General features: G+C 39.3%; 1 protein-coding gene across 1 annotated transcript; it reads right to left on the bottom strand.

The window, feature by feature from the left end:
- Nucleotides 1-1,681: 1,681 nt before the first annotated feature.
- LOC107788932 (cytochrome P450 703A2-like) lies at nucleotides 1,682-4,838 on the bottom strand. Its single transcript, XM_016610673.2, has 3 exons — nucleotides 4,537-4,838; nucleotides 3,204-3,904; nucleotides 1,682-2,427 (listed from the first exon to the last, which is right to left on the bottom strand). Exons 1-3 carry the CDS (start codon nucleotides 4,805-4,807, stop codon nucleotides 1,771-1,773), a joined length of 1,629 nt encoding a protein of 542 aa, XP_016466159.1. The 5' UTR covers nucleotides 4,808-4,838; the 3' UTR covers nucleotides 1,682-1,770.
- Between the last annotated feature and the right edge of the window lie 67,251 nt (nucleotides 4,839-72,089).

Here is a 72,089-nt window from a genome sequence, read left to right on the forward strand (position 1 = left end):
GTCAAGTTTGGAAATCTTAATTCTCCTGGAAGTCAAAAAAACAGCAAACAGTATCTAGAAGCTCAGCTGTAGCAGAGTATAGAAGCATGGCCTCAGCTGTAGCAGAATTAACATGGTTGCTTGCACTGTTCAAGGAGCTGGGAGTTAATGTAAGCTGTCTTGACCGTGTTCAGTGATAACAAGGTTGTTATGCATATTGCAGCTAATTCCTTTTTTCACGAGTGGACAAAACATATAGAAATAGATTGTTACTTCATTAGAGACAAAAATTAAGGTAGGGATAGTAAAAATTTCATATGTCCACACCAAGGATCAGCTGGCAGATCTTTTAACAAAAGTCTTGGGGGCAAGTTCAACATGTTAATTTGCTTGGCAAACTGAGGGTTCTAAACATTTTGCTCCCTCCAACTTGAGGGGGAGTGTATGAGATGGCAATGCCAGTGCTACTGGAAAGGAGCACAAGTTGAAGTTAGTGGTTAACAATTATTCAGTTGTGTCATAACCATGTAGTGAACAGGTGTATTAAGTTAAGTAGTTAGTTATCTGTATCTTAATGAGTATTAGTGAGATGAGATGATTGTATAAATACACTAAAAAGCAATAGAACAATAGCGGTTATATTTTGCTTCTTACTCATTTCCCTTTCTTCTTCTTACAGAAGCTTCTTGAGCTTAAATGGTTGAATCCGTCTCAGCTCTCTCTACATTTTAACAATGTTCTTGTTCTAGAAATCCTTGTGAGTTTTTTGGTTGTTCATAATTTATATAGCAATCTTGAATTTTTTTTACAAAACTAGCTAAGGCCTCGTTTGACTAGTTTTAATTGATTGTCAACCTATTAAAAACTCCCTTTCTTTTTTCTATGAGAAATGTAATGATAGGTTTGCGTTAAAAATAGTAACATCTATAGTTTATAAATTTTGGATCCGCCTTTAATTCTGTAGTGTACATACTTAAGTGACAAGTGATGGAGGAACAGGCACAAGTGGAAGTCCTGTGACTTGGTGAGATTTGGTTTGTTCCAACCACGTCCTGTGCCTTTGCCTTATGCATACCATGATCATTTTCCCTTTTGCAATTCCTCTGTTAGCAAAACAAATATAGGTATCCAGCTTATTGATAGTATTTTACTATTTTGTAAAGTAGAATAGTCTTATTTCCTTCTAAAAAAATTATTATTTGTGACGGAAAAAAATAATTGTAAAGAGAAATTTTCTGTGGTTTCTCACTTGCTTCCCAACATAGTTCAAACCTTCGAATTGTGGGTTGGAGGAAAAGAAACTCGCGACATTTTATATTTTAGATTTCTTTTTGAATTTTTATGATATATGCTTTGAGGAAAATAGTTTCTATTTCATTCCCTAACAAGTTCTTAGCTTTCTTCTCCCTTGCGGATCTCTAGCCACTCATGCTGTCGTGTATGAGAGTACTAGAATACTGACTCATCTAGATTTACGTTGTGTCAAATGATAGTATTATTGACTCAATAAGGCAGATCGATGTTTGACCTTTACGAAATTCTATAATAGTGTATTTGATTTTTGAGTTTAAAATTTATTAGTTGTACATATTTAATGCGGGTTTTAAATATATATATATATATACAGAGAGACCTAAAAGCTATTGAATTCCTTTATCTTGTATAATATATCCACCCCCCCCCCCCACCCCCACCCCCCAAACAAAACAAAAAAGATATCCATTTCTATGTCATTTCAGTATATGGCGTAACACAATAATTTTATTAATAACACACTTTTGGTTTGTATATTCATTTGATTGAGTGGCAGTGGTATAAATGAGCAGGCAGTCGATGCCTAGCAACAGCCATCAAAGGCTTAGCTTTAGGCATAGTCATTCCATAAACCTCACTTGTGTCAATATCTTCAGGTTTCAATCCATTTGGTGGGCTCCAATCAAAGCAATGAAACAACCTAGCCAAAGCCATAAGCACCAATTTTACTCCCAATGGTGCACCAGGACACTTCCTTTTTCCAGCACTAAATGGCAAAATTTTGAAATCCGCCCCGTGACTTATTTCAACTCTGATGCTTTCATCTTTTGGCGAATGCCTCTCTGGCCTAAACTCATCAATATTGTCCCAAATCTTGGTGTTTCGACCAAGACCGTGCGTGTTGATGAAGACACGTGTCTTGGCTGGGATATAATAGCCGTTGATCGTCGTATCTCGGATTGATTCATGTGGGATTAGAAATGGACCAGCAGGGTGCATTCGAAAAGTTTCACGTACTACACAACGAAGGTATTTGAGATTAACCAAGTCGGTTTCGGTTACCATCCGACCCGATCCAACAACTATGTCAAGTTCTTCTTGGATCTTCTTGAGGACGTGGGGATGCTTTATCACCTCAGCCATTGCCCATTCGTTGGTTACAGCAGATGTATCCGTGGCTGCAGCTATCATATCCTATAATAAACAGAAAAAAAAAAAATAACTCTCACAAAAGATACACCACTAGTATATGAAATGTCTTATTTTATATTTCGGAGACATTCATACCTTTTACCAAGCTTTAATCTGAAGTACAACGGAAGATAATTTTAAATCATAACTAAAAGTATGGAAATACATTTGCACATTCTTCTCGAAGTATTTTGATATGTGAAATCTACTTAGTGTATATGAAAGCTTTGTACATGTATAAGATCACGAAAATATAGGAAACGATTTACTATAAACAGGGGTATGGATAATCCCCAAGTATACGAAGGATAAAATTGAAATATTTAGAGAGATAAACTTGGACATTTCCCTTTTTGATATAATATGTCTACTTTCAGACCATTAATGTTATTATAGCTATAATATAATGAGTTTAATTTATATACACTAACTGTATAAAGAATAATTATTCTAGTCATCTAAAAAATAATTACATATAATTAACCATAATAAGTGTGATTGATAACCTGAAAAATAAAACAGGTAATTTACTGCAACATGTTAAAATATTTTGATAGTGTTAAAAGTCTGTAATCGTCAGTATGTAGAAACTGAATTCATGATATAAAGTTGCTACGGGCCATTTTTTTTTTTTGTGTGTAATTTGGATTCAGCTTAGGAGTCTCATGTGTGTGCTAGTAGTAATTCATTAGATGCATACTGAATGTAAGTATACTAGTATAGTTTGAGATAAATGGACCTATTATCTAGGTAGAGAGTTGGTATTAAAAAAATTAGACCTGAATGAGAGCTTTAATTTCAACATCATCCATATGTTGTTTCCCATTCCCATCTCCTTCATCTTCACCTGGCAAAGACAATAAAACATCCACAAAATCCATTTCACCTTCATCAATATTACTTTTACCTTTTTTTCTATGTTCTTCAATTATTCTCATATGAAAATCATCAATCCTTTTCTCCACTTCCCTCATTTTCTTCTCACAATTATGAGGATCAATCCACCTCCATAAAGGTAAATAATCACCTAAATAAATCACACCAAGAAGCCAAAATAATTCATGAGTTATATGCATAAATTCTTTTGCTTCTTGTGGGCCAGCAGATTCAGCCCCAAAGTATTGTTTTCCAAGTAACATTCTAGTCACATTATTCATTGAAAAAGCACCCAAAATTTCCCTTAAATTTAATGTCTCCCCTTTTTGTGTCTTGGTCCAAACATCTTGAACTAGGGTTTGAGCTTCATCTGCCCTATGTTTTACAAATGACTCAAGCCTTTTGGTTGTCAACAAATGTTCCATGCAAATTCTTCTCATTCTCTTCCATTTTGGTCCTAAGGGAGCCAACGCTACATCCCCACAACCATATGCTAGATGAACAGCAGCAAGAGTTCTTGGCCTAGACGCGAAAACATCGTCTTGTTGTACAAGTATTTCTCTTATGATTTCTGGATCATTGGTGGTGATAGCATCGACGTTACCTGTTAGTAAAAAATATATATAATATAGGGACAAAATTGAAGGCAGCCTTTGAGGCGTGAAAAATAACTTTTCCTAAAGAACTATTGCTTGTATCTGTACTACAGGTTTTTAATAGCCACCCCATGTAGAATTTCTCTATTTATAGAGCAAAGATCAGATCATACCAAATAGACACTTGATTTCATAAATACACATATCTATTCATCCTAAACAAAATTGAATATTCTATAGTAGAAACAAAAGAAAGAAAGGTATAATAGTTAGGAAAAGGAAAACAAAATTAAGCCTTTTAAGCATGCAGATGAGTATTTGGTAATAAAAGTAATATAATGTAATAGATGCATTATATTTTTATATATATGGCTTTGTAGATATACACATATATGTAGGTATACTAAGTTATAAAGACCATTGTTAGATTTAACTTATAAAGCCTATAAGAAAGGCTTTTGTCCATCAACGTGGGACGTCACAAACTATATTCAAAGAAGAATTAATCTAAATAGCTGCACTCCCAACTGCTTAAATAAAAATAGCCGTATAATCAGTGTATAATTTATGTATACTGGCCAAGAAAAATAAACAGCGAATGTGATCGGTTATTTGTGTAAAGATCTCTAACTGACATTACCTAGTCGGAGGTAAACCAATGGCCCATATTTGTCACAGAATGAAGCCATGTCTCTGTGAGGCAATTGCCCCAACTGAAAAAGGTTGCCCACAATCGGCCATTGTTTTGGACCAGGAGGGAGTCGATTGATTTTCTGTTTAGACTTGTCGATAAGTGAAAAATGAACTAGCTTGGAAATAAGATATGCGCAAAGAAAGGCTACAACACAATTGATCAGATCAAAAAGACATGTGCAAAGAAGAAGTAGAATAAAACTGGTTAAGTCGATCATCTTATCTTGTCAAAGAGGAAAAAAGAAAGTAGTTTGTTACAAGCTTTACTAGGAAAATATGTTGCTTAATTCTAATTTATAATGTTTTGAGCAGTGTACATTCGGCTGCAAAAAGACATGACCACAAAATATTAGGAAGCCCATCATCTTGACATGTTTCAACTACACTATATTCATAATCTTTAACTCACTTTTCTTGCATTTTCGTTTTCTTTGTTAGGGAGATTCGGTTTTATAGTCCATCATAAATGTTATTTTAGTTATGATCCTTTACATATGAGCTCAGTAAAATAACAGAGGAGAGATAATATAAGGTATTCTGCTAAGATCATTTTCTTCGATTCAGATTCATGTGATGTGCTAACATACCAATTCACAAGGCCAATCAGCAAGTTATTTTTCTTCTTTTTCAGAAGTGCTTTGTAAAATTGGAAAATGTTTTCTTAGAAATAGTGAATTAGGGTGTTTTTTTTAAAAAAAAACAATTATTCTTGCAAGTTTCCGATCCGTTAAGAATTAAATTCCAACCTCTATCCCGAAAAAAATTATTTTTGCACTTCTTGTTTAAAAGGTCTCGAATTTGAACAGTAGCACGGAAGTAGTAAGTTATTTTACTATTTAGTCCTTAATCATGTCTGTTGACAGCAATAGACGTACGCATTTGAGCAAAATGAAAATCATTGTACTCTGTAGTTTGTTGTCAAAAGATAAATAATAATATATATATATATTTATAAAAACTAATTTCTAACTATTTTTTATAGATCCTGTATAATTTTCCGATTAAGGGGTCGTTTGGTATGAGGTATAAGAAGGCATAGGGATAATACAAAAATTTAATACCACCTTAATACTATGTTTGGTTAGCAAACCAGGTATAAGTTATTTCAGTGTTAATTTTAACACCGGAATAACTTATACCTTAGAGAGGGTGGGGTAATTAGTGTCGGTATAACTTATACCTTCTTTTTAGAAATTATGCAATTGTCATTCTTAATACAACATATCAAATTGTGAATAAACAACAATCCCAGCATAACTAATCCCAGCATAACTTATCTCAACATAACTTATACCGACATAACTTATACCGATATAATCCGTATTCCAACCAAACGACCCCTAAGAGTACTCAACTGAATACCCTTCACTCTATATTGTTGTGCCATTACATGTAATGTTTTCCACGTGTCATATGTGTAATAGTGAATGTTTAATGATGAAAATCGTCAGTGCAGTCTCGAGCCTTTTTTTTTTGTTAAGAAGGATATTTATATATAAAGCTTCTATAATTAAACTTGGAAATACAATGCATAGTATTGTCTATGCCGGAGTACTGTAAATCCCTTAATACTGCGATGTTTTACTCTACCGTATCAATATTACATGTCAAAAATTTTCTAACGACTTTAATTCCTAAAATGTCTGCCTAAAATACATTATTTGCAAATATCGGAGAAACTGCTAGTATGTCGGTTCGTCCCAAAAAACATGACTTTGCTGCCTCTTTCGCTAGTATATCGGCCACCCTATTCTTCTTCCTGTAGGTATGCCTCACCATCGCCTTGTCCATCCTTTGTATTAACAACATGCATTCACAAATCATAAGATCATAAATTAAGTTACCAGTAAGAAGCATTTGACAAGTGTTGGAAATTAAACCAAGATTAAGTAGTATTCCTACGTCTTCTAGGATTTGGTATTTAGTAATTTATTTAATTTATGTCTAATTAGGATTCACAACCTAAATCATGTAGGAATAAGTTTTCTAGATTCTAGTCAATTTTGGTTTTGTAGTATTATAAATAAGGGTGCTACTACATATTTTCTATTGTGGAGAGGTAGCTACGATGTAGAGAGATTCAATAGTTTATGAGTTCTGAAAAACCCTCCTACCAAGTTCTCTCCCTAGTTTAATAAATTTCTTCTATGTAGCTTTTGCTAAATTTATTGTTTGTGCCTAAATTGTTCTTCGGGGTATTTCAATCCTTAAAATTGGTATATGAGATTCTATCAGAGTCGGTGGAAATCCTAAAAAAATTATGGATACTCCATATTTACATGATTGCCAAATTTTCAAGTTTGATGACAAAAATAATTTTGAAGATTGATATCAATATATGAAATATTTTTTCAATGTTGCTGGATTATGGCCCATTGTTGAAACAGGATTTGAGGACCCCCAAAAGGTACAACATTTACGGGTGATGCGGTTATGCAATTGGAGAAGAAGAGACATTTATATTATATGGCACGCTACTAACTCGCCATAAAGGTCGACTTGTATATATCTAAAAAATATTTGCATGCAAAGTCATCAAAGGACGCTTGGACAATCTTAGTTAAGTCACATCGAAAAGTTGTTAACATAAGGAAAGAGAAACTGCAAGAATTTAGGAGTCAATTTGAGTTGGCTTACATGAGACCAACAGAGTCTGTGAAAGAATATTTTACTAGAATTGAAGAAATAGTCAATGGTCTAAGGATAAATGGAGAAATATTGAAAGAAGTTAAAATTGTTAAAAAAATATTGCAGTCACTTAGTTTAAAGTTTAACAAGAAGAAAGTTACTCTTGAGTCTACCAAAGATCTTAACACTCTAAGACTTGATGTTGTAGAAGGCGAATTGGTGACATATGAGAGATCATTGAATCAACGGAAAGATGAGACATTAGATGATGCATCACTAGAAAAAGATAATCAACCAAAAGAAAAAGAAGACACATCAAAGATGACGAAAATAAATCAAGAAGGCAAAATTCAAAAACAAAGGAGAAAAGAAGAGAAGGTACATGTAATTTTTGTTATGATAGTTCCATTGAATGCGAAGATAAGTTAAATAATATTCAAATTGATCTACCAAAATTTTTGAGATTGTTAAAAAGGACGATTAAGTTGCAAGAGATGCCCGTCCAAAAGAGGTTGATATTTTACAAGAAATATTATTTGATAGTATTGAAGATGAACCGAGTAATGAAAGAAACAAGATGGTTCATCAAGAGAAAGTTTTTATTAATCAACCCAAGATTGAGGCAGAAATAGCTTGGGATCCAGAAACACAACAATACATGATTATAGATATTGAAGATGCAATCGATTTCGTGTCATTGTTCAAAATTACATATTTTAAGGAGAAAGATGATATATCTATTGGTGACATTATTCTACAACCTATAAAATTTTCACGTGGAGTTGATCGGGTGTACAAGACTACCCACAAAACATTTAGAGAAGTAGATGGTTTCAAAGTAGAGAAAAAAATATGTTGATGATATTTTGAAGGGATTAACCATGAGTAAAGACAAATCATATATGACCAATATTGAAGAGAAATTGAAGTTAACTAAAGATGATACTCGCGACTTTGTTGATGCAACATATTTTAGGGAATTGGTGGGGAGCCTAGTTTATTTAATTTATGTCTAATTAGGATTCACAACCTAAATCAAGTAGGAATAAGTTTTCTAGATTCTAGTCAATTTTGGTTTTGTAGTATTATAAATAGGGGTGCTACTACATATTTTCTATTGTGGAGAGGTAGCTACGATGTAGAGAGATTCAAGAGTTTATGAGTTTTGAAAAACCCTCCTACCAAGTTCTCTCCCTAGTTTAATAAATTTCTTCTATATAGCTTTCGCTAAATTTCTTGCTTGTGCCTAAATTGTTCTTCGGGGTATTTCAATCCTTCAAATTAGCCATATGGGGTTTGAGAGTCGTGTTTAGGGAGAAAACTTTACGAGATAAGTGTTAGTGTGTCACTTCTATTTGCCTCTTCGTGAAGTTGTTCTCTCGATTTTTTGTACTCTCTTTTTATTATAGTGGATTGATCATCTCCGCCCGTGGACGTAGGTCAGTTGACCGAACCACGTTAAATATTTTTGTCTCTTTTGGTATATTTCTCTTTTGTTGTCTGATTTATCGTCGTTCAAGGTTTGCTTTGCTAGCTTCCGCATGACACCTGGCTTTTTTCGATCCTAACAAGTGGTATCAGAGCTATATGAAAAAGGTGGATCAAGTTTATTTTGTCAGAAAATTCAGGCCAAGGAGAGAATTTTTAGGTGTTTGTCCTGATTTTCTTACCATATTTGGTTTTCCTATCTCTTGAAGGAAAGGACAACAGATTTACCTTGATTGGGTTTTCCTTATTGTAGAAGGAAATTACAAATCTTTCATATTTGGATAGTTCCTTTTCTTGTAGGAAAAAGTTTGGAGTTTTATAAATTGAAGATTCGTCCTTGTCATTCAGCAGCATCCACAATGTAGCCATATGGGGTTTGAAAGTCGTGTTTAGTGAGAGAACTTTACGGGACAAAGTGTTAGTATGTCACTTGTATTTGCCTCTTCGTGAGGTTGTTCTCTCAATATTTTGTACTCTCTTTTTATTATAGTGGAATACTCATCTCCGCCCGTGGACGTAGGTCAGTTGATCGAACCACGTTAAATATTTGTGTTTCTTTTGATATATTTCTCTTTTATTGTCTAATTTATCATCGTTCAAGGTTTGCTTTGCTAGCTTCCGCATAACACTTGATTTTTTTCTAATTAACGTCCTCAGAGAAAATTACTTAATTTTTGAACTACTCTATCCATCACAATCAACATGAAACTTTAACATTTTCTAGACATTCTCTTTGTCCTAAAAACAATAATAAAGTCCTGTTTACGAGAGTCGATTTTTTTGTTTCTAGAGTGAATCAAAGAATGAGTTCTTAATAAATACATATAAAAAGGTTTTTTTTTTAATAAAAATCATAATAAAATAATTTACATTCAATAACATATACTTTAAGAATTTTTACTCGGTGATGTAGTTCGTCCTACTCAACAGGAATATCCACTCTATTTTTCAAACGGTTAAAAGAAATGGTTTCTATTTAAAACTTATGTCTTTAAGAATTTTTTTTTGGTGCAAGTCTTTAAGAAAATTTAATAAAATCATAGTTGCAGTAAATAATTAACAAAAATGGTAACTAATTAACGTCATTTCTTAACAGAAACATTAAAGACTAGACTGATAATCACGTTAAAAAATAATTCCTAACAATTTATGTGCGAAGTTATTGCCCTATATTCTGTTCCTTTCTTGATATTTTTTCCTTTTTATTTACTGGTATAATTATAGATGCTATTATTGAAGAATTAAAAAAAATGTAAACTTACACTTAATAAATATTTCGAATGGTATTAGTATAATTTATTTAGAAACATTTAATTATATAAAACATAAGAAAATTATTCCATTGTTATATGTTTTATATAATTAATTATGAAATATACTATAATTATTCCAATATGATACCTTTATATAATTATATATTGCTAATTAAGATATGCCGGAATTATATATTTTCGTATTTTTTGATATTTATATATATGAGGATTTTCTTGGAGATTATAACAACATTTTTTGTTCGATATTTTTTTACTTTTATAGTAAATGGCTATTATGAAGGGGAACCTTGGCGTAACTAGTAAAGTAGCTGCGATGTGGCCAGGAGGTCAGGGGTTATCGAGCCGTGGAAACAGCCTCTTGCAGAAATGCAGATTAAGGTTGCGTACGATAGACCCTTGTGGTCCGGCCCTTTTCCGGACCCCACGCATAGCGACAGCTTAGTACACCAGGCTGTCTTTTTTTAATAGTGAATAGCTGTTATATACTAATGTGATGACCCAAAAGGTCATCACTTGTTTTTAAAAGTGGATTCTGTGTTCCGAGGCCTTAAAAACCTCTTTTGGCATCACCTTGATTTGTGTGCGTAGTTCGAGTGCCTAACCAGAAAGCCATTTTGTGAAAATTGTGAAAAATGATGAATTTTGCATTTAAAATGAGTTTAAGTTGATTTCGGTCAATATTTTGGGTAAACAGACCGGACCCGTAATTGGACGGCCCCGGAGGGTCCGTAGGAAAATATGGGACTTGGGCGTATGCCCGGAATCAAATTCCGAGGTCCCAAGCCTGAGAAATGAATTTTTAAAGAAAATTATTTTCTGAAAATGTTTATGAGTTTTGGAAATGAATTGTGATTAAAACTTGATGGTATCGGGTCCGTATTTTGGTTTCGGTGCCCGATACAGGTCTTATATGTGATTTAAGGTAAGTCTGTGAAGTTTGGTAGGAAATAGACTTGAAACGACGTGAATCAGATCGTTTTTGAGAAAATTGGAAATTTGAAGTTCTTAAGAAAATTCAATAATTTTGATGCTAAATTCATAGTTGTTGATGTTATTTTAGTGATTTGAATACACGAGCGAGTCCGTATGATATTTTTAGGTTGGTGTGCATGTTTGGTCTGGAGCCCCGAGGGCTCGGGTGAGTTTTGGATAGGCCGCGGGGTGGATTTTGGACTTGGTGAATTGCAGGTTTTTAGCTGGTGTGATCAGGCATGCAGGCTTCGCATTTGCGAAGCCTGGCTCGCAAATGCGGGATCGCAAATGCGAAGGTTGAGTCGCAAATGCGAAATAGCCCAGGCCAGCTCTTTCTCGCAAATGCGAGATTTCCTTCGCAAATGCGATACGCCCCTTTTGGGCTTGTTATCGCAAATGCGATCCTTTGTTCTCATTTCCCAACTCGCAAATGTGGGAACCCCTTCGCAAATGCGAACATAGCAGAGGTCGAGCTTCGCAATTGCGAACCCTGATCGCAATTCCCATATCTACAACTTGCAATTTTATAACTTAGCCGAAAATCTTATACCATATCTGGTCATGCCTAGTGATTCTTTGAGTGCTCTTGTTTATGTGTCTACACCGGTGGGTGATTCTATTATGGTAGATCGAGTCCATCGTTCTTGTATAGTTGTGATTGGGGGTCTTGAGACTCGTGTAGATTTGCTTCTTCTGGACATGGTTGATTTTGATGTCATATTGGGGATGGACTAGTTATCACCTTATCACGCTATCTTGGACTGCCATGCCAAGACTGTGACTTTAGCCTTGCCGGGTTTACCTCATTTAGAGTGGAGAAGGACTCTAGTCATTCTACCTGTAGTGTTATCTCTTATATGAAGGCTTGGTGTATGGTCGAGAAGGGGTGTTTGGCTTATTTGGCCTATGTTCGTGATTCTAGTGCTGAGGTTCCTTCTATTGATTTCGTGCCTGTTGTTCGTGAGTTTCCTAAGGTATTTCCTTCAGACCTGCCGGGTATGCCACCCAATAGGGATATTGAATTTTGCATTGATTTGGCTCCGGGCACTCAGCCCATTTCTATCCCGCTGTATCGTATGGCCCCGCCTAAGTTGAAAGAGTTGAAGGAGCAGTTGCAAGACTTGCTTGAAAAGGTTTCATTAGACCTAGTGTTTCACCTTGGGGTGTGCCGGTATTGTCTGTTAAGAAGAAAGATGGATCGATGAGAATGTGTATTGATTACCGGCAGTTGAACAAGGTTACAATCAAGAATAAGTATCCATTGCCGAGGATTGATGATTTATTTGATCAGCTTCAGGGTGCCAAGGTATTCTCGAAGATTGACTTGAGATCTGGCTACCATAAGTTAAGGATTAGGGCATCCGATGTCCCTAAGACAGCTTTCCGCACTCGGTATAAGCATTATGAGTTCTTGGTGATGTCATTCGGGTTGACAAATGCCCCAGTAGCTTTTATGGAGTTGATGAATCGAGTGTTCAGGCCTTACTTGGATTTGTTCGTGATAGTCTTCATTGATGATATTTTGATCTATTCCCGTGACCGGGAGGAGCACGAGCAGCATCTTAGAGTGGTTCGTTAGACTTTGAGGGATAGTCAGTTGTATGCTAAGTTTTCAAAGTGTGAGTTCTGGCTGAGTTCAGTTGCATTCCTAGGTCATGTTGTATCAGCAGAGGGTATTCAATTTGATCCGAAGAAGATTGAGGCAGTCAAGAACTTTCCTAGACCAGTATCAGCTACAGAGATCCGGAGTTTCTTAGGATTGACAGGCTACTATCATCGGTTCGTAGAGGAGTTCTCGTCTATTGCAGCCCCGATGACCAGGTTGAACCAAAAGGGTGCCCAGTTTAGATGGCCTGACGAGTGTGAGGCGAGCTTTCAGAAGCTCAAGACAGCTCTGACTACGACACCGGTGTTGGTTTTGCCCACATTTTCTGGGCCTTATACAGTTTATTGTGATGCATCTCGTATTGGACTTGGCGCGGTGTTGATGCAGGATGGCAAGGTCATTGCCTATGCTTCATAGTAGTTGAAGATTCATGAGAAGAACTATCTGGTTCATGATTTGGAGTTAGCAGCCATCATTCACGCATTGAAGATTTGGGGGCATTATCTGTATGGCGTGGCATGTGAGGTGTTCACGGATCACAAGAGTCTGCAGTATTTTTTCAAGCAGAAGGAGCTAAATTTGAGGCAAAGAAGGTGGTTGGAGCTATTAAAAGACTATGATATCACCATCTTATATCATCCGGGAAAGGCCAATGTGGTGGTCGACGCTTTGAGTAGAAATTCAGCCAGTATGGGCAGTCTTACTTATATTCCGTTCGGTGAGAGACCGCTTGCTTTGGATGTTCAGGCTTTGGATAATCAGTTCGTGAGGTTGGATGTTTCTGAGCCCAGCCGTGTGTTAGCTTGCACAGTTGCTCGTTCTTCTTTATTGGAGCGTATCCGAGATCGGCAGTATGATGATCCCTATTTGTGTGTCCTTAGAGACACGATGTAGCATGGAGGTGCCAAGCAGGTTACTTTAGGTGATGATAGAGTTTTGAGATTGCATGGTCAAATTTGTGTGCCTAATGTGGATGGGCTTCGAGAGTTGATTTTAGAGGAGGCCCATAGTTCCCGGTACTCTATTCATCCATGCGCCGCGAACATGTATCAGGATTTGCGGCAGCATTACTGGTGGAGAAGAATGAATAAGGATATCGTTGCATATGTGGCTTGGTGTTGGAACTGTCAGCAAGTTAAGTACGAGCATTAGATGCCTGGTGGTTTGTCTTAAAGGATTGAGCTTCCCGAGTGGAAGTGGGAGCGTATCACTATGGACTTCGTTGTTAGACTCCCAAGGACTCAGAGGAAGTTCGACGCAGTGTGGGTTATTATTGATAGGTTGACCAAGTCGGCACATTTCATTCCTGTGGCAGTCTCGTACTCTTCCGAGAGGTTAACTGAGATCTATATCCGGAAAATAGTTCGCCTTCATGGTGTGACCGAGTCTATCATTTCGGACTGAGGTACGTAGTTTACCTCCTATTTTTGGAGAGCAGCTCAGCGAGAGTTGGGCACACAGGTTGAGTTGAGCACAACGTTTCATCCTCAGACGAACGGGCAGTCCGAGCGGATTATTCAAATTTTGGAGGATATGCTCCGAGCTTGTGTCATTGACTTTGGAGGCTCGTGGGATCAGTTTTTGCCTTTAGCAGCGTTTGCCTACAACAACAACTACCAATCAATTATCCAGATGGCTCCTTTTGAGGCTTTGTATGGTAGGCGGTGTCGGTCGCCAATTGGATGGTCTGAGCCGGGAGAGGCTCGGTTGTTGGGTATGGATCTGCTTCAGGAGGCCTTAGACAAGGTCAGAATTATTCAGGATAAGCTTCGTACAGCTCAGTCCAGGCAAAAGAGCTATGCCGACCACAAGGTTTGAGATTTGGCTTTCATGGTCGGTTAGCGAGTATTGCTTCGAGTGTCGCCTATGAAGGGCGTGATGAGATTTGGAAAGAAGGGTAAGCTTAGCCCTAGGTTCATTGGCCCGTTTGAGATTCTTGATCGAGTGGGAGAAGTGGCTTACAGACTTGCGTTGCCACCGAGATTATCAGTCGTGCATCCAGTGTTTCATGTGTCCATGCTTCGGAAATATCACGGCGATCCATCCCACATGTTAGATTTTAGCACTATCCACTGGACAAGGACTTGTCTTATGAGGAGGAGCCGGTAGCTATCTTAGACTGGCAGGTTCGTCAGTTGAGATCGAAGAGTTTTCCTTCTATTCGTGTTCAGTAGAGAGGTCAGCCCGCTGAGGCATCGACCTGGGAGTCCGAGTCCAATATGCGGATCTGATATCCCCATCTTTTCCCCAACTCAGGTACTTCCTTCTTCTGTTCGTTCTAGAATGAGCGGTTGTTTTAGAGGTGGAGGATGTGATGAACCAAAAGGTCATAACTTGTTTTTAAAAGTGGATTCTGCATTTCGAGGCCTTAAAACATCTTTCGGCATCACCTCGATTTGCGTGCGTAGTCTGGGCGCGTAGCCAGAAAGCCATTTTGTGAAAATCTGTGAAAAATGATGAATTTTGCATTTAAAATGAGTTTAAGTTGACTTCGGTCAATATTTTGGGTAAATGAACCCGGACCCGTGATTGGACGGTCCCGGAGGGTCCGTAGGAAAATATGGGACTTAGGCGTATGCCCGGAATCGAATTCCGAGGTCCCAAGCCCGAGAAATGAATTTTTAAAGAAAATTATTTTTTGAAAATGTTATGAGTTTTGGAAATGAATTGTTATTAAAACTTGATGGTATCGGGCCCGTAATTTGGTTCCAGCACCTAATACATTTCTTATATGTGATATAAAGTAAGTCTGTGAAGTTTGGTAGGAAACATACTTGAAACGGCGTGAATCAGATCGTTTTTGAGAAAATTAGAGATTTGAAGTTCTTAAGAAAATTTCATGATTTTGATGCTAAATTCATAGTTTTTAATGTTATTTTAGTGATTTAAATACACGAGCGAGTCCGTATGATGTTTTTAGGTTGGTATGCATGTTTGGTTTGGAGCCCCGAGGGTTCGGGTGAGTTTTGGATAGGCCACGGGGTGGATTTTGGACTTGGTGAATTGCAGGTTTTTAGTTGGTGTGATCAGGCTTGCAGGCTTTGCACTCGCAAATGCGAAGGTTGAGTCGCAAATGCGAAACAACCCAGGCCAGCTCTTCCTCGCAAATGCGAGATTTCCTTCGCAAATGCGATACGCCCCTTTTGGGTCTGTTATCGCAAATGCGATCCTTTGTTCGCATTTCCCAACTCGCAAATGCGAACATAGCAGAGGTTGGGGTTTGCAATTGCGAACCCTAGTCGCAATTCCCATATCTGCAACCTGCAATTTTATAACTTAGCCGAAAATCTCTCATTTTTGCACCCTTTCAAAACCAAAACAATCTTGGGCGATTTTTCAAAGACAATTCTTCTTCCAAATAGATTGTAAGTCAATTTTAAATTGTTTCCTTCAATCATTAACATCCTTTCACATGATTTCAACCCAAAATCAATGATTTTCATGGGGGAGATTGGGTGTTTTGGGTAGAACCTAGGTTTTTCAAAAATTGAGGATTTGGACCTTGATTTGAGGTCCGATTTCAAAACAAATTATATATTTGGGTTCGTGGGGGAATGCGTAATCAGGTTTTGATTCGAACTTCGGGTTTTGACCATGTGGGCTCCGGGGCGATTTTTGACTTTTTGGGTAAAATTTTGGAAAACTCATTTTCATGCAATAGAGTTGATTCATTTAGCGTTTATTGATGTAAGTAAGTAACTTGTGGTTAGATACGAGCGAGTTAGTGGTGGAATCAAGGGGTAAAGCGATAGTTGAGACGTGAATTGTGTTCGTGGCATCGAGGTAAGTGTTTGGTCTAACCTTAGCTTGAGGGATTAGGAGTCGAGTCCTATTTGCTATGTGGTATTTGTCGAGTACGACGAATAGGCATGGTGACAAGTATCTATAAGTTGGTGTCAAGCTTGCCCGTGAGTCTTATATTGTGATTATTATGGCTTCGTTGTATTATTAATGCTTTGATGATGATTTCTATTGTTGGGCAAAGTTTGTGGAAGTAATTGTAACATTTGAACATTGAGGAGCATTGACTCGAGTTGTACAATGAAATGTGAAAGTATAAGTGGAAATTGAATCTTTTAGAGCATTGGCTCAAAGTTGTGAAGTGAGTTATGAAGTAAAAGTGGAAAAGAGAAGAGAATCATTATATTAACTCCCTTGCCGGGATATTGTTATTTTTTATGTTATCTCCCTTCACAGGATGTCGAGGTTTCTTTTGATGTTATTCCCTTGCCGGGACTTTATTGTTGGACTATTGTTCCCTTGCCGGTATTCTTATCGTAATTTTATATATTCCCTTGCCCTATTGTTTGTGATTGTTGTTGGGTGAGGAAGAATGTTAAAGCACGAAGGGTGATGTCGTGTATGATTTGTGAGGAAAGAGTGTATAGCACGAAGAGTGATTCTGTGTCGCACGATGTACCATTCTGTGCCGATTATATTGATTATATGGTGAGGACGAGAGTAAAAGCATGAAGGATGATGTCGTGCACATGTTCATTACTTGATTGCTTTGGTGAGGACGAGAGTAAAAGCACGAAGGGTGATGCCGTGCACTTATTGATTTCTGATTCTTTGTTGATATTTGAGATATGTTGTTTCTTTCAAATTCCTGCTGTCTTTCTATTGTAAATTGATAGTTCCCCCCTCAGCATGTTACCCCTCCCATACTTGATCGTATATTTCTGTTCTTCTTTTCCTCTGTATATAGTTAAATTGCACAGGTTTATTTGGTAGTCTGGTCCTAGCCTCGTCACTACTTCGCCGAGGTTAGGCTAGGCACTTACCATCACATAGGGTCGATTGTGTTGATACTACACTCTGCACTATGTGCAGATCCCGGAGCAGTAACATTTGAACCATAGATTGGGTGGCTGCCTTCAGTCCACGCGGAGATACAACGTAGACCTGCAGGCGTCTCCCTCTATCCCTTTATTCCTGTTTCATTTCCTTAATTCAGAAACAGTGTATTTTTTGTTTTTAGACTTTGTATGTAGCATTCTTAGATCGTTTGTGGTACTGTGACACCAGTTTTGGATGGTCGAGGTTCAAACAGTTGTATTAGACATATATATTCAGATAATTTACTGTTGTACTTCTGCTTATTGAAATTTTCCACTGTCCACACGCTTTGTCTTTATAATTGTTAAAGAGTATAAAATGGATAAAGAAGCAATTTGTTCAAATAATTAGCTTGCCTAGCTCACATTAGTAGACGCCATCACGACTCCCGAGGGTGGGAAATTCGGGTCGTGACAACTAATAACAACATTTGAGGTATAAATATTCTTTGGCTGTTATAGATCAAAATTATCTAAAAATAAATTATTTTTTCTTTTTTAAAGTTACATATGAAAGTTAAGAAAATTATTCAAATTTAAAATCTCAAAAAGTATGCATATTTTACTAAATATATTGAAGAAGCTAATACATTATAATAAATTTATAATTAAACTAACAAAGATTTAAATCCTAAAGCGCACATTTTAAAGCTATTAGAAAAATATTTCTTTCAAGATTGATGGAAGAACATTATAATTGTAGCTTGTTTCATAGATTTCATTCTCTTACTAGTGATATAACACTTGATTGATGAAGATTTGGGTCTAAATTTTCAACACACGAGTATCATGACCCAAACTCAACATGTAGTGATGATGCCTATCATCCTACTAGGCAAGCCGACAACTCAAACGTTACCAACATTTTCAAATTGGGAATATATCAAAACAGGTTTTTAAAAAGTAAAAGGTCTCATAAACCGGATAACTATCACAATTCGAGACATAAGTTTTCCCAAAAATTAGGGTGTCACTGAGTAGAGAAATATTCCATTAATGACCAACAACACTTCGCGATTGCGGATCTAACCACGCGATCGCATAGAAGGAAAGTAGACACTCCACACCAGTAGGCTTCAGCAGTCTCCCAAGTCCAAATTTCACTCCGTTAATCATCCGAAATCTACCCGAGGCCCCTAAGATGTCACGACCCTAAACCCAGACCCGGTCGTGATGGCGCCTCTCGTGAAGACAAGCCAGCCGACACAAACCCCCAATTAAATTAACAAATATAATAATTCATAATTAAGTCATTAATAATGATAAATGCCAAAAATAGAGTGAAATATATCAACTGCGGAAACAAACATAGCCCGACATCGGGGTGTCACCAGTCATGAGCATCTAAACATGTGTTTAAGAGTCGGAAAGAGTTTATACAGTCTATTACAAAACTAGAAACAGAAAGTAAGATAGGAGGGAGAAACACTGGATTGCGAACGCCGAGCAGCTAGCTACCTAGTAGACTCCGAATAGCCTGCTGGGAGCAATCAACCCTCACTAGCGGGAGCCGAAGCTCTTGAATCTGCACACAGGGTGCAAGGAGTAATGTGAATACGCCAACTTTGTGAGTAATAAAATTAAATGAAGACTGAACGATAAGAAAATACGTAAAACACAGCAAAATGCTACAAGAGGGAGTGTAAAACCAATACAATGCAATAAAACAGTGAAATCTTATAGAAAACACCTTAGTTCAGTATAAGCTTCTTTAAAACACCTTTTTGAACAGTTAAACAAGTAAATGAAAAGCAGCGAGAAAAGATAAACACATAAAATCCACCCCTCGGGCACAATATCAACAGAATCAGCCCCTCGGGCAATAACATGGAACAACGCTAGCCCCTCGGGCTATATCACATATTACACTGGGTACCCGCGCTCACTAAGGGTGTACAGACTCTGGGAGGGGCCCCTTACGGCCCAAGCGCAATATCAAGCCATCTCGTGGCATAATCAATAGGCTCTCGGCCTTATATCAAGCCACCTTGTGGTGTACAACTCAGGCTTTCGGCCTCATAATCATAATTAGTACAACACTGCTGCGGCGTGCAGCCCGATCCCATAATAATTCTCACAACACATGCCCTTGGCCCTACTCAGTCAAAAATCTCTAAAAGCCACTCGGGCATAGTAAAATGTGATGCTCAACCCAAAATATTATTTAAGATGTCAAAATAGAATAATCATGGCTGAGTTATAAAAATAGTAAAATATAGCATGACTGAGTACAAGTATAAAGTCAAAACAGTGAGGAAATAGTAGTAAAAATTCCCTAAGGGTCCAAACAGTTGGTACGAGGCCCAAATATGACATTCATCCCAAAACATGATGATAGCAAACAGTTTTCAATCAAATATGCGGTAAAACAGTCATTCCGGATGGACTAAGTTACAATCCCCAATGGGGCACGGTCCCACGCTTATCATCTAGCGTGTGCGTCACCTCAATATAACATAATGCTGTGAAATCTGGGGTTTCATACCCTTAGGACAACATTTACAATCATTACTCGCCTCTATCCGGTCCAAACTCTAACCCACAATGCCCTTGCCTCTCAAATCAGCCTCCGGATGCTCCAAATCTAACCAAAATCAGTGCAAAACTATCAAAATATGCTAAGGGAACAAAGCCCACTCGAAAGAAATCAAATTACAACAAAAATCCCGAAATTGGCCAAACCGACCCCCGGGCCCACGTCTCGAAATCCAATAAAAATTACATCAATATACTCCTTATCACTCTCCGAGTTCATTTATATCAAAAGCACCAAAATCCAACCACAAACGACCCCTCAAATCCCAAATTCTAGGTCTCCAATTACAAGCCCTAGTTCTTCAATATTTAGGCTTAAATTCTACAAATTCCATGATTAATTAGATAGAAATCACACTAGGATTGAGTATTAAATCCATAAATCTTACCTCCAAGTGTTACCCCTTGATTCCCTCTTCAATCTCCTTCAAAAATCTTCAAAATCGCCCAAAAATGGAGGAACTTAGACCCAAAATCACGGAAATGGGTCTTTTAAACATTATGCCCAGCACTTAAAAATCCTTCATCGCGAACACGGTCAACGTCTCGCGTTCGTGAAGCACAACCTAGCGTTGACCACTTTTTTCCTTTGCGATCGCAACTCCACATAAGCGAACTCGAAAGCTTGATTTCCCCTCTCATCGCAAACGCGGCTCCCCACCCGCGAACGCAAAGAACAAATCCTCCAGGACCCCATCTGCTCACTTACCTCTTTGTGAACGCAGCATGAACCTTGCAGGCACGATGACCACGAGCCTCGACCCTTCACGAACGTGGGATCACCTTCGCAAACCCAAAGGCCAATTTCCCAGCCTCACATCTCAACCCTTCGCGAATGCGAGGGACCACTTGCGAATGCGAAGAACAACTGTCTACAACATCAACAACAGATTTTCTGCAATTTTATCCAACTTGAAATGGTCCGTTTAACCACCCGAAATTCACTCTAGGCCCTCGGGACCTCAACCAAACATGTCAACATATCCCATAAACTCATTAAAACTTGTTCCAACCTTCGGAACGCTCAAAACAACATCAAAACACCAAATGTGCATCGGATTCAAGCCTAAGAATTCTAAAAATTTCCAAATTTTGCTTTCGATCAAAAAGTCTATCAAACCACGTCCGAATGACCTAACATTTTGCGCACACATCCCAAATGACACAATGGACGTACTGCAACTCCCAGAATTCCATTCCGACCCCGATTTCAAAATCTCACCTACCAACTAGAAAACGCCAAAATTCCAATTTCGCCAATTCAAGCCTAAATCTACTCCCTACCTCCAAAACACATTTTGATCACGCTCCTACGTCCCAAATCACCTCCCGGAGCTATCCGAACAATCGATTTCACATCCGAGCCCTTTAACACACAAGTCAACATTCGGTTGGCTTTTCCAACTTAAGCTTACTCAAAAGAGACTAAGTGTCTTAAACCTTACCAAAACCTCTCTGAACCAGAGCCAACTAACCCAATAACACAAAATACAGTTGAACAAGGCAATAAGAAGCAGAAATAGGGGAAACGGAGTGATAACTCATGAAACGACCGGTTGGGTCGTTACACGGGACCTCAACCAAACATGCCAACAAGTCCTAAAACATCATACAAACTCGCATGAAGCATCAAATCACATCAAACAATGCTAAACCCACGAATCATGCATCGATTCAAGCCTAGTGAATTTATGAACTTCCAACTTCTACATTTGAAGCTGAAACCTATCAAATCAAGTACTATTGACCTTCAATTTTGCACACAAGTCATAAATGTCACAACAGACCTGCTCCAGCTCCTAGAACCAAAATCTGATCCCCACAACTGCAAAGCCAACTCTCGGTCAAACTTCTAAATTTTCATACTTTCACCATTTCAAGCTTTATTCAACTACGGACCTCTAAATCACTATCCTGACACACTCCTAAGTCCGAAATCATCCAACGGAGCTATCAGAACCATCAATACTCCATTCTGGTGTTATTTATACATAAGTCAACATCCGGCCAACCTTTTCAACTTAAGCTTCTTACCTTGAGAATAAGTGTCTCATCACATTCCAAAAAATCCCCAGAACTGAATCAACTACCCCGACAAGTCATAGGACCACAATTAAGCATAAAATGAGCAGTAGATGGGGTACGAGGCTATAACACTCACAACGACAGGCTGGGTCGTTACATCCTCCCCCTCTTAAACAAATATTCGTCTTCGAACTGCTCCACATCTCCCGATCGGTCTCCCAAGTAGCCTCCTCAACTGGCTGTCCGCACCATTGTGCCTTCACTGAAGCTATGACCTTTGACCTCAACTTTCGAACCTGCGAATCCAAAATAGCCATCGGCTCCACATCATAAGTCAAATCACCATCCAACTAAACCGTGTAGAAATACAAAACATCAGACGGATCGCCGACATACTTTCGGAGCATAGAAATATGAAATTCTAGATAAACATTCAACAGAGTAAGCGGCAAGGCAAGCTTGTAAACCACCTCTCCAATCCTCTAATGCACCTCAAATGGCCCTATATACCGAGGGCTTAACAAGCCCTTCTTTCCGAACCTCATAACACCCTTCATGGGTGAAACCTTGAGCAGTACCTTCTCCCCAACTATGTAAGCGATATCACGAACCTTCCAATCGGCATAACTCTTCTATCTAGATTGTGCCGTGCGAAGCCGATCCTGAATCAATTTAACCTTGTCCAAAGCATCCTGAACCAAGTCAGTACCCAATAGCCTAGCTTCATCGGGTTAAACGAACCCACCATAGACCGACATTGTCTCCCATAAAAAGACTCATACAGAGCCATCTAAATGCTCAATAGGTAGCTGTTGTTGTAGGAAAACTCTGCAAGTGGCGGAAATTGATTCCATGAACCCCTGAAATCTATGACGCAAGCGCGTAGTATATCATCCAATATTTGAATAGTGCGCTCGGACTGTCCGTCTATATGAGTGTGAAATGTTATACGCAGCTCAACCTGTGTGCCAACTCTCGCTGTACGGCTCTCCAAAACTGAGATGTAAACTACATACCCCAATCTGAATTGATGGACACCGGCACACCGTGAAGGCAAATAATTTCGCGAATGTAAATCTCAGCCAACCACTCCGAAGAATAAGTAGTCCCAACTGGAATGAAGTGCGCGGACTTGGTCAACTGATCCATAATCACCCAAATAGAATCAAATTTCCTCAAAGTCCGTGGAAGCCCAACTACAAAATCCATGGTGATATGCTCCCATTTCCATTCCGGAATCTCAAGCCTCTAAAGCAATTCGCCCAGTCTCTGATCCTCATACTTCACCTGCTGACAGTTTAGGTACCAAGCTATAAACCCGACTATATCCTTCATCATCCTCCTCCACCAATAGTGCTTCCTCAGTCCTGGTACATTTTTGCGGCACTTGAATGAATAGAATACCACAAACCGTGGGCCTCATCAAGGATCAACTCACGTAACCTATTTACATTAGGCAGACAAATCTGACCTTGCATCCTCAACACCCCATCATCCCCAATAGTAACATCCTTGGCATCACCACGCTGAACCATGTCCTTAAGGACAACAAATGTGGATCATTATATTGGCGCTCTCTGATACGATCATTTAAGGAAGACCGAGAAACCACACAAGATAGAACCCGGTTAGGCTCCAAAATATCTAATCTTACAAACTAGTTGGCTAAGGCCTGAACATCAACTACAAACGGTCTCTCACTAATAGGGATAAATGCAAGGCTACACATACTCACCGTCTTTATACTTAAGGCATCGACGCCTTCCTAGGATGATACAGAATGATAATATCATAGTCCTTTAGCAGCTCCAACCATCTCTCTTGCCTCAAATTTAGATCCTTCTATTTGAACTGTTGGAGACTTTGATGATGCATAAATACCTCACAAGACACACCATAGAGATAGTGCCTCCAAATATCCATGCATGAACGCTGCCAACTACAAATCATGGAAAAGGTAGTTCTTCTTATGAGGCTTCAACTAGCGCAAAGAATAAGGAATCACTATACCCTCCTGCATCAAGACACACCCAATACCAATCCGAGAAGCATCACAATACACTATATAAGAGCCAAAAGCTAAATGCAAAACTATAACTAGAGCGGTGGTCAAGTCAGTCTTGAGTTTCTAAAAGCTCTCCTCGCACTCATCCGACCACCTAAATGGGGCACCCTTCTGGGTCAATTTGGTAAAAAGCGATGCAATATATAAGAAACCCTATACGAAGTGACGATAATAACCGGCCCAGCCGAGAAAGCTACGAATTTCAGTAGTTGAGGATGATCTGGGCCAACTCTGAACCGTCTCTGTCTTCTTTGGATCCACCTTAATCCCCTCATTAGACACCTCGTGCCCCAAAAATGCCACCGAACTAAACCAAAACTCACACTTGGAGAACTTGGCATAAAGCTTCTCATCTCTCAGCCACTGTAATACAATCCTCAAATGTTGGGTATGCTCCTCCTAGCTACGTGAGTACACCAGAATATCATCAATGAATACTATGAAAAATAAGTTGAGATATGGCAGAAATACACTGTTCATCAGATGCATGAATGTTCTTGGGGCATTGGCAGCCCAAAAGACATCACAAGGAACTCATAGTGACCATAACAGGTCCTCAATGTCGTCTTTAGAATATGAGAGTCTTGAATCTTCAACTGGTGATACCCAGACCTAAAGTCATCTTAGAGAACACCCTCGATCCCTGAAGATGGTCAAATAGATCATTAATACGCGGCGAAGGATACTTTTTCTTGATTGCTTTGTTCAGCTTCCTATAATTGATGCACATCCACATAGTACCATCCTTCTTCTTCATAAGTAGAACTGATGAACTCCAAGGTGACATGCTAGGCATAATAAATCCCTTATCAAGAAGTTCCTAAAGCTTCTCTTTCAATTCCTTCAACTCAGTTGGTGCCATACGATACGGAGGAATAGAAATGTGATGAGTTCCCAGCACCAAGTCAGTATCCCTATCGAGCAGCATGCTCGGCATGTCTGAAGGAAACACATTCGGAAAGTCTCGCACCACCGAAACAAAATCAATAGTTGGAGTATCAGCACCAACATCCCTCACAAAGGCCAAATATGATAGACACCCCTTCCCAACCATACGTTGAGCCTTCAAATATGAAATCTAGAGAACCTCTCCACTCGATCCATGGCAACCCCGACATCGCCATTGTCACGGTCTTAGCGTGATAATCTAGAATAACATGAAATGGAGACAACCAATCCATACCCTAAATCACGTCGAAATCGACCATACTAAGCTATAAGAGATTAACTCTAGTCTCCATCCCCCAGTGGTCACTACACACGACCGATATACACAGTCAACAACAAGTGTATCGATCACTAGCATAGATACATGAACAAATGAAACTAAGGACTCATGGGACATATTCAGATATCAAGAAAAATATGATGATACATACGAATAAGTGGAACCATGGTCAAATAATACAAAAGCATCCATGTAGCATACTGAGACAATACCTATGATCATTGTATCTGAAGAAACAACCTCTGGCCTGGCAGGAATAGCATAGAATCTAGCCTGACTACCACCTGATTAGCCTCCCCCTCTAGGGAGACCTCCAACTGCCTGAGCCCCACCCCGAGATGACGGCGTGGGTGGTGAAGTGACTAGTGTAAAACTCATAGTCTAACCCCTCTTCTGAATTGGACCTCCCAAGAGATGGGGACACTGCCTCCTAATCTGACCAAACTTCACACACTCGTAGCAACTCCAATCCAAAAAATGGTGATGGGGACTGGATCGGACCCCGAGAACCAAAATACTCGCTAGAAAAACCTGGCATAGATGAACCCTGAACTAAAGGAGCAAGGGATGAACTTTGATCTAGAAGAGCACTAAGAGATGACTGACCCGGACGTGCACTATATGAACCATGGATAGATGATGGACCACGGTGAACTAGATGAGTCATCTGAGCGGTCCTATAATGACGACCCTTGTTGTGGTAGGACTGCTCCCCCTCCTCCGAAGGAACACCACTGAAACCACCCGAACCGCAAGGCCTCTTGGACTCCCTCTCCTCACGCTCTGACTACAGACCATATTTATCTATCGAGTAATATCAACCACCTCATCGAACATAGCACCTGATACACTCTCCCGAGTCATAAACAAACACAACTGATAGGTGAGGCCATCAATGAACCTCCTAATCCTCTCCCTTTCAATGGAAACCAACCAAACTGCGTGATGAGCCAACTATGAAAACCTTATCTCATATTGGTTCATAGACATGCCCTCATAATGTAGCTACTCGAACTACCTACGCAACTCTTCCCTACGGGTCTGTGGCACAAACTTCTCCAAGAAGAGAACAGAGAACTAATGCCATGAAAGTGGTGTTGCAACAACTAGCCTGCACCTCTCATAGGCCTTCCACCATCTGAAGGCAGCCCCAATAAACTAAAAAGTAGTAAATAGGACCTCACTGGTCTTCAGAATAACCGTCGTGCGAAGAATCCGCTGGCACCTATCCAAGAAGTCTGAGCGTCCTCCGACTCAGCCCTACTGAATAATGGAGGCCTGAGCCTCTCAAATCTTTCTAGTGTCTTCTGCTCCTCATCACTCATAACGAGACCCACCTGGGACTGAGCCACTACAACCGGCTTGGCTGGTAGTACTCCTGGTGTTTAAAGTCCCTGCACTACTTGCTCTGCATATGGGCGGCGGGAGTCTGAGTGCCTCCCCCAATTGAGAAGTGGTTCCTGCAGCCGGAACTGAGACCGCCTAAGCAAGGCCAGTGCGAACTGAGAAGTGGTTCCTGCGGCTACTATACGAGCTGCACCTCAGCCCCTACCGCGAACTTGGCCTCTCACGGCCCTAGCCGGTGGTATTCATTCGGTTCGGTAGCACGTGTCCTCACCTTCTTTGAGAGAATAGAATAACAAAATTTTAGTAATCGGAATCAACAAATTCGCATGACAAAAATACAAGAATGTGAAGTTTTTCTAAGGGTTTAGCAACCTCTCGAAGATAAGTACAGATGTCTCCATACTGATCCGCAAGACTCTACTAAACTTGTTCATGACTCGTGAGACCTATGTAACCTATGCTCTGATGCCAACTTGTCACGACCCAAACTCAACTTGTCGTGATGGCGCCTATCATACTACTAGGCAAGCCGACAATTCAAACTTTACCAACACTTTCAAATTTGGAATATATCAAAACAGGTTTTTAATAAGTAAAAGATCTCACAAACCGGATAACTATCACAATTTGACATATAAGTTTTCCCAAAAATCAGGGTGTCACTGAGTACATGAGCATCTATACAATACAAGTCTGAAACACCATCTAAGAAACTGAAACTGAGTAAATAGAATTGAGGGATAGGGGAGGAGAGTCAAGGTATGCGAATGCTAGAGCAGCTACCTCGAAAATCTCCAAATGACTAAACTCTGTAAATCAGCAACCACCATGACCGAAAATACCTGGATCTGCACATGAAGTGTAGGGTGTAGCGTAAGTACAACCAACTCAATAAGTAACAAATCTGACCTTAGGACTGAAAGTAGTGACAAGCTCAAACAATACATAAAAATATAGAGTTTAACAATACCGAAAATGTAGACATGTTTCAAGGTTCAACAGTTAAGTTCATCATAAATAAAGTATGTCAGGTGTGACTAATAAGAAGAATATGACATCTCTATATCTATATGCCAATATGAATACCGTATGTGATGCAACATAGTGAAATCCCAAGTACTCACACTCTCAGAGCATTCGACCTGACCATCTAAATTCTCGCTCATCACACTCAGTCACTCAGCACTATATGGTACCTGTTATAGCATGCAGCCCAATCCACATATAGCCATACGGCTTGTTGCGGCGTGTAAACTGATCCACATATATATAGCCATAAGGCTTGTTGTAGTGTGCAACCCGATCCCCCACACACACACACACACACCTACTATGGCGTGCAGTCCGATCCCATAAATACCACTCACAACAGGACCTCGTCTCACTCAGTCATCAATCTCTCCAGCCTCTCGGGCTCACAACACTCATGCTAAGAAGCCCTAATCAATGATACGAGATGTGACAATATACGATAACAGAGATTGAGATATGATACGTAATGATAAATGTGACTGAGTACATAACTGCAATTAAGCAAATAACTCAGAAGCAAAGAACGATCACTGTGGGTCCCAGATGGGCAGTTGTTGATACCCAATTTTTCCTTGTATATTTTTATATGCAACAAAATAGTAGGTATATGCATATATAAGTATGTCCCAAGGTTTTACTATTTTTTCTCTTAATTTTTATAGATTTTTTAATCTATTTATTGCCCTATTTTATCAAGAAAAACGCAATACTTATCCCCAGAATTATCATTTTGGGTGATTCACTTATTGGATTCTCATATTTATATTAAAATATAGCTGGAATAATTTTTACATATTTTTACAAATTGGTTTAGTATATTTAAAGCTAAATTGCGTATAATTGCGATATTAGCCTATTTTAAGATTTAATTGTTTTCATAATTATAAAATTGACTCCAGTATTTTTAATTTGATAATTATGTATTATTAATCATTTTAGTACCTTTCATTTATTTCCAGAAATTATTGTACTATTTTTTATAAAACAAATAAGGGAAAATGACTATTTAAATGTTAGCCCCGTTTATTTCAATTTTAGCCTTATTTGAACCTCCAATTGAACCCAATTTTAAACCCAATTACCCTGACCCAATCCCTGTTTGAACCGACCCAAACCAACCTTATTAAACCGCCCAACCTACTCAATTAATCCTGGTCGTTGATCAAAATGATCAACGGCCACCAAATACCCTTTCCTTTTTAATCCCGACCTACCCCCTAACCCTAACCATTTCACAACCCTAGCCGCCTCTGAAACCCTGCACTCTCTCAAACTCTCTCGAGTCTTCTCAGAACCCTAGGCGCCACTCACCGCTTCCACCCTGAAATCCACGGGAATCCTTGGCTTCAAGGGCTGTGGGAGTCTTATACCTACCTCTTGTTGCTCTTACACACCTGATCTCTGAAGATTCAAGGCCTGGCCTTGAAGGTTTGCACCCAGACCTCTGCTGATTCAAGGTTCCAGAGTCATCGCCAGCCTTGCTCCGGCATACCATGGTGTTTTAAGCCTGGTTCTGACCTCTCCAACTGAGATCGGTGACCTTTTTCAAAGCCTTTCTCATTTCTAAGGTTCTTCTGAAATCCTAACCCTTCGAGGTTTTCTCCGATCTCTTTAGATCTGTTGTGTATCTGTGCTCTCTTTGAGTTTTCAAACGATCTCCCTAACTTTTCTTTCGAAAATTACTTTTCAAAGTCTTTCTTTTACGATTTAGGATTTTCTGAAAATGCTTAAGTGTTTCTCTTACTTTCTTTTCCTTTTCTTTTGTGTGTATTTTCCTCTACTGTGTTCCTTCTACCATGTATGTTCTTCTACTGTGCTTTCTATGTTCCGTTCTTGTATGTTCTTCTACTGTGCTTTCTATACTATGCTCTTGTATGCTTTTCTACTATGTCCTGCTAGTTTCCTCTACTATGTTCTGGTATGTTTCGCCTACTGTATTGTTCTACCGTGTTCTTATGTGTTCTTACTATTTTTCTTCTATTGAACTTTGTTTAAGTTTCTTTTAAAAGGTCTTCTTAAGCATGTTTTCTTCTACTGTTCTTATTAGTCTTTTCTCATCATGTTTCGAATTAGTTTTTTTACTCTATTTGCCTTGAACCCCTCTATTGTATTTACATGCTATTCATGAGTTGTGTTGCTGGAAGAAGTATGTTAGAAGTTTCAGTTCTTTTCTGAAACCTCTAAACATGTTTCTATTCGACTACTTGCCTCCTCATCTCTGTACTTGATTCAAGGAGGAAACCCTAGAATTTGGGGGGTTCTGCCGAGGTTTGATTGAACTAGGGTTTTATTTTAGAACCCTTAACTCTTTCAACTATTTTATCAAGAAAAACCCAATAATTATATCCAAAATTATCATTTTGGTTGATTCACTTATTGGATTCTTATATTTATATTAAAATATAGCTGGCATAATTTTTTCATATTTTTACAAATTTGTTTAGTATTTTTAAATCTAAATTGCGTATAATTGCAATATTAGCCTATTTTAAGATTTAATTATTTTCATAATTATAAAATTGACTCCAGTATCTTTAATTTTATTATTATATATTATTAATTATTTTAGTACCTTTAATTTATTTCCAGAAATTATTTTAATATTTTTTATAAAAAAAATAAGGGAAAAATGACTATCTATATGTTAGCCCCGTTTATTTCAATTTTAGCCTTATTTGAACCTCCAATTGAACCCAATTTTAAACCCAATTACCGTGACCCAATCCCTATTTGAACCGACCCAAACCCAACCCTATTAAACTGCCCCACATACTCAATTAATCCAGGCCGTTGATCAAAATGATCAACGACCACCAAATACCCTTTCCTTTTTAATCCCGACCTACCCCCTAACCCTAACCATTTCACAACCCTAGCCACCTCTGAAACCCTGCACTCTCTCAAACTCTCTCGAGTCTTCTCAGAACCCTAGCCGCCACTCACCGCTTCTACCCTGAAAGCCACGGGAATCCTTGGCTTCAAGGGCTGTGGGAGTCTTATACCTACCTCTTGTTGCTCTTACACACCTGATCTCTGAAGATTCAAGGCTTGGCCTTGAAGGTTTGCACCCAGACCTCTGCTGATTCAAGGTTCCAGAGTCATCGCCAGCCTTGCTCCGGCATACCATGGTGTTTTAAGCCTGGTTCTGACCTCTCCGACTGAGATCGGTGACCTTTTTCAAAGTCTTTCTCATTTCTAAGGTTCTTCTGAAATCCTAACCCTTCGAGGTTTTCTCCGATCTCTTTAGATCCGTTGTGTATCTGTGCTCTCTTTGAGTTTTCAAATGATCTCCCTAACTTTTCTTTTGAAAATTACTTTTCAAAGTCTTTCTTTTACGATTTAAGATTTTCTGAAAATGCTTAAGTATTTCTCTGACTTTCTTTTCCTTTTCTTTTGTGTGTATTTGCCTCTACTATGTTCCTTCTACCATGTATGTTCTTCTACTGTGCTTTCTATGTTTCGTTCTTGTATGTTCTTCTACTGTTCTTTCTATACTATGCTCTTGTACGCGTTTCTACTATATCCTGCTATTTTCCTCTACTATGTTCTGGTATGTTTCGCCTACTGTATTGTTCTACCGTGTTCTTAAGTGTTCTTAATATTTTGCTTCTATTGAACTTTGTTTAAGTTTCTTTTAAAAGGATCTTCTTAAGCATGCTTTCTTCTACTGTTCTTATCAGTCTTTTCTCATCATGTTTCGAATTAGTTTTTTTACTCTATTTGCCTTGAACCCCTCTATTGTATTTACATGCTATTCATGAGTTGTGTTGCTGGAAGAAGTATGTTAGAAGTTTCAGTTCTTTTCTGAAACCTCTAAACATGTTTCTATTCGACTACTTGCCTCCTCATCTCTGTACTTGATTCAAGGAGGAAACCCTAGAATTTGGGGGTTCTGCCGAGGTTTGATTGAACTAGGGTTTTATTTTAGAACCCTTAACTCTTTCAGACTGACTTTGAGTCTCTGAACTGAGTTTGGACATCTTTATTTTCATACAATGCTGAATTTTTTGCTAAACTCTTCTACATTGGATTTTTTCTACTGATTTACATGACAGTCTTCTTTCATGCTCACATGCTCCTTATATATGATGAATTTTCCTCTAAATGGTCTTTAAATTTGTAATTAGTGCAAACTTCCTTCTGAATATGTCTTGATTGATTTCTTTCCATTGTTTGTTGATTCTCCCTGTTACTCGACCTAAGTTAAAACCCTTCTTCATTTTTTCTGACTCGGTTCATTCATGCAAAATCTCAGACTCTTTTGATTTACTATTTGTTAATTTATTTGCTTACCTTATTTGCACAAACTGTGTATTTCAAAACCTTGTCCTTATATAACTTTTTATGTATTTGCCCCTGATTGCATGTTGCGCACAAAGTGCTTACTCAATTTCTTTCCTTAAATGGTTTTCACCCGTTTGAATCTGAATCCCTTAATTAAGGGAAGCGTTATGTAATTGATTGACAATCAGTTCTTTAACTGTTTTTCTTTCCTTATTTCTACATGATTTTTACATTATAAAAGGCACAACCCTCTTCACATACTACAACATGAGAATCCTTCTGAACTCACACTCTCTCATAATAATATTCTTTTTTTGACTGCACTGTGGCCTGTTTTACAAGACTTACTACTTTCCTTTACTTGTTTCCCTGAAAATTGGTATCTTCTGATTTAATTCTTAGCACCACAACAATGTGTAATTACTGCTTTTGTATCCATGTTCATGTGCTATTCTGTATATCTCAGCACTTAAATTAGCATGCTGATTTCCTTATGTGTGTTTTGTTATGAACCCCCATTCCTCTATCACCCCTATGTGTTTTGAGTGGTGACTTAAGGTATGGCAATGTAAGTTGTTGTCCATGAATTAAGTTTGAACCACTGGGGTCTTGACCTCTAAGCAAACAGGCCAGAGGGTGTGCCAGCATCTCCCATTACTGGGTATGCCCTTCAGCCCGCTTTTCTGTTGCCTCTTGCAGCTTCCCATTCCCCTATACCCTTATGTGTAATGATGTGAGCTGCTTCCCTTTTCCCTTTTCCCCTTTCAGAATCCTACTTCTGCACTTGGACTCTCTCTTAGTCCCTAAGTTCTGCCCCCTCTTGTGAGCCTTGCCTTGGGACCTCGAGCTCCCTTTGAACTTGGACACATGAGGGCTGGCCCTTCCACACTACACTATGGCTTAATCCGTGATACATTTGGGTGTAAGCACTGCCCGGAGTTCATATGAGACTCTTAGGGAACTCTGACACACCCCAAATAGGAGAAAGGCTTTGAAATATGATCTCTTGGAGTTGATTTACTTCATACTTCAGACAGGAAGTCTGAATCAGGCTCTCCTTGGTTGTACTTTTTAATTTCTGATGTATTTTTCCTTTACTTTACTTTTTCTGGGTTGTAATAATTTTTTAATAAAACTCTCGGGGATGATCAGTAAAGAGGGAGGGTAACTATGTATGCAAAAAGGGGTAGATAACCTGCCTATAGGAGTTTATGAATTTCTGCATTCTCATATAGATACCATGTCTATAGGAATTTTGCATTCGCATCTAGATACCATGTCTATAAGAATTTATGCATTTTCATGTATAGATACCATGTTTATAAGAATTCTGCATTCTCATATAGATACCATGTCTATAGGAATCTTGCATTCGCGTCTAGATACCATGTTTATAAGAATTTCTGCATTTTCATGTATAGATACCATGTTTATAGGAATTCTGCATTCTCATATGGATACCATGTCTATAAGAATTTCTGCATTCTCATATAGATACCATGTCTATAGGAATCTTGCATTCTCATGTAGGTACCATGCCTATAGTTTATTTCTAAACTTCTGCATAGCATATATATATCCTGCCTATAGGAATTTTTGAATTTCTGCACATCATGTAGGTATCCTGCCTATAGGTTCTTTCTGAATCTTGCATATACATTCCTCATCAGGCAAACATATTCGTAGGTCTTAAATAATCAACTGCAATAAGATATCATGTTCATAGGCTTTAAATGAAATTTTAGCATTTAGATGTCATGCCTATAAGGTTTCTGCATTTTTTACTACGTTTATAAGGGTGTCCAAAATTAACAACACATAGATAACATGCCTATAGGAGCCTTGATCGAATCTGAATCGTTTCACTCGCTTATAGGTCTAAAACCAGTAACAATGACGCATGCTCTTTTGTTAAAACTCGCCTTTCTTTAATAACAGACAATTTTCTCAAATCAGTATGTATTCATGTTTGTTTCATTGTTTCTGGAATCAATAGATATCATGCCTATAGGGGTCTTTGTCTAACACTTAGGCAAGCCATAGGGTGAAAGTTTATAAACTGAATCAGATTTTATATGCTACAACCAGCAGGCAGGCCTGATTCGGGCTTCTTATCTGAACTATGTAATAAAATAGACCGCCTCAATCCTTTAAGTTTAATCAGACCCTAAATAGTATGTGTAAGTCATGCTAACTACTTGTTTTTTTCTGCTTAAAGGAGGTCTGTTTGAGCCTTTTCATTTGTTTATATGCTTCCCCATACTTGCTATACGTGTTTTGATTGTCGCCTTAGTATTTTACCTTTTGAAACCACAAACAAGCCCAATACCTCCTCCCTTTAGGATTAGTAGTCCCAAGTGCCTCCGGGGCTGATAAGATGGGGACGGGTAATAGCATGCAATAAGTAAGCAAGACCATTCCGCGCTTTAATACCTCAACGGGGTGGGAAAGGGTAGATATGGATATGATGACCATGCGATAACATCTCGTGTAGCCCCTCATTGATGAGTGATTACCGGATGTTGTGTGGGGTGATCCATATTATTAATAAACCTAGGACCCCCCTTCCTTTTGTTTTCTTTGTTTCTTTTAAATCTTTTAAAACCATTTCTTTTAAGAAAATCAACTCCTTTTAGTTCCTTTTTCTTACTTTTGTTTATTTATAACCATTATGTGAAAATCCCCTCTTATTTGAAGTCTTTATTTGCCTATGTATTATTTGTTCTTAAGTCACAACAATAGCTTGGCCGGGAACCACACTAGTGGATCCTGAGGGGTGCCTAACACCTTCCCCTTGGGATAATTTCAAGCCCTTACCCAATCTTTGGTTGTTCAAACCAAACCTTTATTAGTGTCCTAATGCACTTAAATCATTAGGTGACGACTCTTCAATTAAAACTCAATTCCCGAAAGGGAACGAGTTGTCTCCTAAATGTCACAAACCCGATTTTCGCGAGAAAAAGGGGGCGTGACAGCGTGGTGACTCTGCTGGGGATATCTTTTAGGCTTCTACCATTTCAAGCTATTACTGTGACTTTACATTTCTTATGTGCCTTATTTGTTTAATACCTTTAAGCATTTAATTCCCTCTTCTACTGCAAAAAATTAACTTGTCTCTTATTTCTTTCCCTTGTTTCTTTCACTGCTTTCCTTTACTGCACTCCTTTATTACTATTTTAAATTATTGTAATTATTACTTTATGAACTTGCAAATACGTGACAACTTGTTTTAATTATTGCATAAGCATGTTTTCAACATCATATTCCACTCATGCCAAACAAATACCATAGCAACGCTTATAATGAGTGGTTGCACTCTTCCAATATTATCACCCTTTAAATCCGGCAAAGGCGTATTTGCGGTAAAACCAGTCGATCAACGGTGTAGTCGACGGTTTCGTGCCTTTCCCTTTTGAGTTGTTCGCTCAAGGGTACCAGTATAAAACCCCATAGAAACCTTACTCTGTTTAAACTGTGCATGCATCATGGTCAAACCTAGCCGAGTCAGTTATGTTGTCCGTATAATGACTCTTTAAGATAGCCTTGTCCAAAGTCCCCTGGGTTTCCCAAAAACCCAAACAGACACTATCACATTTTGTGCATTTATTTGGAGAACAAAATGCTTTTATGCCAATTATTGGTATTGTGAGCACGTGATTTTTGCCTTACGAAAACTACTCCAAAATAAATCAAAAATAAAATAATTTTCTTTTACTGTGCAATTTTTGAATTTGTGTGGTGTTTGTTAAATATTTGTCTTATATCCGTAAATGTTTACTTTGTCATAACAAAATGAAAATTAAAATAAAAATATATGTTTCATGCATATCTAGGATTTAATTATGCATTTAATAATTGATTCAAAATAAAATCACAAAATATGCATTTGTTCTATTTCACTGTGTGATAATATTTGGTCTGTGTGTTAAATAATTGTTAAAAGGTAATTAATATCTTTGGAAGGGTAATTTTTGTTTTTATAATTTTAATTAAGATTTTAATGATTAATAATAAAATTAGAAAATAAAAAAATATAAGTTGTAAAAAGAAAATCGGACCTGGACCTAAATCCAGGCCCAAACAAAATGAGCCCCATAAGCCCAGTCCAAACAAGCCTGTCCGGTCCAATTTACACGAGCCAAAACGACAGCGTTTGGTCACGCTTCATCAAGGACCGTTGGATTGAATCAATCCAACGGCGGAGATCTCACCCCTTTACCCGTAACCCTTTACCCGACCCTTTGACCCGATCCAGCCTGACCCCGAATTTCAACCAAACGACAACGTTTGGTTAAGTGGATTGATCTCAACCGTGCATCTTAATTGATCCAACGGATGAGATCAATCCACCCCACCCCTATATAAGGCCCAAACCCCTACCCCGGCCCCTAACTGAACACCCCCCTCCTCTCTACTGTTCATCATCCCTTCCGAAACCAAACCCCTAACCCTAGCCGCCCTTATTCCCCACCGCCTGAAACCCGGCGGCATCAACGCCGCCGGTCACCACCTTAACACCCCTGAACACCCTCTATCCGAATATGTTAGCCGCTTGGCTCGAATCTTCCTGAAGGTTCTCGAATCTTCATTTGAAGATTCGAGCCAAACTCAGATCTAAACCAAACAGCCCCTAGTTAACACCAAATCACCCCTAGGCTTCCCTCACTCTTGTGTCGTCTTTGGTTCCCTTCGAATCTACCCGGAAATGTTCGGATGTAAAATCCAAGATCTGAAACCCTAAATTTCCAATCTTGGAATCTTTTTCAATTCAAATGAAGGATTGAGGTTTAATCGACCTTAGTCAAAGTATTTTCAGTTGAAAATACTTCGACTAAGGTCTGTTTGATTTCAAAAAGTCCGAATCCAAGTGGAGTTCTAGTCTGAATAAATTTGAAGGATTCAGAGGTATTTTTCTATTTCTTTTGTGTATTCTACGTGTATTTTTGTATGTTTCAATAACCTGTTAATTTTTTTTCATATTTTTGTTTGATTAATTCTGTCATTTTTGTCTCATACCCATATGTTTGATCAAATAAATGAATTGTTTCTGTTGGTTGTGATTAATTACAATGTGTGTGATCGACTCGATTAAGTTCGTCGATTAGTTGTATTGTAAATCTTGTTTCTGAAAATGTTCACTGAAACAACCTGTTTTGAATGGATTATTTTATTGTAATCAGTTGTTTCTTATTTGATAATCAGTTTAATTAATACTCGACAATTAAAACATCTTTGTTTATAGTTCAATAAAATCCGTCAAATGGATGTTGTATGAGTGTTGATTTCTGAGCATTGAGTTTCAGGGCATTGTCAGTATATTGACAATGCTCTTGTGTGTTTGATTCTGGTTCAATGTTGAAGTTCAGTTTGAATTGTTATAATAATTTCAGTGTAATGTTGTTATGATGTTAGTTCTGAATTCAAGTTTACAAAGGTTGGGTAAATACAATTGTATTAGGAGGTTAATCATTAGGAATTGGTTGTTAGCTGCTGAACCAGTTTAATTCAGATAACTTGGACAATAATTACAGTAGGAAATCTGGGACTTTTCTGGGAATGAAACAGTTAAAACAATGAGGGTAATATGTTAATAGTAGTGTGCTGAAAGTGGAAGTTAATGGCTATTATTTAAAATGATAATGGGAAACAAAGGGTAATGGGGCTGCTTAGAATCAGGATAAGATCACCTAAAGTATTCAAAAGCAGATGTTAATGGAACTTTCTGATTTTAAAAGAAGAAAGGGGTCCAGGCAGCACTTAAAAAAGAAAGGGGCAGGCCTGTATAAATACAGGGAGCTGGACAGAGAAAGAAGAAGAGAAAAAAATCTGATTTGAAAGACAGACTTTGAAGAGAGTTTTTTTCAGAGAGTTTTTTAGGAGATCAGATTTTAAGACTGAAGATAAAAGTTTGAGAGAGAGTTTTTTAAGAGAGGGGCAGATTTTTAGGAAACTGATTTTAAAATTCAGATTTTGAAAAGAAAGAATGCACCTAGAGTGAGATAGAAAGAAAGAGAATTAAGCAAAAAATCAGAAATGAAAATCTGAAGAGGAAGAAGAAACAGAAAAAGAAACAAAAAGAGAACATTCACACACACACACACAATCTGAAATAGATACAAAAGCAGAAACAGAAAAATCAGAAATAGGAATCTGAAACAGAAAAGAAACTGAAATCTGAAATATTATTCTTTCGTTGAATCTGTTCGGGTTTATTTGATCCCATTGTTCAGTCAAAATCTGAAGTTTCTTAAAAAATACTGCTACTGTGCATCTGGGTTCCTCGGGTCTTATTATTGCTCAAATCTGTGGAAATACTGCTATTCTGCTGATTTTTGTTACTGCTGCAACTGCTGAAATTTACTCCTTCTACCTTCATTTTCAGGTACATATCTTTTAAATTCTATGTTGGAAAGAGATTCAACATGACAAATAAATAAAGTTTGAATTGTAATACTGTCTTCTATTCATTTGAGTTCCTTAGTTAAAAATTCAGCTTTGTTTCATGTTGGTCAAATAAGTAGTATATGTTGGCGTGATGACTATAAGTTAAATGTCATTTCTTGAAGTTTGTATAAGTGTTGTAATAAGGTTAATTTCTAAATTTTCATTAAGGGAAGATATAATTAAGTTGTCAAGGTAGGGAACATGGCATGAAGATTGGCCATTATTTTTGGTGTTACAAAGAGTAATGTAGAAATATCAAGAAAACTACACGAGTAACCTCTATTGTTAAATAAGGTTAAAATGGTGTTGGTGGTGTTTTTCATGTATAAGATAACAAATGCATGTATAACCATTAGTGAAAAGTGATTTGATATAACTCGTTACGATGTTAGAATGTTATGAATGTTTTCAACGTACAGTTGGGTTGCATGTAAGAAAATTTTATCGAATCAGGTTTGTATATTAATTCCTTTTCTTATCAACTTGATGCCTAGCTACCATCGTAAGCAGAATTAATAAAATAATTAGGCTTATTAGATTAAAAGCAAGTATATGAGAATAAGATGAGATGTACAAGCACAAATTGCAACACTTTATATCAATGGTAATTAGAAATAGAATTTGAACTAAATAAAAATAAATAAAAATTGTTCAAAAATACTTCTTCCCTTCATATCATTATTTAGTTTCATATACAATTCATTCTTTGGCATATATATATATATATGTTGTATTTGCTAAAAATAGTATTAATCATATTTTTATTCTTTTCTTTGAATTTGAATAGTTTGGATAAATATAATTTATACTCGAAAATTATAATCGACGGGCAACATTTAATAAGTTGTGAATTCTTTTAAAAAAATTTAAAGGCATCACTTAAATGTGAATTTCTCAGGATTTTCATATAAAATGTGTAGATATAATAAACAATTCGTGGAAAACCCATAATACCATTAAGAATATTTGGCGTAATTAGGGATACGTTCGCGTAACCTGATTATATTGCTAAAAGCAATTCGAATTATGCGTTCGCGCAACTTCGAGTGAACATTTTAATAAAAGAGATTTCTTCGAGGATGTAAAATAATTTCATATAATCCGGGATGTGCAGTTCACTGTTTAAATATAAGGGTGGTGACGTCCTTAATTCTATTTTAAATCACGAACATATGAATTTGTAATAAAGGATATAATATGGTCAATTATATTGTGTACACGTATGCGTGACATGATCCCCGTAATTATGGAAGGTATATAATACGAATATACGTACGCGTAATTCGTTTATATAATTGTAAACAATAAGTAAAAGCGGTAGTAAAATCATGCAATAAAAACGTATTTAGTAAAATCAAGATAATTAAGCCAATAATAAAAACAGTTGAGCGACCGTGCTAGAACCACGGAATTCGGAAATGCCTAACACCTTCTTTCGGATTAACAGAATTCCTTACTCAGGATTTCTGGTTCGCAGAATAATAAACAGAGTCATATTCTCCTCGATTCAGGGATTAAAACCGGTGACTTGGGACACCTTAAAATTCCCAGGTGGCGACTCTGAAATAATTAAATAAATCTCATTTCGATTGTCCTTCAATTGGAGAAAACTCCCTACGCGCCCCGCGGGCACGGAAAAAGGAGGTGTGACAGCTCTGGCGACTCTGCTGGGGACATAAAACCCAGAATCTCTGGTTCAGGGTTTAAAGAATTCAAGCTTAAAATAACTGTTATAATTGGCTTTATTTATTGTCTGATTTTTACATGATATATGCTCAATATGCTAAATGAAATTTTTACTGCTTTAATATTATTTGAATTATGCATATACAATTGCTACGAAACCTCCTTCTTTCTGAGTCTTCTGAATTTATGGTGCACACGTGCGCGTGGCCCACCTTTCTGTTAAAGTCATACCAAATAAGACGAAGTTGGGACAAGTAACTAGGCCAGGTAGACTTTCGTGCTCCCGGTACGTTGCCCCCGCTTCGGCTCAAACTGTCCGTTTGGGTAAGCCAGGTTTAGAACAATCAACCTCAGGTTTTTCACCTAGAATAACTCAGCCATGTACCGGATCCCTAGTAGGAACGTCTATTTGCATCATGTACATTTGGCCTTGGAGACTCAACACAGGGGTTGGGTCTGTCTAGGACAGGTGAACCCGAAACAAAAAGACCATCCTGATGCATCCTACTTGCTACTTGTGCATTCATTTGCCTCGAACATGCTTGTTGACCAGCTTAAATGAAATCATGGCGAGAACCGAGGAATAAAATGGGTTGTTATAAAAATTTCCAAAAAATAGTTTTAAATCTTGAAATAAAGGTATTTAATAAATAAAAAATTTTGAAAATGATTTTTTAGTGTATATTTTCAAAATGAGTCTTGACTTTATTAAATTAAATTTCAGATACAAAATGAGCACCACGCAAAACTCCCCATCCACGAATACAGAAGAGTTTCTATTTCAGCTTCAAATGTGGTGGTATGATTTAGGCGAAGATGGTCAAAAATGGGTCGTCAAGCATTTGGGAAATCTCACGGATATTATGAAAGTTAAACCCCGTGATGATCTGATTGCGGCGTTAGTAACTTTTTGGGACCCTGTTCACAATGTCTTTCGTTTCTCTGACTTCGAGCTTACTCCTACATTAGAGGAGATAGCTGGATATGCTGGTTTTGACGGAAGTCTAAGAAATCAAAGCCTGATATTCACAAAGGCTCCTTCGGTACATCGATTCTTCGGTCTTCTGAACATCAGCAGTCAAATCAGGAAAAACAATGTCATCAATGGATGTTGTTCCTTCAACTTTTTGTATTCAAGGTTCGGAAAGTCAGATGGGTTCGAAATTCATGAGAAAAGCCTTACTAACAAGCAAAACAAAGACACTTGGCAGATTCACCGTCGCTTTGCCTTCATGGTGGCTTTTCTAGGAATCATGGTCTTCCCAAACAAAGAGCGAACAATTGATATTCGCACCGCGAAAGTTGTGCAAATCCTCACCACCAAAGAAAATCACACCCTTGTCCCCATCATTCTCGCAGACATTTATCGAGCTTTGACTTTATGAAAATCAGGAGCAAAAGTCTTCGAAGGATGCAAAATTTTGTTGCAAATGTGGGTGATTGAACATCTCCAATAACAGCCCAAGATCATACAGTATGGGTCAAACAATGATAATTGCATCGAAAGTTATGAGGAAAGAATAAAAAATTATCAGGCTCCAGAAGGGATAGAAGCATGGGTATCTCATCTAAAGGCTTTAATGGCAAATCAGATTGAATGAACTTTGGGATGGCTCCCGATGAGGGAAGTGATACACATGTCAACCTCAAATAGTTATCTGCTACTATTGGGATTGAGAAGCATCCAGCCGTATGCGCCACTAAGAGTCCTAAGACAACTAGGGAGATATCAAGTAGTTCCTGATGATGAAGATTTGAGTATGCAAGTAATCGAATTACACCCAGAAGCCACTATTCCCGAGGCTCTACTTCAGCAGATGTGGAATGGATGTCGATACTTGAAAAGTGATACTCAAGTCCCAGACACTACAAATAAATCCTGGATATGCAAGGTGGTTTGAAAAACGGTCTCGCATGGATGATGTACCAGAGCCTGAGCTAAGAAGGCCAACAAAAAGACCCCATGTTCAAAACTTCAATGATAAAATCCAAGAGCGGTTGATCTGGGGAGAAAAGGAAAAAGGGTACAAAGCAACTATCCATGCCCTAAAAGAAAATCTGAGAAGCCTCAGTTTGGAGAAAGATTTGCAACCACAAGAAGCCGAAGGCGAGAAGAAGAGTCTAGTTTGTGAGAATGAAAATCTTCATGCTCGATTCCAAAAAATGAAAAGAGTTTCTGAGACACCAAAGAGGAGCTGGAAGGATCAAAAAACCATCGCCAATCTTTTTGAAAGAATGCAAGATTATGATTCCATTCTTGCGGAAAACGAAAGGGTGTTGAGCAAAGCAAAAGAAAGGATCCAACAATTAAACGAAGAGGCCAGATCTAATAAGGAACGCCAAGTAAGGCAATCCGAAGAAGACAGGGCACAATTCAAGAAGGAAAAAGACCATTGGATACAATCAGAAGATCAGCTTCGTGCACAACTAGAAGAGGCAAGAAGATGCAACAGAGAACATCAACAAGCAGACATCGACAGGGAAAGAGCGCATGCAAGATTAGAGCAGGCTAGACTCCGAGCTCTATTAGAGTCAGCTCTAGATCGTGAAAACCATGTCAGAGATATAGCCACCACTCGCCAGCAGCAATTGCAGGACCAAGACCAACGTCTCCAAGATTTCAGGGCACAAATCCACGACCTGGCGGTCTACACCTCTCAAAGTTACGTAAACTGCCAAGGAATGGATTATGAAAGGTTTACAGAGCATGCACCCATTTTTGCCCGTCATCTAGCAATGGAGTTGGAAAGGATGTATCGTACGCTGGGAGGTCATCCAGGTCAAGCCCCACATTGAGCAAATAATCTATTAATTTACAACACAAGTGGAAAGTGGGGCACGTTGTGAGATGTTAAGAATTGTATCTTTTATTTTGATTTAAGTGTGTGTGTTTCAAGCCATTTTCTTACAAAGTTTTCAAATGTAATGTCTGTTCATCTTTGTATAATGAATAAAAGTGTTTGCCTCATGTCCGAACTACGCAAGGTCTGATTCATACGGGGACATGATACGATTCGACCACCACAATAAGGAATATAATAAATAAAGTAAAAGTGAGTAACAATAAAAATTTCAAGAAAGCTGGGACGACACAAGCAGCCGAGCAAATGCATAATAGAAAGGGGATATTTGTCTAGGAGCATTGCATCTCAACGTGTAATTATATATGTGTTAAACTCTCAAGACTAACAAGTTTGTTCATTTCCAGAATTCAAGCAGTTAGTTTCTCTAAAGAGTATACTGGCATATTATCATTATCACACGAGATCAAAAGGACCAATACCCGAAAGTATGTCTATCCCAGATGTTGACACAGGTATGGAGCTAGAGGAGATGGATGTCGGGAAAATGAAAGAAGAGATGTTTAAACTCAAGCAGCAAATGGCTGAGATGTACCAAGCCTGGTCTACAGGACAGTTACCCCCGTATTACCCAACTAACCCTGCTCCATCAATGACCCAAACTCAGGATAATATTACCACTGAATTATCCCCAAATTTCCCCATTTACCAACACTACCGAGGCACAACCTCTCAGACACCGCAGTCTCCACCTCCGAAACCAGTTCCATATTTTCCTCCACCTATGACTCCTGTTTTCGTAGCACCTTCCCCGGCTACATTCCACAAATCTCCTAGTGAGCCTACATTCCAGGCCCAGGACAACCAATATTACCCCCCGGAGCCCACCCTCAAAGCCTCCGAAATCCATTCAACTGCTCCTCGTTTTAATCTCCCAACCGAAATTGACAAGCCAGTCAAAAATGCTGAAAAAGAAGAGATGTTCAGGAAGGTCAAGAGTCTAGAACAATCGTTCAGAGACATGCGAGGATTAGGTGGGCAAGTCAGTGTAGCATACAAAGATTTGTGCTTATTCCCCAATGTACAATTACCAGTTGGCTTCAAGATGCCCAAATTTGACCAATACAACGGGCACGGCGACCCAGTAGCCCACTTAAGGGGTTTCTGTAGCAAGATGCGAGGAGCTGGGGGAAAGGATGAATTATTGATGGCTTACTTCAGTCAAAGTTTAAGCGGATCAGCTTTGGAGTGGTATACACGCCAGGACCATGGGAGATGGTACACCTGGGATGACCTGGCACAGGCATTCGCATACCATTTCCAATACAATCTGGAAATCATCCCAGATCGACTATCTTTGACAAAATTTGAGAAGAAACACAATGAAAGTTTCAGAGAGTATGGTTTCCGGTGGAGAGAACAGGCAGCAAGAGTGGATCCTCCTATGAAGGAGAGTGAAATGGTAGACTACTTCCTCCAAGCCTTGGAACCGACTTACTATGCCCATTTGGTTTCAGCGGTTGGGAAATCATTCAACAAAGTAGTAAAGATGGGAGGTATGGTGGAAGAAGGCCTCAAGACAAATAAAATCATGAGCTATTCATCGATTAAGGCGACTACTCAAGCTATTCAAGGCGGGGTAGGAGGAATCGGAAGAAAGAAGAGGGAGGAAGCAGCGGTAGTTGATTCAGGAATTTGGTCAGGACCCAGAGGTTCACCGCCTTACTATAATCAACAACGACCTCGCCAATCAACTTACCACCACGATTCATCCCAACACTACTATCACCCTTCGGAGCCTCATTTTTCCATTAACCATGCTCAAGCATACAATCAGCCACCTGTTCACGCCAATTGGCGTGCTCCTGCCATACCAAGTACTTACCCACGAGCCTATCCCGGACCAGGTTTCAGGCCTAGGCCAGCATTCAGGGGAGAAAGGGAACAGAAAAAGAAAACTTACACTCCATTGGGAGAGTCTTACACTAGTCTGTTCCATAGGCTGAGACAACTAGACATGCTAAGACCAATACAATCCAAGCTACCCAATCCTCCTCCAAAGAATCTGGATTACACCATTAGCTGTGAGTATTGCTCCGGTGCACCAGGCCATGATACGGAGAAATGCTGGCATCTGAAAAATGCAATACAAGAGCTGATTGATACTAATAAAATCGAGGTTCAAACCCTCGAAGCTCCCAATATCAATAGAAATCCAATGCCAGCCCATCAAGAGGCCAATATGATAGAAATCATACAAGCTGATGGGGAGACAAAGAAGTCGTCACAAACTGTCATGATGATCAAGTCTCATGAAGCCAAGCCAGATAAGCAGTTAACAGAGGAGAAGCCGGTACCTAAGCAGAACAGAAATGGTGATGAACCATCTATGATAGTCGAGGAGGGATCATCGAGCAAAGTTGCCACAAAACAAGAAAGGCCGAAAGTGATAGTACCAGGGGTTGCTAACAAACCCATTGTATTCGTGGAAGGAGCCCGTACAGATCGGGTTATTATCACACCTGTAACCCAGCTGCCAGTCATCAACAACAAAGCCATCCCATGGAACTATGAACGGGTGACTGTAATTTACGAGGGAAAAGAAGTCAAGGAAGAAGTGTGTGAGGTGCAAGGCTTGACTCGTTCGGGAAGATGTTTTACGCCCGAAGAGTTAAGAAAAACTAAAAATAATCCAACACCAATAAAGAGAGTTGTGACGGAAGAAGAGGCGGAAGAGTTTTTAAGAAAAATGAAACTCCATGATTATTTTGTTGTGGATCAATTGAAAAAGATGCCCGCTCAAATTTCATTGTTGTCATTACTGATCCATTCAGAGGAGCACCGTCTGGCTTTGATGAAAATCCTGAATGAGGCTCATATTCCTGAAAAAATCTCTGTAAATCATTTGGGAAGAATAGCCAACAGAATTACATTTGTTGATGATGAATTGCATGTGGAAGGTACCGAGCACAACAGAGCTCTTTACCTCACCGTGAAATGTGAAAACTCTGTAGTAACCCGGGTATTGGTTGACAATGGGTCAAGTGCAAACATCTTCCCTCTCTCCACTTTAAGCAAATTAAAAATTAAAGAGGAGAGGATCCAGAAGAATAGTATCTGCGTACGGGGGTTTGACGGTGGAAGCAGAGATTCATTTGGCGACATAGTGTTGGAACTAACAATAGGGCCAGTTGAATTCACAATGGAATTTCAAGTGTTGGACATAACTGTTTCTTACAACTTGTTGTTGGGTCGACCATGGATCCATGCTGCTAAAGCAGTCCCGTCAACACTACATCAGGCTGTCAAGTTTGAATGGGATCATCAAGAAATAGTTGTGCATGGGGAAGAAAGTTTAAATGCTCGCAGCAGTGCCATTGTACCGGTCGAGGGAATAGAAAATGACCAGGGACCATGGGTATACCAAGTGTCCGATACAGTGTCGGTAGAGAAAATTCCAGAAGGGAAGTACCTTCTGAATCCAAAGATAACCTCTGCTTCAGTCATGGTATCCTATGAAATGTTAAAAAACGGTTTTATACCCGGCAAAGGTCTGGGCTCATCTTTGCAAGGAATTATACAACCAGTATCTCTCCCAGAGAACTGGGGAACATTCGGTTTGGGGTTCATACCCACTGTCAATGACGTGATAAAGGCCAGAAAGTTGAAATACAAGGTATGGGTTCTTCCAAAACCGGTCCCACATCTGTCAAAGTTTTTGGTCAAGACCGGTGCTAAAAACCGCCCGATAACAACAATTCCTAAATCCCGGGTCAATCCTGAGGAGGAATTAATTGAAAGATTCGAGAAATTGTTTAATGATGTGAATATGTTGGAAAGCGGAGAAGGTTGTAGCAACGCAGAAGTTCAATTCGTTGGGCCAGAAACAAAGCTTAATAATTGGAAAGCCACTCCTCTCCCCATTCGAAAGGAGTCTTGGTAGTTTATTTTGATTTTCTTTCAGTTTGTTTGGGTTACCTCAGGGTTGTAATCTCAATGCTTATCTTACAGTTTGTTTGAAGTGTGCAAACCTTGTTATCTTTCATCATCCAATAAAATACAGTTTCCTTTTTCATTATCATTCCTGATAGTTTTCTTTTTCCATTTCTTCTTTTTTTTTTGTACAGTTCTTTTTACGTTGGCTCTAGTGATATGGCATGCATGAGGAATCCTCAGCCCAGTCTTAAAAATCAATCTGGTTCCGAAGTAATAATTCAAGAAATATATTGTGATTATGAATCAGAATATGATGAAGATGAGGTTTTTGAAGAGATTAGTAAAGAGTTAATTCACTTTGAGGAAAAAATCAAACCTAACTTGAGTGATATCTAGGACATCAATATAGGGGACACGAGTAATATCCGGGAAACTAAAATAAGTGTCCATCTCGAACCAAAGATCCGAGAAGAGTTAATTAAAGCACTCATAGATCTCAAAGATGTTTTTGCATGGTCATATGACGACATGCCGGGCCTGAGCACTGATTTAGTGGTTCACAAATTGCCCACCGATCCAACGGTGCCTCCTATCAAGCAGAGGCTGAGAAAATTCAAGCCTGATATGAGTGTAAGAATTAAGGAAGAAATCACCAAACAGTTGGAAGCAAAGGTCATTCGAGTCACTCGATATCCTGTTTGGTTAGCTAATATCGTTCCTGTACCAAAGAAAGACAGCAAAATTAGAGTATGCGTCGACTACCGCAATCTCAACAAAGCAAGTCCGAAGGATAATTTCCCATTACCCAATATCCATATTTTGATCGATAATTGTGCCAAGCATGATATAGGATCTTTCGTGGATTGTTATGCCGGGTATCATCAAATTCTAATGGATGAAGAAGATGCAGAAAAGATGGCATTCATCACACCATGGGGAACTTATTGTTACCGGGTAATGCCATTCGGTTTGAAGAACGCCGGAGCAACCTATATGAGAGCGATGACCACAGTGTTTCATGATATGATACACAAAGAGATTGAGGTATACGTGGACGATGTGATCATAAAATCAAAGCATCAATCTGACCACGTTGAGGACTTAAGGAAATTCTTCTTAAGACTTCGCAGGTACAACCTCAAGCTTAACCCTGCCAAATGCGCATTTGGAGTTCCATCTGGAAAGTTACTGGGATTCATAGTCAGTCGGCGAGGCATCGAGCTAGACCCATCAAAAATCAAAGCCATCCAAGAATTGCTACCTCCAAGGAACAAAACTGAAGTAATGAGTTTGTTGGGAAGGTTAAATTACATCAGCAGGTTTATTGCTCAGCTCACAACAACCTGTGAGCCAATTTTCAAATTGTTGAAAAAGGATGTTGCGGTCAAATGGACCGATGAGTGTCAAGAAGCGTTCGATAAGATAAAAGGGTACTTGTCGAACCCACCCGTGTTGGTCCCGCCAGAGCCAGGAAGACCTTTGATTCTTTACTTGACGGTCTTGGAAAATTCATTTGGTTGTGTATTGGGGCAACATGACCTCACCGGCAGAAAAGAACAGGCCATCTACTACCTTAGCAAAAAGTTCACAGCTTATGAGGTTAAGTATACTCATCTGGAAAAGACATGTTGCGCCCTAACATGGGTGGCTCAGAAGTTGAAACACTATTTGTCGTCCTACACTACTTACCTCATTTCGCGTTTGGATCCATTGAAATATATTTTTCAAAAGCCTATGCCAACGGGAAGACTTGCAAAGTGGCAAATTTTGCTCACAGAGTTTGACATCATCTATGTGACTCGGACTGCAATGAAAGCCCAAGCACTGGCCGATCATTTAGCCGAAAACCCGGTCGATGAGGAATACGAGCCGTTGAAAACCTATTTTCCTGATGAAGAAATAATGCATATCGACGAGGTGGAGCGAATTGAAAAACTTGGCTGGAAACTTTTCTTTGATGGAGCCGCTAACATGAAAGGAGTCGGGATAGGAGCTGTAATCATCTCTAAAACAGGGCATCACTATCCTGTTACGGTTCAACTGCGATTTTATTGCACCAATAATATGGCTGAATATGAAGCTTGTATTATGGGTTTAAGGCTAGCCGCAGACATGGGTATCCAAGAAATCTTAGTCATGGGAGATTCGGATCTTCTGGTACATCAAATTCAAGGAGAATGGGAAACCCGAGACTTAAAGCTCATACCATACCGACAATGTCTACATAATCTTTGTCAGCGGTTTCAATCAGTGGAATTCCGGCATATTCCAAGGATTCGTAATGAGGTTGCCGATGCATTGGCTACTTTGGCATCAATGTTGCACCATCCAAACAAAGCTTATGTGGATCCCCTACATATTCGAGTCCACGATCAGCACGCTTATTGCAATATGGTTGAAGAAGAATTTGATGGTGAACCATGGTTCCACGACATCAAGGAGTATATCAGGATGGGGATATATCCCGCACAAGCTACAATAGATCAAAAGAGGACCATTAGGCGATTGGCAAATGGATTCTTCTTAAGCGGAGGAGTTTTGTATAAAAGAACACCAGATCTTGGATTATTAAGATGCATAGATGCCAGACAAGCTACGGCTGTCATGTCTGAAGTACATTTGGGAGTTTGCGGACCCCACATGAGCGGATATGTGTTGGCAAAGAAAATTCTCCGAGCTGGTTACTATTGGCTTACCATGGAGCGAGATTGTATCAGTTTTGTGCGCAAGTGTCATCAATGCCAGATACACGGAGATTTGATTCATTCTCCACCATCCGAGTTGCACACAATGTCGGCATCATGGCCCTTCATTGCCTGGGGTATGGATGTGATTGGACCAATTGAGCCGGCAGCATCCAATGGGCACAGGTTCATTCTGGTAGCCATTGATTATTTTACCAAATGGGTTGAGGCCAAGACATTCAAATCGGTGACCAAGAAAGCTGTGGTCGATTTTGTCCACTCAAATATCATATGTCGATTCGGAATCCCAAAGGTGATCATCACAGATAACGGTGCTAATCTTAACAGCAACTTAATGAAGGAAGTATGTCAACAGTTTAAGATTACACATCGCAACTCTACCCCATATCGGCCCAAGGCGAATGGAGCAGTCGAGGCAGCCAACAAAAACATAAAGAAGATACTTCGGAAAATGGTAGAAGGTTCAAGACAATGGCACGAAAAACTACCATTTGCGTTATTGGGATATCGCACTACTGTTCGCACTTCAATAGGAGCAACTCCTTATTTGTTGGTATATGGCACTGAAGCAGTAATTCCTGCAGAAGTTGAGATTCCTTCCCTTCGGATCATCGCCGAAGCAAAGATTGATGATGATGAATGGGTCAAAACCCGTCTAGAACAGTTAAACTTGATTGATGAAAAACGATTGGCCGCAGTATGTCATGGTCAATTATATCAAAGAAGAATAGCAAGAGCATACAATAAAAAGGTGCGTCCACGGAAGTTCGAAATGGGTCAACATGTGCTGAAACGTATTCTTCCACATCAGGTTGAGGCAAAAGGCAAATTTGCCCCAAATTGGCAAGGACCATTCATTGTGACCAGAGTATTATCGAATGGTGCACTATGCTTAACAGATATTGAAGGCAAATGCATAGACATGGCGATCAATTCTGACGCGGTAAAGAGATATTATGCATAACTTTTTGAATGTTTGTATTTAGCATTATTTCGAAGATTGGAATGACAAAGGCAATTTATTCTGCTATCCAAACACTATACCCTTTGCTTCCCCTTTGAGCCACATTTGTTTCTTTCTTACCCTCTCTTGGAATCAATGAAAATCAAATATGAAATTCTAAAAAAAAAAAAAGTCACTATTATTTGGTGAACTACGTTTGACCTGATTCCTCAAAGAAGGATACGTAGGCGCCTCACGGCTCGGTCATAGGGTGCACAATATGCATAATGTGTACAAAAGAAACAACAAGAGACCCCAATCAAGAAAACTGGGGCAGGAGTTGTATTGGAAATAAGAAAAAGATTCCAAGAGTTGTAATTTTAAACCCATACCAAAACTGTTTAGTTTTTGATACCTTTCCATTTCCCACCACATACCAAAAAGACCTTTCGACCAATCTTAGAAAAATGCTGAGTCAAACAAATGAAGATGGTTCATAACACTCTGGTACCAACAAGAAAAGAAAGTAAAAATGAGAGAGTCTTATAGGTGAAAACCCACACGGGCACCATAAGGCGATGGAAGTTGAGAGAAAGTAAAATGAGAGAGTCTTATTGGTGAAAACCTTCGTAGGCACCATAAGGCGAAAAAGAAGTAAGAAATGAACAAATGAGGAAGGTTTATCGGTGAAAACTCTTTGAGATATTGCAAGTCCAACAGGTCTGTAAAATGAAAAATGAAGTTGGATTACGGAAATTTTGGGGAAAACAAAAATGAGACAATTGAAAGGAGATTGATTAAAAGACTGGGTTGATTAATCCAAATTGCATACCATGATCATTGGCGCCAGTGACTCCAATCAGATAAGTCCTTTATTCCTTCGTCAACGATCATCCAAATTTGGATTTTTCTTTTTCATTCTATAATTGTCGAAATCAGCGCGTTTCGTCACTAAAAATCTTACTTTTCTAAAGCTTTGAGATAAGTTTTATTCCAAACAAATAAGAAGGAATGTCAAGGTATACTACCAAGATTCAAGGTTACATGATGCAAAATACGGCCATGAAAGGCGGGAGATAAAAATAATAAGATATGGGTGTAAGAAAAATGGAATCAAAAGCGGATCAGCAATGTCAGGAGAACATATGATTACGGTTAAAAGGGTTTGAAGGAAAACATACAGAGGGGAATTCTATAGTTAAGGATCAATTACAAGGACAAACAGTATTTCAACCATTTCAAGGCAACAAAACAAGACAGAGAAGCCCCACCGTCGGCGAGAATGCCCAGTTAACCCTCTTGTTTTAAAACTAACAAAGTTTTCTTTGATTTTAAAACAGGGGCAAAAACAACATTTGTGTCAAGAAAAACCCTATGAGAAGAATTAAAGAAGTCAGGCGTCCACCTGGAGAATGAGGATGAGAATTAAAGAAATCAGGCGTCCACCTGGAGAATGAAGATGAGAAAAGAAGGAATCAGGCGTCCACCTGGAGAATGAGAATGAGAAAAGAAGAAGTCAGGCGTCCACCTGGAGAACGAGGATGAAGAATTAAAGAAGGAATCAGGCGTCCACCTGGAGAATGAGGATGAGAATTAAAGAAGTCAGGCGTCCACCTGGAGAATGAGGATGAGAATTAAAGAAATCAGGCATCCACCTGGAGAATGAGGATAAGAAAAGAAGAAGTCATGCGTCCACCTGGAGAACGAGGATGAAGAATTAAAAAGGAATCAGGCGTCCACCTGGAGAATGAGGATGAGAATTAAAGAAGTCAGGCGTCCACCTGGAGAATGAGGATGAGAATTAAAGAAATCAGGCGTCCACCTGGAGAATGAGGATGAGAAAAGAAGAAGTCAGGCGTCCACCTGGAGAACGAGGATGAAGAATTAAAGAAGAAGTCAGGCGTCCACCTGGAGAATGAGGATGAGAATTAAAGAAATCAGGCGTCCACCTGGAGAATGAGGATGAGAAAAGAAGGAATCAGGCGTCCACCTGGAGAACGAGGATGAAGAATTAAAGAAGGAATCAGGCGTCCACCTGGAGAACGAGGATGAGAATTAAAGAAGTCAGGCGTCCACCTGGAGAATGAGGATGAGAATTAAAGAAATCAGGCGTCCACCTGGAGAATGAGGATGAGAAAAGAAGGAATCAGGCGTCCACCTGGAGAATGAGGATGAGAAAAGAAGAAGTCAGGCGTCCACCTGGAGAACGAGGATGAATAATTAAAGAAGGAATTAGGCGTCCACCTGAAGAACAAGGATGAGAATTAAAGAAGTCAGGTGTCCACCTGGAGAATGAGGATGATAATTAAAGAAATCAGGCATCCACCTGGAGAATGAGGATGAGAAAAGAAGGAATCAGGCGTCCACCTGGAGAACAAGGATGAAGAATTAAAAAAGGAATTAGGCGTCCACTTGGAGAATGAGGATGAGAATTAAAGAAGTCAGGCGTCCACCTGGAGAATGAGGATGAGAATTAAAGAAATCAGGCGTCCACCTGGAGAATGAGGATGAAAAAAGAAGAAGTCAGGCGTCCACCTGGAGAACGAGGATGAAGAATTAAAGAAGAAGTCAGGCATCCACCTGGAGAATGAGGATGAGAATTAAAGAAATCAGGCATCAACCTGGAGAATGAGGATGAGAAAAGAAGGAATCAGGCGTCCACCTGGAGAACGAGGATGAAGAATTAAAGAAGGAATCAGGCGTCCACCTGGAGAACGAGGATGAGAATTAAAGAAGTCAGGCGTCCACCTGGAGAATGAGGATGAGAATTAAAGAAATCAGGCGTCCACCTGGAGAATGAGGATGAGAAAAGAAGAAGTCAGGCGTCCACCTGGAGAACGAGGATGAAGAATTAAAGAAGGAATCAGGCGTCCACCTGGAGAATGAGGATGAGAATTAAAGAAGTCAGGCGTCCACCTGGAGAATGAGGATAAAGAAGAAAAGAAATTCAGGCGTCCACCTGGAGAATGAGGATGAGAAAAGAAGAAGTCAGGCGTCCACCTGGAGAACGAGGATGAAGAATTAAAGAAGGAATCAGGCGTCCACCTGGAGAACGAGGATGAGAATTAAAGAAGTCAGGCGTCCACCTGGAGAATGAGGACAAAGAAAAGAAGCAGTCAGGCGCCCTCCTGGAGAACAAGGGAATACAATTGAAGTGTTGAAATCAAAAACCCGCTCATATATGAAAGGAGCACATTTAGAGTCAATAAAGCAAAGGAGTCCAACAAAGTCCCCAGCAGGAAACAACAAGAATCCCAAACAGATAAAGAAAATACGGGACACAATGAAAAGGAATACGGAATAAGCCAAATGCCCAAGAGTCACCAAGATATCAAGACAACAAGAAACGCAAGGGCATGATCTAGATAAGATTTTATAATTCATGTACCATAGTCTAGTTTAGCTTTTTGTATTACCTTTGAAGTAAGGTGTAATAAGGAGGTCAGCAAGCAGTAAAAACAGCACGAAGCAGCAGTAACATCACAGTCCCACGGTAGTCCCAGCTACCCAAAACTTCCCGAACTACATTGACCTGATTCCTTTATAGCCAAGGATATGTAGGAAACCTTTGAAGCAGAGGTTCGGTCAAATCTTTCAAAAAATGCTTCCCACGGAGTATTTGAATGGGCAAAAATCGCTCGTATCCGCTCACTTTATCTTTGCACGAAAACTCTTCGAGTTTCCGCACAAAGAGGGGCAGCTGTGAGCACATGATTTTTGCCTTACGAAAACTACTCCAAAATAAATCAAAAATAAAATAAATTTCTTTTACTGTGCAATTTTTGAATTTGCGTGGTGTTTGTTAAATATTTGTCTTATATCCGTAAATGTTTACTTTGTCATAACAAAATGAAAATTAAAATAAAAATATATGTTTCATGCATATCTAGGATTTAATTATGCATTTAATAATTGATTCAAAATAAAATCACAAAATATGCATTTGTTCTATTTCACTGTGTGATAATATTTGGGCTGTGTGTTAAATAATTGTTAAAAGGTAATTAATATCTTTGGAAGGGTAATTTTTGTTTTTATAATTTTAATTAAGATTTTAATGATTAATAATAAAATTAGAAAATAACAAAATATAAGTTGTAAAAAGAAAATCGGACCTGGACTTAAATCCAGGCCCAAACAAAATGAGCCCCATAAGCCCAGTCCAAACAAGCCTGTCCGGTCCAATTTACACGAGCCAAAACGACAGCGTTTGGTCACGCTTCATCAAGGACCGTTGGATTGAATCAATCCAACGGCGGAGATCTCACCCCTTTACCCGTAACCCTTTACCCGACCCTTTGACCCGATCCAGCCTGACCCCGAATTTCAACCAAACGACAACGTTTGGTTAAGTGGATTGATCTCAACCGTGCATCTTAATTGATCCAACGGATGAGATCAATCCACCCCACCCCTATATAAGGCCCAAACCCCTACCCCGGCCCCTAACTGAACACCCCCCCTCCTCTCTACTGTTCATCATCCCTTCCGAAACCAAACCCCTAACCCTAGCCGCCCTTATTCCCCACCGCCTGAAACCCGGCGGCATCAACGCCGCCGGTCACCACCTTAACACCCCAGAACCCCCTGAACACCCTCTATCCGAATATGTTAGCCGCTTGGCTCGAATCTTCCTGAAGGTTCTCGAATCTTCATTTGAAGATTCGAGCCAAACTCAGATCTAAACCAAACAGCCCTTAGTTAACACCAAATCACCCCTAGGCTTCCCTCACTCTTGTGTCGTCTTTGGTTCCCTTCGAATCTACCCGGAAATGTTCGGATGTAAAATCCAAGATCTGAAACCCTAAATTTCCAATCTTGGAATCTTTTTCAATTCAAATGAAGGATTGAGGTTTAATCGACCTTAGTCAAAGTATTTTCAGTTGAAAATACTTCTACTAAGGTCTGTTTGATTTCAAAAAGTCTGAATCCAAGTGGAGTTCTAGTCTGAATAAATTTGAAGGATTCAGAGGTATTTTACTATTTCTTTTGTGTATTCTACGTGTATTTTTGTATGTTTCAATAACCTGTTAATTTTTTTTCATATTTTTGTTTGATTAATTCTGTCATTTTTGTCTCATACCCGTATGTTTGATCAAATAAATGAATTGTTTCTGTTGGTTGTGATTAATTACAATGTGTGTGATCGACTCGATTAAGTTCGTCGATTAGTTGTATTGTAAATCTTGTTTCTGAAAATGTTGACTGAAACAACCTGTTTTGAATGGATTATTTTGTTGTAATCAGTTGTTTCTTATTTGATAATCAGTTTAATTAATACTCGACAATTAAAACATCTTTGTTTATAGTTCAATAAAATCCGTCAAATGGATGTTGTATGAGTGTTGATTTCTGAGCATTGAGTTTCAGGGCATTGTCAGTATATTGACAATGCTCCTGTGTGTTTGATTCTGGTTCAATGTTGAAGTTCAGTTTGAATTGTTATAATAATTTCAGTGTAATGTTGTTATGATGTTAGTTCTGAATTCAAGTTTACAAAGGTTGGGTAAATACAATTGTATTAGGAGGTTAATCATTAGGAATTGGTTGTTAGCTGCTAAAAAAGTTTAATTCAGATAACTTGGACAGTAATTACAGTAGGAAATCTGGGACATTTCCGGGAATGAAACAGTTAAAACAATAAGGGTAATATGTTAATAGTAGTGTGCTGAAAGTGGAAGTTAATGGCTATTATTTAAAATGATAATGGGAAACAAAGGGTAATGGGGCTGCTTAGAATCAGGATAAGATCACCTAAAGTATTCAAAAGCAGATGTTAATGGAACTTTCTGATTTTAAAAGAAGAAAGGGGTCCAGGCAGCACTTAAAAAAGAAAGGGGCAGGCCTGTATAAATACAGGGAGCTGGACAGAGAAAGAAGAAGAGAAAAAAATCTGATTTGAAAGACAGACTTTGAAGAGAGTTTTTTTCAGAGAGTTTTTTAGGAGATCAGATTTTAAGACTGAAGATAAAAGTTTGAGAGAGAGTTTTTTAAGAGAGGGGCAGATTTTTAGGAAACTGATTTTAAAATTCAGATTTTGAAAAGAAAGAATGCACCTAGAGTGAGATAGAAAGAAAGAGAATTAAGCAAAAAATCAGAAATGAAAATCTGAAGAGGAAGAAGAAACAGAAAAAGAAACAAAAAGAGAACATTCACACACACACACACAATCTGAAATAGATACAAAAGCAGAAACAGAAAAATCAGAAATAGGAATCTGAAACAGAAAAGAAACTGAAATCTGAAATATTATTCTTTCGTTGAATCTGTTCGGGTTTATTTGATCCCATTGTTCAGTCAAAATCTGAAGTTTCTTAAAAAATACTGCTACTGTGCATCTGGGTTCCTCGGGTCTTATTATTGCTCAAATCTGTGGAAATACTGCTATTCTGCTGATTTTTGTTACTGCTGCAACTGCTGAAATTTACTCCTTCTACCTTCATTTTCAGGTACATATCTTTTAAATTCTATGTTGGAAAGAGATTCAACATGACAAATAAATAAAGTTTGAATTGTAATACTGTCTTCTATTCATTTGAGTTCCTTAGTTAAAAATTCAGCTTTGTTTCATGTTGGTCAAATAAGTAGTATATGTTGACGTGATGACTATAAGTTAAATGTCATTTCTTGAAGTTTGTATAAGTGTTGTAATAAGGTTAATTTCTAAATTTTCATTAAGGGAAGATATAATTAAGTTGTCAAGGTAGGGAACATGGCATGAAGATTGACCATTATTTTTGGTGTTATAAAGAGTAATGTAGAAATATCAAGAAAACTACACGACTAACCTCTATTGTTAAATAAGGTTAAAATGGTGTTGGTGGTGTTTTTCATGTATAAGATAACAGATGCATGTATAACCATTAGTGAAAAGTGATTTGATATAACTCGTTACGATGTTAGAATGTTATGAATGTTTTCAACGTACAGTTGGGTTGCATGTAAGACAATTTTATCGAATCAGGTTTGTATATTAATTCCTTTCTTATCAACTTGATGCCTAGCTACCATCGTAAGCAGAATTAACAAAATAATTAGGCTTATTAGATTAAAAGCAAGTATATGAGAATAAGATGAGATGTACAAGCACAAATTGTAACACTTTATATCAATGGTAATTAGAAATAAAATTTGCACTAAATAAAAATAAATAAAAATTGTTCAAAAATACTTCTTCCCTTCATAAATCATTTTTTAGTTTCATATACAATTCATTCTTTGGCATATATATATATTGTATTTGCTAAAAATAGTATTAATCATATTTTTATTCTTTTCTTTGAATTTGAATAGTTTGGATAAATATAATTTATACTCGAAAATTATAATCGACGGGCAACATTTAATAAGTTGTGAATTCTTTTAAAAAAATTTAAAGGCATCCCTTAAATGTGAATTTCTCAGGATTTTTCATATAAAATGTGTAGATATAATAAACAATTCGTGGAAAACCCATAATACCATTAAGAATATTTGGCGTAATTAGGGATACGTTCGCGTAACCTGATTATATTGCTAAAAGCAATTCGAATTATGCGTTCGCGCAACTTCGAGTGAACATTTTAATAAAAGAGATTTCTTCGAGGATGTAAAATAATTTCATATAATCCGGGATGTGCAGTTCACTGTTTAAATATAAGGGTGGTGACGTCCTTAATTCTATTTTAAATCACAAACATATGAATTTGTAATAAAGGATATAATATGGTCAATTATATTGTGTACACGTATGTGTGATATGATCCCCGTAATTATGGAAGGTATATAATACGAATATACGTACGCGTAATTCGTTTATATAATTGTAAACAATAAGTAAAAGCGATAGTAAAAATCATGTAATAAAAACGTATTTAGTAAAATCAAGATAATTAAGCCAATAATAAAAACAGTTGAGCGACCGTGCTAGAACCACGAAATTCGGAAATGCCTAACACCTTCTTCCGGATTAACAGAATTCCTTACTCAGGATTTCTGGTTTGCAGAATAATAAACAGAGTCATATTCTCCTCGATTCAGGGATTAAAACCGGTGACTTGGGACACCTTAAAATTCCCAGGTGGCGACTCTAAAATAATTAAATAAATCCCGTTTCGATTGTCCTTCAATTGGAGAAAACTCCCTACGCGCCCCGCGGGCACGGAAAAAGGAGGTGTGACAGGTATTTAATAGTCGAGTCTGGTGGGGGTAAGGGCCTAAACCTTTTGTCTTGCAGAAACAAGAGGCACGAAGTCCCCAGATTCGGCATGGTCACAAACATCCACCCAAGGTTGCTAAGCTGGTGGGAGGATCTTCATTTCAGTTATTAGACTCTTGTCCAAAAATACCTAGGAAATCTACGTTCCCTCCTGGAGGTTCAACCCACCAACAAAATCATAGAAGATGCTACTCTGTTCTAGGATTGTGATAGGTCTATATTTCACTTCGGAGAGATTGAGATGACACCCCTGCTAGAGGAAATAGGAGGATTGGCTAGTATACCATGGGAGACCCCAGGTTTGTTAATGCCGGAAAATCGCAAGGGTAGAGGTTTTCTCAAAATAATGGGCCTAAAGAAGAATCCAGACTTGACATGTTTGAATGAGTCCTACATTCCCTTTGATTATTTGTAGGAGAGGTATGGTCACAGCAAATCCTGTCGTACTTATCCGGATGAGTTTGCCCTTACATCGTTGGGGCATATTCACTGAAGGGTCTTTGTCTTCATGTTCTACTTCTTGGGGATGATAGTGTTTCCAATGAAGAAAGTAAGAATCCACACCAGGCTAGCCATGGTCACCAAAACTTTGATGGAGGGAATTGGTGGGCAACCATTTAGCATAGTGCTTATGATCATCGCAGAGATATACCGAGCCTTGGAAAAGTGTCAACAAAGAGCCCAACATTTCGAAGGCTGCAACTTGCTACTCCAGCTCTGGCTCATGGAGCATCTTCAAAGGGGTGAATATCGACAAGAGATTCAACGTAGAGACTGGGACGATCATATAACCTTCCATCAACCAAGGCGAATGAACTAACATGCCCAACATGTTTGCTCATCTAGAAGATGCCAAGGGATGGGTGGAGCTATTTGAAAATCTAACTGAGGATCAAATACAATGATGTTTGAGTGGTTCCCTACTGAAGAGTTCATCACCCGATCCAAGGACGCACCATTTCTGATACTGATCGGTTTGAGAGGAACCTACCCTTTATGTCCCTCTCCGAGTTATGAGACAGGCTGGTAGGAAGCAGGTTATCCCAAGGGTCGACAAGATGAGTCACTTCCGGGCTGACTTCCAAGTTGATGATAGTCCTTATAAGTACCAAGCTCAACATATGTGGCATTGCAAGATCATCATGGGAAGAGATACTATCGAACTAGCAGATACCATGCTAGCTACACCCCATACTATTCAGGCTAGCTGGAGGATAATCACAATGGTCTGGGCCAACCCGGGTTTGTTCAAGGTCACAAAATCATCAATAAAAGGGCTGAAGCACAGGTCAAATACAACCAACTACGCAAGAGGATTCGGGAATGTGAAAGCGAGCACCGTGAGATTTAAGAAGCCCACCAAAAACTGATTGAAGAGTGGAAAGACATGGCTGTCAGTGCCAACAAGCGATTAGGATACCTGGAACAAGGTTTAGTGGAGCTGGAAAGGAAGTTTCACAAGAGGATCGAGGACTGCCAGAATGCTGAAGGAAACGAGGGTGGACACCTGGCCAGAAATTACCTACTGCTGGGACTTCGCGAGCTGGTGAAGCTGTTCGATGGAGCCAAAGATGCCGAGTCTAGGGAAGGTCCTTCTGGGACCAAATAGATAGGAGTTTTCTTTTACTTTATGAAATATAATAAGGCCAATGGCCACTAGTGACATTTTATTCCTTGTTATTTAGTGTCGTTTTGGGATTCGTCTACTTTTTATCAATAAAATGAGGCATTTAGCATTCTAAGTTCTCCAAATCAATTTGTCGCTAGGCCTACCTCGGGCACAACGAGGCTCCCAAATTTGGACGCGATTTACATTCTTGCAATATGTGTTTAAATATCGCAACACTTTCTTATAATTCCCACTGACTTGTTACCTTTTTGTTTTTATTTTTTGTTTATTTACTCCCCTCCCCAAAGGTTAGTTCGTGCACTCTGGCATCGTCACCATATTCCACAAGATCAAAGGGCCCTCCACCCACTCCTCCTCCTAGTCCTATCAGAAGCAGGAACCAAGGAAAGATGCAAGATTTGAACAACACCAGAAAGGAAAACTCAACTGAACGGGTAGAGGTCACTCATGGTGCTCAGGTCTCCAAAGAAAGTGCGTCCCAACTCGAGCAGAAACTATTGAAATTTCAGGAGGAACTTGATCAGGTTCGGAATCTAGCAAACTTATCATTTCCCCTCACCACTCCAGATATCAATTTTCCAAATGCTCAGAACCTCACGCCTCCACAAAACATTCCAAAACCACAAAACCATCCCGCTCCTCACCACCACTACAATACATGCCACACATCCAGCAATACTCTACTGCTCATCCTAGAACCTCTGAATTCCACAAATGACAATTTCCACCATAACACCCCCATCTATGTGGAAACTATGCCACCTTCCACCCAACCTGTCTCAAGCACACTCGATTCTGATGATAAAGACTCACTCATTAGGAACCTAGCTGTGAAACTCAAGAAATTGACTAGTCGAATTCAGGGTGTCGAGGAAGTAAGGGGATTGAAGGGTTGAACTACGAAGATCTTTGCATACAACAGGATGCTGAACTGCCCAAGGGATAAAAACCTCCTAAGTTTGAGATGTTTGATGGTACAGGGGATCTGAGAGTCCACTTGAGAACATACTGCGACAAGTTGGTCGGAGTAGAGAAAGACGAAAGGATTTGCATGAAGCTTTTCATGAGGAGTCTGAAGGGAGATGCTCTGTCTTGGTACATTAGCCAAGACCCGAAGAAATGGTCGAACTGGGTAAGTATGGCGTCCGACTTTATGGACAGGTTCAGGTTCAACACAGAAAATGCACCAGATGTGTTCTACATCCAGAACTTAAAGAAGAAGCCCACGAAAACATTCCGCGAGTATGCCACTCGCTGGAGATCAAAAGCTTCTAAGGTTAGACCTGCTTTAGAAGAAGAACAAATGAACAAGTTTTTTTTCCGGGCTCAAGACCCGCAGTACTATGAAAGGCTGATGTTGATTGAGAGCCAGAAATTTTTCGACATCATCAAGCTAGGGGAAAGGATCGAGGAAGGCATCAAAAGTGGTATGGTTACAAACTTTGAAGCTTTACAAGCTACCAATAAGGCTTTACAGTCTGGTGGTACGTCTAAGAAAAGGGACGTAGGTGCCGTAATGGTTGCACAAAGAGCCAAATCCCCTATCAAATACCAAGCCTATCCGATACCTCCACTTACATATCAGCCTACCCCGAATTACCAAGCACTCTCGCCCTCTTACCAAGCTCCATCACCTACTTACCAATCACCCCCACCTTCTACATATCAACCTACTTCACCCAGATATTCCTAACCCAAACATGTCTACCAAGCCTACAATGCTCAGCCATCCCACTATCAATCCCCTCCCACATGTCAAAACTTTCCTAGACCTCGACCAAATTTCGACCGCAGACCCCCCAAACAATATACCGCCGTTGTTGAACTAATTGACCAGCTGTACGAAAGGCTCAAAGCTGCTAGTTATGTCACCCATATCCCTGCTATAACCCCTGAAAACCCTTCTCAGTAGGTCAATCCAAATAAATCCTGTGCATACCATTCTGACATGAAGGGACATACTATTGATGAATGTCGCTCTCTGAAAGATAAGATCCAGACTCTGATCGATAACAAGATCATTGTAGTAAAGGAGCCTACTCCGAATGTACGCAAAAACCCTCTGCCAGACCATAAGGGTGGAGGTGTTCACATGATTGAAATAGAGGATGATTGGGATCCCAAAGGATCGATCGGTTTAATCACAGAAGGTGACGAACCAAAGAAGCCGATAGTCACCCTCAATCCGATCGTAGTCCAGACTCAGCCTTCTGGGGATGCCGAGGTAAATATGTCTGTACCACTTGAATTTGAAGCACCACCCCTTACAAAGATGCCAACACCAATTGAAGTCGAGTTTGGGTCTCCAGCAAATGCACATGCACCGTTTAAAGTTGCGGTTTTACCCTCCAAAACACATGCTCTGTTTGGAGTAAAGGTGCCCATCCCAGTAACAATGTCGGCCATAACACCATTCCATACAAATGCCATACCTTGGGATTACACAGCCGAGGTGAGAAGGAAAGGGAAAGCTAAATTCGGGGAAACAGTTGCAACACAGCGTATGACAAGAACCAGGAGGGTTTATATTCTGGAGCATTTAGCTGAGTCGAGTAAGCAGGCCTATGGTCGGCCGACCATCACTGAAACCGGGCCGGATGATCTCTGGAGAAAGATACAAGCCAAGGAATACTTAGTCATTGATCTGCTGAACAAAACACCGACACCGACTTATATCCTAGCTTTGCTGCAAAGTTCTGACGTACATAAGAATGCCTTGTTGAAGGTGCTGAGTGAGGAATATGTATTAAGCAACATCACCGAAGGAGAAATGGCAAACATGGTAGGGCAGGTATTGGAAAGTCACAAGATCACTTTTCATAAAGATGAGCTGCCACCAGAAGAGTTGAGTCATAACAAATCATTGCACATCACCGTGCAATGCGAAGATTATTTTATCACTAGGGTCCTGATTGATGGAGGGTCCAGCCTCAATATTTGTCCGTTGGTAACACTCAGAACATTGGGAAAGCGTCTGCATGAGATCAAGGACGGGGCCATCAACGTCAAAGCTTTCGACGGTTCTCAAAGATCCACCATTGGGGAAATCAGCCTGTGTTTGCAAATGGGGCCTACTTGGTTCAACATTGATTTTCAGGTTATAGACATGCCGGCATCTTACAACTTACTGTTGGGGCGGCTCTGGATTCATGTCGCTGGGGCCGTAGCATCGACACTGCTTCAGGCGATGAAATTTGAGTGGAACCACCAAGAGGTGATCATTCACGGTGATGGTAGCAATCCCATATACAGTCGCCAAACCATCCTAGCGATTAAAGGAAGGAGAAAGATAGGCGGGGAAACCTATCACCACATCGAGCGAGTCAACGCCGTTGATAAAGACAAATGGTAGGACAACAAAATTGAAAGCATATTGAACTGGAGAGGATATGAGTCTGGCAAGGGACTTGGCAAGAACCTCCAAGGAATCGCCAAGCCGATCAAACTGAAGAAACAGGGCACCACTTTCGGTCTGGGATACGAATATACTTGGGAGGAATTCAACAACTGGTCGCCACCATGGCGCGGTCCATACTACCCGCTGGAGCAGCCAATACCACATTTGGAGCAGACTTTCCAGCCGGACGATGTTATCTATGTGTCGGAAGAAGAGGAAGCACTGGCAGCAGTAAGGAATTTGTTCTTAAAAGATGATGACATGGATTGTTGTGTCATTTTTGAAGAGGAGGAGGAGGAAGGCCCTTCCATACAGGCCGTAAGACGAGGAGCATGCCTCAACAATTGGACCATCAGAACCACCAGAGCTCGGAAAGCCTCGGGGTAGCAAGGTTGAACAAAGCATCATGCACTATCTTTTATTTATACTAGTTGATTTTCCTTTTGCATTTTTGAATTTTCGCAATAAGATCTTCCAATGTTCAAAACAGTTATGAAATTTATCAAAGCATTTTGGTTTCCTTACAAATCTTACTCTTATTAGTTTCTCTCATTACTTTACTTATACAGCATTACTATTACCTATCTTGATGAACCAGTGGCTGTGACATGCAACGAAACAACGCAACAAACGGTCATATATTCAGAGGAAGATGATATACTGGAAGAGATTGTTAAAGAGGTTGAAAATTTTGAGAATAGACCTAAGTCCAACCTGGACAAGACCGAGATTGTTAACCTCGGAGATGCAGAAAATATCAAAGAAACTCAGATCATCATTCATTTGTCACCGTCAGAAAAGGAAGAATACACAGAATTTCTGAAGGAATATGAGGACATATTCGCCTGGTCATATGATGACATGACTGGTTTAAGCACATCTATTGTGGCCCACAAACTGCCAACTGATCCGACATGTCCACCGGTAAAACAGAAGCTCAAAAAATTTAAACCCGACATGAGTCTAAAAATCAAGGAAGAAGTCACTAAGCAGGTCAAAGCTAAGGTCCTCAGGGTAGTAGAATATCCGACATGGTTAGCCAATATTGTCCCGGTGCCGAAGAAGGATGGGAAGGTCAGAGTGTGTGTCGACTACCGGGATCTCAATCAGTCCAAAGGACGACTTCCCCTTTCCGAACATACACATCCTGATCGATAATTGCGCCAAGCATGAGTTGCAATCATTTGTAGATTACTTCGCTGGATATCATCAGATCTAGATGGACGAAGAAGATGCTGAGAAAACAGCTTTCATTACCCCGTGGGGGATGTACTGCTACAAGATGATGCCATTCGAGTTAAAGAATGCAGGGGCCACCTACATGAGGGCCATGACTACTATCTTCCATGATATGATACACAAGCAGATTGAGTTGTATGTAGATGATGTCATCATAAAGTCCAAGAAAGCCACTGACCACTTGGAAGATTTGAGGAAGTTCTTCAATAGACTGAGAAGATACAACCTGAAGCTGAATCCCACAAAATGTGCATTTGGGGTTCCTACCGGAAAACTACTTGGGTTCATTGTGATTCGCCGAGGGATAGAACTGGATCCATCTAAGGTCAAAGCTATTCAAGAACTACCATCGCTAAAGAACAAGAAGGACGTAATGAGCTTCCTGGGAAGACTTAACCACATCAGCCAGCTTATAGTACAATCTACGGTCATCTGTGAGTCAATCTTTAAGATGTTGAAGAAGGACGTTGCTACCACATGGACTGATGATTGCCAAAAAGCTTTCGACAGAATCAAGGAATACCTATCAACACCACCAGTCTTAGTTCCGCCTGAGCCGGGTAGACCTCTATTACTCTACCTTGCATTATTGGATGGAGAGTTCGGTTGTGTTCTAGGGTAGCATGAAGAAACAGGGAGGAAGGAGAAGGTCATCTATTACCTCAGTAAGAGTGTCACCTCGTACGAGGCTCGGTATTCTCTATTAGAGCGCATCTGTTGTTCTTTGACTTGGGTAGCTCATAAGTTGAGGCATTACTTCTGTGCTTATACTACATATCTCATATCAAGAATGGATCCCTTGAAGTACATCTTTCAGAAGCCCATGCCCACTGGCAAACTGGCCAAGTGGCAAATCCTGTTGAGTGAATTTGACATTGTCTACGTGACTCAGAAAGCAACCAAAGGACAGGCACTAGCAGATCACCTTGCTGAAAATCCCATGGACGGAGAATACGAACCCCTGAAAACATATTTTTCTAATGAAGAGGTATCATTCATAGGAGAAGACATTGCAGAATCCTATGATGGTTGGAGAATGTTTTTCGATGGAGCAATAAATTTCAAAGGAGTTGGCGTAGGAGCAGTCCTAGTATCAAAAACCGGTTAGCATTATCCAGTGTCTGCCAAACTCAGGTTCCCTTGCACCAACAATATGGCCGAGCATGAAGCCTGCATCTTAGGGCTCAAGATGTCCATTGACATGAACATACAAGAGTTGCTAGTAATTGGGGATTCAAAATTGCTTATACATCAGGTCCGAGAAGAATGGGCGACCAAGAACTCCGAGATACTCCCTTATCTGCATCATGTGCAGGAGTTGAGAAAGAGGTTCACAAAGATAGAATTCCAGTATGTTCCCAGTGTCCAGAATGAATTCGTTGATGCACTGGCTACCCTATAATCCATGATACAACATCCAGACAAGAATTTCATTGATCCTATTCTGGTAAAGATCTATGATCAGCCCACTTACTGTGCTCATATCGAAGAAGAAGCAGACGGAAAGCCTTGGTTTCATGATATCAAGGAATACTTGGCAAAAGGAGAATACCCAGAGCTCACAAATGCTATTCAGAAGCACATATTTCGGAGGTTATCCATCAATTTCTTTCCCAACGGAGGAATCCTGTACAAGAGAACTCCTGATTTGGGATTATTAAGGTGTGTTGACGCAAAGGAAGCATCTAGGCTATTAGAGGAAATTCATGCAGGGACCTATGGTCCACATATGAATGGCTTTGTTTTAGCAAAGAAAATACTCCAAGCTGGTTACTTTTGGATGACTATGGAAACAGACTGCATCCAGTATGTCCGAAAGTGCCACCGCTACCAGAAACATGCAGATATGATAAAGGTGCCTCCAAATAAGCTTAATGCAACAAGCTGGATGTAGTCGTTCGCCACCTGGGGAATGGATGTTATTGGACCAATCGAACCCGCCGCATCAAACAGGCATAGGTTTATCCTAGTAGCAATTGATTATTTCACCAAATGGGTTGAAGCAGCATCTTACAAGGCAGTGACTAAGAAAGTCGTGGCAGATTTTGTCCGTGACCGTGTCATGTGTCGGTTCGGAATTCCAGAGTCAATCATTACTGATAATGGCTCCAACCTCAATAGTGATTTGATGAGATCCATGTGTGAAACCTTCAAGATCAAACACAAGAATTCTATAGCTTACAGACCTCAGATGAACGAAGCCGTAGAGGCTGCCAACAAGAATATCAAGAAGATACTAAGGAAAATGATAGAGAAGCATAAACAGTGGCATGAGAAGCTATCATTTGCTTTATTGGGATACCACACCACAATCCGCACATCGACAGGAGCAACCCTCTATATGCTGGTTTACGGTACAGAGGCAGTCATTCCCGTTGAGGTGGAAATTCCCTCATTAAGAATCATACAGGAAGCAAAGCTAGACAATGCAAAATGGGTAAAGAATCGTTACGAGCAGCTAAATCTTATAGATGGAAAGAAAATGAATGCAGTTTGCCATGGTCAACTTTATCAGAATAGGATGTCCAAAGCCTTCAACAAAAGAGTCAAACCGAGACAGTTCACACCGGGGCAGTTGGTATTAAAGAAAATCTTACCACATCAAGATGAACCCAAAGGAAAATTCTATCCCAACTGGCAGGGTTCGTACATGGTTCACCAGATTTTAACAGGAGGAGCCCTCATACTTGCAGAAATGGATGGAGAAGTCTGGCTAAAGCCGATCAATTCGGAAGCAGTCAAGCGATACTATGTGTAACCTTTATGCTTTCTTTTATGATGTAATTTGAAATACACCTGACCTGATTCCTATATAAGAGGGGATACGTAGGCATCCCTATGGGTTCGGTCATAATTCAATAAAATTTCTATTTCCCCCACTATTGGAAACTGGGGCAGAATTTTGAGAAGGACCCTCAAAATTCTGAAGTCGATTCTAGCCATTTATCATTAACAGCCGTCAGGAGTAGCAGCCCAGTAAACTGGGGCAGAATTTTGAGAAGGACCCTCAAAATTCTGGAGCAAGCAAAGTTGCCATGTCTTGAACCACATCGCAGTCGTCGGTTCATCTAAAGAAAATTATTCTTAATTATGCACTTATGTTATGCTTTTACTAAATCATGCATATTTATTACTAAAATTGCCTTGTTTAGCAACACTACCCCAATGATACGTACAGTATCACCAGATCAAAACCGAGCAGGTCAAGCAAAGCCAGCAGGGATATGAACTAACTTTTCCCCCTTTACAAACTCACGATTTTTCTTTGGATACAGGCACTTGAGTTGGAAAATCATCAAATATACTATATGCTCACTCACAAAGTTCAGGAATACAACTCTCCGAACCGTTGCACTTGATCGCAACTGCTATCCGCACAATAGTGTCCCCAGCAGGCACAATATCCCCAGCAATCACGATACCGCAATCCGCTATCAGCTAAGAAAACTCTATTGCCATTTGCCATTTTTACTTCCTGCATAAGGCTACCATTCTGCCTTCCGAAGTTAAGCTCTACCTCTATCTGCATTCTCTGCATTGCATAAGGCTACCATTCTGCCTTCCAAGGTTAAGCTCTACCTCCATCTGCATTCTCTGCATTGCATAAGACTACCATTCTGCCTTTCGAGGTTAAGCTCTACCTCCATCTGCATTCTCTGCATTGCATAAGGCTACCATTCTGCCTTCCGAGGTTAAGCTATACCTCCATCTGCATTCTCTTCATTGCATAAGGCTACCATTCTGCCTTCCGAGGTTAAGCTCTACCTCTATCTACATTCTCTGCATTGCATAAGGCTACCATTCTGCCTTCCGAGGTCTCCATCTGCATTCTCTGCATTGCATAAGGCTACTATTCTTCCTTCCGAGGTTAAGCTCTATATCCATCTGCATTCTCTACATTGCATAAGGCTACCATTCTGCCTTCCAAGGTTAAGCTCCACCTCCATCTGCATTCTCTGCATTGCATAAGGCTATCATTCTACCTTCCGAGGTTAAGCTCTACCTTCATCTGCATTCTCTACATTGCATAAGGCTACCATTCTGCCTTCTAAGACTAAGCTCTGTCTCCATCTGCATTCTCTGCATTGCATAAGACTACCATTCTGCCTTCCGAGACTAAGATCTATCTCCATCTGCATTCTCTGCATTGCATAAGGCTAGCATTCTGCCTTCCGAGGTTAAGCTCTACCTCCATCTTGCATGGCTGAAGGATCGCCACTTCATTTACATCTTTCATGGCTGAAATATCACCACTTCATTTACATCTTGCATCGGCTGAAAGATTGCCACTTTATTTATATCTTGCATCGGCTGAAAGATCGGCACTTTATTTACATCTTGCATGGCTGAAAGATCGCCACTTTAATTACATCTTGCATGGCTGAAAGATCGCCATTTCATTTACATCTTGCATGGCTAAAAGATCGCCACTTCATTTACATCTTGCATGGCTGAAAGATCACCACTTCATTTACATGTTGCACCGGCTGAAAGATCGCCACTTTATTTACATCTTGCATGGATGAAAGATCGCCACCTTATTTACATTTGCATTGGTTGAAAGATCGCCACCTTATTTACATTTGCATTGGCTGAAAGATCGCCACCTACTGCATCTCATAGGCTGAAAGATCGCCAAATCATCCGAAGGCGTCATTGTTCGGAGGCACCATTTTCATAGCCCGAGAACGCTATGCCATGGCCTGAGGACCCCTTTTATCTTTTGCATATCATTATTCAAAGGCGGCATAGTTCGGAGGCATCATTCATAGCCCGAGAGCACCATTTCATGGCCTGCGAATCCTTATTATATGCTTCATGGCCCAGGACATCATGGTCTGAGGACGTCATCCTAACCGTCCAAAGACAACATTTCATGGTCTGACGGGAACTTGCATCATGTTTAAATTTCAGCACAACATATGGTTCATTTGTAGGCAAACCGGTGAGCAACGACCATCTCAATAGGAGTAATCCCGCTCCAGTTCCTGCAGCCTTATTAGACTTTAACCATCCATCCTAACCCAAATATCGCGTCCGTCTTGGAAAATCTCCATTGGCATATTCCGCCGACGGATCCTAGACTACATATGGCCTGATTCCTGCAAGACCAGGGATATGTAGGTAGCTCAGGAACCAGAGCTCGGTCAAATTCTTCAAACCATTTCGTTCGGTCAAAATTGGCCTTCATATCTTTACCCGATGACTCTTTCATCCTTCCCGGATAAAGAGGGACATATGTTGATACCCAATTTTTCCCTGTATATTTTTATATACAAAATACTTTCAAAATAAGGTATATGCATATAGAAGCATGTCCCAAGTTTTCACTATTTTTTCTCTTAATTTTTATAGATTTTTAAATCTATTTATTGCCATATTTTATCAACAAAAACCCAATAATTATCTCCAAAATTATCATTTTGGGTGATTCACTTATTAGATTCTCATATTGATATTAAAATATAGCTGGCATAATTTTTGCATATTTTTATAAATTTATTTAGTATTTTTAAAGCTAAATTGTGTATAATTGCAATATTAGCCTATTTTAAGATTTAATTGTTTTCATAAGAGAAAATGCATAAAGAGCCCATTCAACCTGTCATAGAAAGTCATTTACACACCTAAACTTTACGAGTGTCCTAACACCCCACTATTGTTTAAAGAACTATATTTATTTACTCCCTCCTAAGGTCTAACCCAACTATAATAACTTCAGCGGAAAACGCGTGCTTTTATTATGAAGCCACGTAATTAAATCCTTCCGTAAATAAACATAAACATAACATATTACATAGTCACTCATTAACCCATTAACCCCCTCAGTGAAAAATTCCCAAATTGAAGAACCCTATTATCCCACCCTCAAAGATTTGATTAGCCTCTCCAAAATCAATTTGCCTGACCAAAATCGAAGGGACCTGTTGCAAAATCCTTCGATTTCATTGATGCTGGTGCTTTCTGTTTGTTCTTAATTATTTCATTTGACGATTTGGTTGAAGACCCGTTCGAAGTTGAAGGTCTCTGAAGAATCAAGTGCAAACGTTATCTTTGTTTTAGTTTGGAGGTAAACACATCAACCCTAGCCTTTTCTATCATCAACCCTAAATGTTATCTCTACTTTAGTTTGTTTAATATCATCCATATCTAGGGTTTTGAACTTGCTTCAAATTTCTTCACTATAATATTTTCAATGTAAAATCGAGGAACAGAAATACAATTTTTAAGGTGTAATAATAACCAATTTTCAGTTTTTTCTTGTTGCATGTATTCTGACTTCTTAAGTTCGGGTCTAATAGTAACTATTAATCCTTAATTAGTTTATTTTCTACTATATTCAGGTATTTCAATGTCTTTTGTACTTGTTACACTAAGGTTTTTCCATGGTGGAAAAATCTCCATGGATAAGTTACATTCTTTTTTAGTGGAGGATTATATTGGTGGGATGATTACTGATTGTGTTGATGTCGATGTTGATATGTTCTCATATTTTGAGTTTTTAGGTTATGTAAAAGAGTTTGGTTACAATAGTTCTTCTACTGTTATTTATGTTAGACCACTTAATTGTCCTGGTTTGGCAGTAATTAAAGTTGACAGTGACCTTATGGGTATTTGTGAAAAGTTAAAAGTGAGGATATTTTGGAGGTTTATGTAGATCACTTGGTTGAAGAAGTTGTAGTGGTCCCCCCTCTATTAGAATATGTCTGCCAAGTTGTGGATGATAGTAATGTTACTTTTAAGAAGGAATCTGGTCAAGACTTGGGGGGCTGTGAGGGTTTGGGAACTTCTGAAAAGGCATCCAATACTGCTGAAAATAGTGCCAATAATAGTGTGCCCACAGTTGTTACTACTGATGATAGTTCAAACTCCTCATCTGAATCTAGTAGCAGCACTGATAACAGCTCAGATTCAGACCATGAGGAGTTGTTTGAAGAAGGAGAAGCTGATTATGGCAGTGATACACATGAGGAATACAGGGCATTTAGGGCAGAAAGAAGGACTTTAGAGAGGAGGAAGAGGAAAGAAAGTGCTCCTGAACAAGAACATGATAAACTAGGTAAGAGAGGGCCAGATGTGGGGTATGATGAATATGAATCTAGGAAGAAGAAGAGTTTAGAAGGTAAGATAGGTGGTGATGAGCCTTATTACCTCTCAGATGAAGCTGCTAGTTTTGAGACTGATACAGATAATATTGAT

The sequence above is a fragment of the Nicotiana tabacum genome, chromosome 1 (genome assembly GCF_000715075.1).
Source record: "Nicotiana tabacum cultivar K326 chromosome 1, ASM71507v2, whole genome shotgun sequence".
NCBI classification, from domain to species: Eukaryota; Viridiplantae; Streptophyta; class Magnoliopsida; order Solanales; family Solanaceae; genus Nicotiana; species Nicotiana tabacum.

Excerpts from the sequence above, each read along its gene's own strand:
- LOC107788932 (XM_016610673.2), bottom strand. The coding sequence starts at position 4,807 with ATGATCGACTTAACCAGTTTTATTCTACTTCTTCTTTGCACATGTCTT. Across the intron at positions 3,905-4,536 it reads ATTGGTTTACCTCCGACTAG|GTAACGTCGATGCTATCACC; the intron begins GTAATGTCAGTT and ends TTTTACTAACAG. Across the intron at positions 2,428-3,203 it reads AAATTAAAGCTCTCATTCAG|GATATGATAGCTGCAGCCAC; the intron begins GTCTAATTTTTT and ends TGTTTATTATAG.